A 72,089-nucleotide genomic window follows, 5' to 3' on the forward strand; every position below is an offset into this window, starting at 1 on the left:
CAACCCAAAATTAAGATGCATGAAGCAAACAGAGCAAAAATGCCAAGTATACTTTCTCTTTTTTCTTTTTATTTCACTACTGAAAAGTCCTCCAGCCCCTGACCTGTTAGTCCTGTTGCAACTAGGGAGATTTCCAAGTTTAAAACCAATCCAAAAATGCCATTGCCATTTCCCAAGCTAAAAGCAATAAATTAAGATTATGAAGAAAACCAGGTGGTTGGTTGGATTCTGCATAGTCATCTTCACGCTGGGAGGGGAACACCTTTTGTTTCTAGACAAAAGGAACCCTCAACGGAAAGGAGCCCCATGATGGGGAACCTAATGGCCCGTGTCAGCCAGTGATAGGAAGACGGAGGAGGATGGTGGGTGTTTATGAAGCCTACAGCATTTCAGAGAGAAACCAGTGCAGCTACTCTGCCGATCGGTACACCACGGTCTGGAAAACAAGAAGTTTGTCTGCCTTCAAACAAAACTCCCCTGCCAGTGACGCGAAGAGAAAGGGACCCCTCCTCTTTCTCGCTTCCTCAGGGTGGGCTGGAATTTAATCGCCGCATAACGACTGCTGATATTGAAAGGGCATCCAATAAAGTGTTTGTTAGTTTGGGAAACAGCAACTGATCCAGAGGTTGAAAAGCAGCTTAATAAAATAATAGATTTTTAGCAATTAAAAGAAAAAAAAAACCAACCCAAACATTCTCCAATTGATGACTGGCTAAAAAATTTTACAGCCCTAGATGCCAGAAGTAGGGTTCCTACGCCTGTACTTGGGCAACGAGGGCTGAAAAATTCGTGCCTGCATAAAAAGTTTGGACAAAAATGATTTCTAATCCAGCTTGTTTTAAAAACACCAGGTACAAACACCTCTGGAGGCGAAATCTCAGTTTTCAAGAGGAACCTGGCATCACCGGTGATTGCCTAAATTTAAGTGTCAAATAGCCTTTTTCTTTGAAGTAGTACATCTACTTTTGTAAACACTATCCACAAAATTAGCCATCTGTACTTGTTAGCTGGGTAAAATATTTACAAGTGCATCCCACAACAAGCAACTATGTACAGAGATTAAAAAAAACCAAGTACTAGAAGTTGTATATTTACAAAATAAGCAAACTATTGTGAAGAGAAACAACAACCTTCAGCAAGAGCAGGGGGAAGGGGGGGGCACGTCTAGAGGTCAGCGAGTTTGGCAGCGCCAGCGACGCCTGCTTCCACCCTCCGCAAGGAGCCTGCAAACGCCGCTGCGGTTCAAAGCCTCCCGGCAGAGCAGAGGAGGATCGTCACTTAGTAGTCACTTTGGGGCCTGATCCAGCAGAGCACACGGAGGCGCGCTCAGAGATCCCAGCGCAAACGTTCCCGGGGAGGGTGGAGGGGGGCGAGAGGGGGAACCAGCAGGACTTTTCACGTGCTTATAGCCTCCCAACACATCCGCCAAGCGCGGTGCTGGATCAGAGCCATACTGCAGGTGCTGTAAGAACGCAGCTTCAGTGCCTCTGTTTGCAGCCTCCTGCACCACGTCAGAGCAGCGCAAGGGCTTCTTTAACACCTGACCACCACCGCAAGCTCCACGTCACAGGAACGCGTTGCCTGGCGCATAAGCTGGCAGGAGGGAAGCAGCTTCCTGGGTTTACACACGGATTAACTGCTTCCTGCTCTCCCAGATGTTACCCACTCATACAACCCAGCCATTTCCACAACACCTTGCAACAACACAGTTAACCTTGAGAAGGCTGCAAGCCAATTCACAGTTGAACAGAACTACTCTGATTTCTCTCCCCTCCCCCCCCACACTCCCCTAACTGCAACTCTTCCTAACATAGGTCCTGGACTATTTTCTGGAACCTTCTGATGCTGAGCTTTGCACCGGTACACTGGAATACACAAAGGCTGAGTTACCCCGTGGGGGCTTCTAATCACCTTTGTACCGAACTGTGAGAAATCATGTTCTTTTTGTTTCTACTGTGACAATCTCTTCCAAAGTCCTTACTGGGGCTGTCTCTCTCCGAGCTACTTCGCCTTAGCCTCACTTGCTCCTTGTTTTCATCGCTTTCTGCTTCAGAGTCACTCAGCTCTAGGTCAGGACAGTACCCGTCGTTGTCCTGGTACGGAGCGCCCTCGAGCGCCTGCTTGCTCCACAAGCGATCTTTCGTGGCGAGTCTTCTGGTGGGCTTTTCACAGCACCGCAGATCTTCCGTGGTCCTCACCAGGCTGTTGGTAGCCTCTTTAAAGGACCGGCTAAAATGTTCTATGGTGGATTTTCGGAAACTGCTCTGGCTGGCCAAGTGGGCCGTGAGCATGGGCTCTTGCTCATAGGGTGTCTGGCTGGAGCTGTCTCTCTGGCTCACGTCTCCCGCCCTGCCCATCAGGCCGTTGGACTTGGCTGCCAGCCTCAAGTTCTCCTGCTGCACCCGCCCATTCCCAATGGAAGACTGTCCGTGCAAAGCAGCCTGGAGCGCTAAGGGCTTCCCAGACGATTGGCCCCGGTGAAACTCTGGCATCTGCATGGGGCCAGAATCCTTCAGCTCGCTGCGGGGCTTGCCCATCCCCGCCAGCAGCCCGTTACTTCTGCTGTCGTGCTGATACCTGGAGTAGGATTTCGCTTTAATTTCGTAGGATTCCTTGGACATGGGCACGCTCCGTTTGCTGTACACAGTGCTGTTGTTGTCAGGGGAGAGCGGTCTGTTGCCAGGCTTCAGCGAGTTATTTTTGCAGTCTCCTAGTGCTGATTTGGGCATTTTTAACTTCAGGGTGATCCTGGGAGGTGGGTAGAACAGCGTGTTCTCTAGTGCACTTGTCAGGGTATGGCCTACAGGAGAAAAGAGAGAGGCAAGGGGGCAGAAGAGAAAAAAGGCTTTTTTAAGAGAGGAGTAATCCCTTTGTTTTCTGAACTAGTTTTACAGTCCATTAGAAGGTCATTCAAGAGTAAAAAGCATTTGCTAACAATTAGTGTGAAATTATTTTAGGACATTAAAGAGAAGTTGGGATAAAGAAAACTGTTCCAAATTATCCACCATTTCAGAATTTAGGTAAGCATTTTAGCATTTCCATTAAAAATAACAATGTACCCTTTTCACAGGGCTTTAAGACAGTGAATTGAACCAGTTTTGAGATGTGACTGAAGTAGTTCCAACAAAGTTATAAAAAAAGGTTCATATTCAGTTTAGGATGGAGAAAAAAAATCACCCCATGATTCAAACTGAGTTTCAATTTGGACTCTGCTCAACTCTCTGCTTTGTATTATAAAATTCTCTACACTTTAAAAATCTCTGCACCCCAGCATATTAATCTTTATGATATTGTACACATGCAGCACAAAGGCAAAGTAGCTATCAAGCTATTGTGATAAGCATTAGAAAAACACGTGTATTTGTAAAGCCATAAACCACATTTTAATTGGTATCTCCACTAAAATGCATTTACACAAACCCAAAATGCTTTAAGAGTACTGGTGCTTCCTCAGAGCATTAGTCTGATGTAAAACAGTTTAAAAACCCAACACCTTGTCAGTACTAACTAAATCTATCTGTTCCAAGGGTAGGGGGAAAAAAAACCAACCCAAAACACAAAGATGTGACTCTAAATTGATACTGAAAAACCTTGAAAGAACAAGACACCCTTCATTTCACACTGAAGAAACAGCTGCCTTCCCTACTAACACACACACACACACACACACGTATCTGCACCGTAATATATAACCTCTTTCCAAATGTTGGGTTCCCCCTTTCAGGACAGTCACTACACCAACGAAGGGCAGAGCGGGTTTTGGTACATCAGCACCCCTAAGCAGTTACTATTCACTATTAAAACCCGAGTACTTAAACTCTTTTTGAAGGAAGGGAGAGTAACTGCAGACTAAGAAATGCCTCTTTGCACTGTTCATAAGGCATGTGCGGCATGTGAGGAGAACAGCAGCAGCGATTCCTATCAGTCACTCTACTCTTTTGCCTGAAGGAACCAACTACCTGGCAGCAAGCAAACACCTTCTCAGCTGGAGGACTGGGGAAACAGGACCACAAACCAGCAGCCAAGGAAGCTAAAACGTAAGAGATCGCCACCAGCTCGCTTCTGCTATTGGGGTGCCTTACTAATTGATAAGGAATATACCAGAAACAGTCATAATAAATACTTAAGTGAGTATTAAGAGATTAAAGCATTTTGTGTATGCTGTTCCTTTTGTTGACCATTTACCTGAAGAAAGATTTTAAAGGCTGATTTACAATGTGAAAAACACTAAGCAGGAACATAAAGACAACACATTTTTCCAGTCAAATACAGATAGAATTTGTAAATATTTTACATTTATAGGCTTACCTGCAGCAATTTCCTGATTAATGAGCTGAACTTGCAAATTGAAGACCTGTTCATGTACTTTACTGTGAGACAGCTTCAGCTTCTCTCTCCTGCTTACCATGTAGCAGAGATTTCTTACCTACAGAGGGATACCAGGAGAATTAAGACGCAGCAAGAAAATAAATCCTGATAGTTCTAAAAAGCGCATCAACAACAGAATTAAAACAATGTGTGCAAAATCCCTTGACAAAGTTCTTGAGAATATTGCTGAATACACATAACTATATTAAAAAACAACCTGGACTTTTAAAAAATCGCTAATTTAATGAATTCCTTGACTATTCTGCAAGACAGCAGAACACACTTTCCTCTATAGGAACTGCGAGTGATCATAAAATTCCAGTCAAAAGAAGTGTAAATAATTTCTAAGGCTTGCTTCTCTGTGAGCCTGTTTCTACTGTGTACAATGTCAGGGGCATTACTGCAGGCAGGGCTGGATTGTCCCAGCATTCCCCTGCAAAGTGGTTCAGTGAATTATTTTTTAACAGCTAAACTCTGTTTGTTTCTCCTAAAATGATCACGTTATAAAGCAGTACTCTTCACAAAGCCACCCAAGAGAGAGCCAGCCCGTCTGGACCAAAACTAACATGTAGGTCACCTCTAGAGTAACGCTCTGGCTTCTTGCACAACACACAGGCTTTGGCTGACCCGTTCATCAGTTTATTTTCAACTCTGTTGCACTGACTCATGAGATTCAACAAGGGCAAGTGCAAGGTCCTGTACGTGGGTCAGCACAATCCCAAGCACACCTACAGGCTGGAGGATGAGCTGATTGAGTGCAGCCCTGAGGAGGAGGACGACTTAGGGATACTGATACATGAAGAATTGGATACATCCAACTGTATCCTGGGCTGCATCAAAACCAGCACGGAGGGAGGTGATCTTCCCCCCTGCCCCGCTCTGCTCTCCTGAGACCCCACCTGGAGCACTACGTCCCTGAACAAGACAGACCTGTTAGAGCAAGTCCAGAGGGAGGTCACAAATGATCAGAGGGCTGAAGCACTCCCTGTGAAGACAGGCTGAGAGTTGGGCTTGTTCAGCCTGAAGACGGGAAGGCTCTGGGATGACCTTGTAACCTTCCAGTACCTAAATGGTGCTTTTAAGAAAGATGGAGAAGGACAAGGGCCTGTAGTGACAGGGACACTACAGTCAGTAGGACAATAGTTTGAAAGAGGGTAGGTTTAGACTGGGCATAAAGACGACACTTTTTACAATGAGGGTGCTGAGGCCCTGGCACAGGCTGCCCAGAGGACCTGTGGCTGCCCCCTCTGTGTCAGTGTCCAAGGCCAGGCTGGATGGGGCTTTGGGCAACCCGGTCTGGTGGAGGGTGTCCCTGCCCATGGAGTGACTGTTGGAACTAGATGGTCTTTGAGAACCCTTCAAACCCAAACCAGTCTGAACCTTCTATGGTTCTAGGATTCAGTTCCACATAATTCTATTTTCACTATTTGAGTTCACAGCAGTATTTCCACCTAATCTAATAGAAAACAGGAAGAAGCACTGAAAGTTCTTGATAAACACAGAAACAGCGTAGGGGGTGACTGACAAGTATTTGCCAAACATATTTGCTCCAGTACTGGAACCTCTCTCCCCAAAAAGGAAATTCCAAGATTCCCAAATTCACATTCATCCCAAGGTGTAACTGAATAGAAAACCTTGTGGCACAAAGAAGCTCAGAACCTTTGAGATGGATATTTCAAACTATGAATTACCTCTATGACAAGTAAGCACATCAGTTTCAACAGTATTTGATACAAACCCACCACTTGTCAAACAAAAAGTAAAAGCTCAAAACATTGTTTTGAAAGAAAAAAAACCCCAAACAACCCACAACTCAAAATCCTAACCCTCCACTCAAAGTGTGTTATGGATTTTTAGTTTTTTTCTTTTCATTTAGGATTCATATCCAAATTGGTCGTGGAAAAGGAGATCCAAGATTGACTATAACTAGATTCAAGACAACAGTTATACCAACCACCTCCCAAGCACAAAATCCTGGCTCCCACACTCATCTTTTATTTTCACATTGTTTTCTCCCTGATGCTGTTTTCCCTTTTCTTACAAAACTTTTTCATCTCTTCTGCTTTTCCTTCCCCTCTTCAGTGTCTCTTCCCCACATCATATTTAGCAGATCTACTTTGTTTTGTACCTTTTTTATATTCACTACTTATCTCGGAGGACTTCAAAACCGCAGGTGACCACTACCCAAGAGGCCAACCTAAGGGGCTGCTTCTGAGTGGCAACAAGACCAGCACTTTTTCCCATCAGTGCCAGAAAAAGGCACTCTGATAATAAAATAGGCACGCTCCCTAATATAATTCTGCTCTGAATTTTGCTGGAGGACTCTTTTCAACCTACCAGCTAGCTGGCAATCTGAGAAGAGTGCAGCAAACTACTGATAAATCATTTCCTTTTCCTCCTTCTCAGTAAAACCACAAGTGGTGGTGGATTCAGTGGGTTATTTTCAGACCACTAACCAACCGTACCACCACCCAAGGCAGCTACATGAAGTGAAAGCATCTAGGTCAAGAGAGTGATGAGTGATTCAGCCTGTCCACTACCTGGGGCTAGCTGACACCAGCGTGCTGGTGAGGAAGGGAGGTAAGACTCCAGAGTCAGAGTCGCTCCAGAGCCACGAGAAGTGGCATGAGTACAGGTCAGCATTCTTTTGTGTGGGGAAGCAATAAGTCACCATGGAAGTTAACCATCTACAGCTTTGCCTGCTGCCCACAAGGGATGAAAGCCAGAAGTTCTGCTTTAATCTATTTTTAGGATTCTCCAAAAGCTTAACGCACACTCAAAGAATACTTACCGCTTTGCCTAAGCAAGATGTTTTTTCCAAACCCAGAAATGGCTGATACTTACCATGCTATTGTAACCATTACAAAATGCCTTTTTAAGTATAAATCCAGAGTCCCTCCATCTCAATGCACAAAGTGGGGCACTCAAATCTGTTACGCCTGTCTCACTCCTTCAGTGTTCACATTTTAATGAAAATAACATTTTTTGTGATTGAATCTGTATCACTACAGCTGGTTCAAATAAGTTTACTCAATTGAAGCTATTATCAATCAATTAGCAAATATATCCAGTTTGCACTGAAGCAAACATCTTAAAATGCATAAAGGTGTAACCTCCAAGTTAGTCATGGATCATTCCTTTTATACTGGCTTTCTTGCTGGACTGAGAAGGAACAGTTCCTAAAAGTCTCTGCAGCAGACAACGCATCATCATATCAAAAGGTTGGAGTTACAGCCCCTAATCTTTTTTAAAAATTTACTTAAAAAATAAATTACCCTGTGCTTCCCCCATGCCCACTTTTTTCCATGACCAAAGACCTTGCTCACCTGCAAACAGTTTTTCAAGACTTTACCAGCTAAATCCTTACCCTCTCTAGGTCCTGCCTCAAATGCATGAACATCCTCATGCGAGTATGAATGCTGTCTTCTTTCGGCTGCACCAAGCCATTTTCTTCATCCTCCTTGGGAGGAAACAAGGGTTTGTTAAAGTTACTTTTTCGCTTTAATTTCCAGTAATTGTAGATGAAGTCTACAGCAAGTTTAGGAAGGCCCAGTTCTGCTGCCACATCCTCCACTTTAACTAGTGAGTAAAACTCTTCTTCCAGCTCTCGGAGTTTCTGGGCTCGCAGACTGGTTTTCTCGCTCTCAGTTTGCTTCTGGTCTGACACACTCTTGGGGTGGTCATCAACATCAGGCAATGAATTCTGTTTGTTCTTGCTGTGCTTTAGGCAATACGACTTGAACTTGACCTCGTCCCCATCATCCAGGATAGTCTTCATCTCTAAGCTATGCTCAAAGGCACAGGTGACATGAAAGGCAGTGATGCAGCTTTTCACAGAGCACTAGAAACAAAATAAAACAAAACCTCTCAATCACTAACAGTCCCAACAAACCAGGAAAAAAAGAGGACAGAATCACCTTAACTACTTAACAGTGCATCCCTGCAAAACCATATTCACAGATTCACAGAATCGTAGGGGTTGGAAGGGACCTCCAGAGATCATTGAGTCCAACCCCCCTGCCAAAGGGTTGGACTCAAAGCAGGTTCCCTAGGACAGGTCACACAGGGAAGCGTCCAGATGGGTTTTGAATATCTCCAGAGAAGGAGACTCCACCACCCCCCTGGGCAGCCTGTCCCAGGGCTCTGTCACCCTCACTGTGAAAAAGTTCTTCCGTATATTGATGCCGAACTTCCTCTGCTCTAACTTGCAGCCATTGCCCCTTGTCCTGTCTCCACAGACCATTGAAAAGAGGCTGGCCATTTCCCTCTGTCTCCCACACTTCAGATATTTATAAACATTAATCAGATCCCTTCTCAGCCTTCTTTTCTCAAGGCTATAGAGCCCCAGTTCATTCAGCCTTTCCCTGTATGGGAGATACTCCAGGCCCTTAATCATCTTCATAGCCTTCCACTGGACTCCTTTCAAGAGATACCTGTCTTTCTTGTTCTGGGGAGCCCAGAACTGGACACAATACTCCAGGTGGAGCTTGACCAGGGCAGAGCACAGGGGGAGGATCACCTCCTTCGACCTGCTGGCCACGCTCCTTTTAATGCACCCCAGGATCCCACTGGCCTTCTTGGCCACCGGTGCTCATTTCCTAACCACTGTTAAAAATACCTCTTGATCTCTTTGAAGTTGGCAGACAGTGTCCAATGGAAGGACCTTTCTGTCTCAGACAAACTCCTAATCTCTGTGCTAGTGAACTAATCTGACATTAAACAGCTGTGAAGAAGCAGGCACATATCCAACAGTTACTGGCAGGATAAAGTGACTCTGAACAAGGAAGAAACAAAATGCAAACCCTGAATTTCCCTCCTCACAGACTCAAGAGTTACCACCAGACAAGCACGTACCTGAATGCAAGCACCAGTTTTCAGTTTGCATAAACTACACACTAGAGCCCATCGACTTGGTGGGATGTGAGACACCTTTGTGATTGGCTCCATCCTTTCTGGGCAAGCAATACTAACCTGTAAGCAAAAACAAACCAAACAGCACAGAAAGCAGTTAGAGGCAATAAAAACAAGCTCTCCATTAATAACTGAGAAGAAGTAGGACCACGTATTCATCTCACCACAAGATCTCCATGTGTTCATACTCCTTAGCAAGAGACCCTAAAAGACCCCACATGATAAAAAAAAAACTGTGAAATACTACTGGATAAACCTGGTGGCTAGAAGCTGCAATTCTTCAAAACAACTGATGTATTTACAAGCACACCTTGATATGAACCAGCTGACCTGATAGGCATGATGGTTATGTTTATTTCCTTTCCATTCTGTTGGTTAATTGTTTTGGAGGGGTTTTTTTGGTTGTGGGGTTTTTTTGAGGTTTTTTTTTTGGTTTTTTTCACTTGTGCTGCTTTAACAGATCTACCTTTAAAAATACCAAAATACAAGCTACTCAGAACATAAGAGGAACACTTACTCCTCATGCTTACCTGAAAAGTTTTCATTTAATATCCACAGATCTGCTACAGTAGCTACTTCCACCAGCTCACCATCTGGGACAGAACCAGACCTGTCACCCAGCAGGCAGGGAAAGCCTTGCTTCCTAGCTCTGCCTCTCCACTGAGCACTTCCAAAGCAAGACGTGACTCTTAATACCCTTTCCTAACTACCGACTGTATCACTGTAATTTGAGAAAGAATACAACAAATATCTCTTGCTGCAAAGCACAATATATTCTCTTGTGCCAGTTTTCACATACTTAGTCTGGATGATCCATTTCTTTCTGGTAGAACAGATTATGGATATTAATACTAAAAGAAAAAAAAATTCAGATAAGCACAGGATACCTGCGGAGATCAGTGATGGGCAACAGGCAATTCCATGTGAATTTTTGGTGAAGCCATTTATTGGGTGAAATCACACAGACTATACACATTTGTTACTGCAAACGTGGCAAGCTAAAAAAAACTGCTAATTGGTTACGTACACTGTTTACACCCCACTGCTTGGTTAGTGATAAGGAGTTCGATAAACATGACATATCTTACAGATGAATATCGTTAGTTTACCGTTGGTGCCTAAAAGCATCCGCACACTTGCTGTTTTGACCATCTTATTATGGCTGGTTCCTAATATGTTCTGTTACTCCCAAGTACCTTCCCATAACAACTTCTTGTCATCAAGGTCCTTGTGTTTTGAGAATGTGATTATTGAAATCCTCTCACCATGAGTAACTTTTCCTATCTCGTGGGAACACGGGGATATTGTCAGTGAAGCACGAGCTAGGCTGCCGGCAGGCCTGCTGTCTTCCCCAGGCCTGCTGTCTTCCCCAACAGACACCTTCTCCTATTCTTTGTTACACTAGTGTCCACACATCCAAATGCGATAGAAATTCCTCAGCTGCCTGTTGTCCATAGTGGGAAACAAAGGCTGTCCTCCAGAATTCAGACACCAAAACAGACAAGCTGTCTCCGTAGGCATCCCAGAGCCACTCCTGATTGACAGGATTTATCCAAGGGCAGAAACAAAAAGCTGGCCAGCTCTGAATGACCAATATGCAGAACTGGGCCAGTATGAGAACAGCACATAGCATAAGATTTCAGTGACATAACTGTTCTGTTCCAAGAACACCAGTCTCCAAAAGCTTGGATTTTGATGCTTACACAGCCCTTTTTTAATTTAGCAAGCAGAATCACAGAATCGTTAAAGTTGGAAAAGACTTCCAAGATCATCTAGTCCAACCACCACAGTTGTGCGCTTTGGAGGGCTACCTGCCTGAAGCAGAAATACAATGCTGATTCTAGCTAGGAAGATGTCTGTCTCTCGAGAATTCACCTGAACAGAGCAGAGACATGTATTTCCAGTGGTGGGATAAGGGTGTCTCCTCGAAGGGGTCAGATCTAAGAAATCAAAGAAGGGAAGTTCCTAGGCCATGCTCTGAGTCACTGAGAGGCCAAAATAAAGTAGACTGCTTAAGAAATCAGTTAAGGCTGAGATTTAAATAGCTATTTGTTGGCGTTTGGGTTTTTGTTCTCTTCTAGAAAACTCTACCCACATTATGCTACAGTAGTTATCATAAATTACCTCCATAATAACATTTTCCTAGGGAAATCCAGGTTGTATTAACTAGTTTAACATGTAATAATGAAATGGTTGGCTTTACAAGAGCCAATAACCAAAGCTGAATTTCCTAGCTTCCCTTTTAGGGTACACGAATAATTGCCTGACGCACATATTCATTTTAAAACCTGCCTAATCCCTGAGGAGGAAAGGCTTTGCTTTGGTAGACCTCTGTGAGACAGACTTATCCAAAGCTAGTGGTCAGCTGATCACATCACAGCTGATATGCTCAAACTAAGCATTTTTGCTCCTCTCTCCTTACCATTGCTCTAAGGAGCATTTCAGTAGTTGGAAGAGACAGATTTGCAAGAGATTACTTGGTTCACTATTTCCACATTAAAAAAAAAGATCAGCAATTAATTAATTAATTGCATAAATTTACTCTAGTAAGATTTATATTTGTTAAAGTACTTTGCCCTCTGGTCCCTCAACCACAAGCCACATCTGGAATATACTGAGGTCAAGCTCCTGCATGGCATTTCCAGAAGTCTTCTTTAGGAAGATAATGAGATGTTCCAAAGACCATCCAGGTTTTACCAGACAAGAAGGAGAATAGGCAGGCAATAAGATGCCCTCATCAGGTAGAGATGACAAATTATTTAATAGGTTGTGGTGTTCCTACAAACTGACGAGAAAGTGACAAAGCTGTCCCTGAAGTACCTGAATGGCACCAAAATATCAAGCCCAGCACTTAAACAACATCAAAGGTAGTTTTTTTGTTTCTAAAATGATGGTGCCTTTCATCAACCTCTGATTTGAGCAAGGTTAAGTTGCACAGGTATTTTCTGAAACAATGTTGTACAAAGACTGACCACAAAGCTCACCCTAGTTACCACTATGCTAAGAGGCAAGACTTCCTTTGGGAGTTAAGGGATTATATCAACTTGTCAGGTTGCCTGTATCCCTTTCAAAAAGAAACCAGAACCCTCAGTGATTTTTTTTTGAGGCAAACACCAGCTTTTCACTATGCTCCCCAGCAGGAGGTGGGAATTCACAGGCCTTCTCCCTGTTTCTCACCGCCTCTTTTAATGCTCTCCTGCTCCTTCCCCAGAGGGGACCCATAAGGTCAGGAAACATTTATGTTGGAAATACTGTCAATTCAGCTTGTAACGCTGTCTGTTTATATTACCCTGCTTTGTAAAAGCACAAAGAGGCACTTAGAGAGTCAGGTGTGATTTATTTATACTGGCCTCATGCCGTCTGCATGTTTCTGATATTCAAAGAGAGGGGTCAAGGCAAAGTCTGTCTGAACCTCGCTGCTCACAAGGGATCCAGAGACCGGAGACGCCAACCTTTTCATTCCCCAAAACCTCCCATCCCAGGGCAGAAATGATCCATCCCCTGCAAGATGGAGCTGTTTTCTCTGTTATTTCTTCATTTTGTATCAAGTTACATTTTTACTGCTGTGCTCCAAAGAAGTTCTAAGAGTGGGAAACACTGAAGACAATGGGTTGCTGAAGGCTCTTATGCACACGAGATGCTATCTCCACAGTCACCCTGCTGTCCTCTGCTCCATGGGCAGCTCCATGAGTGCACGACCATCTGCACCAGCAGCTGGGAAGGGTAGCCCAGTGGCTGCAGCACAGCCACCCACAACATCAGCTAGGACACTCAATTTGATACCTTTTAGCAAGGAAAAAAACAGCTTTCTGCTTCAGCTACCAGAACATTGATTAAGGGAGCATGTTAGCTGCAATGGGTTATCTATGGCAGAGAAGGACCTTGTGTTTCAAAACACTCAGCATAGTCTTTCTGGTCTTGTGTGCCCTTTCTTAATTTTATTTATTTCTTTTTTTAAAAGAATGCTTTTTTAAGTAAACATGAAAGACTACACATTCACACTAAAAGACAACAAAGGTAGAAGAACACAGGGACATAAACCAAAAATGAATACACTTTGGAAAGTAAAAACCTTCCTAAGTCCCAATCATTCAAGTGAGGGTCAGGAAAACCTTTTGGCAACGTCAGCTCACAAGGAAGGAAGGGAAGAAAAAACATTTTAAGACAGTGCTGAATGAGTTAGTGAAGGAAAATACCTGGTGCAATTGCCTGCAACAATGCAAGCCTATACTTAGTGACACATGAAGTCCCTCTCTGAACCCTTTACCACAATGTTTATGGCTCATTCCTCTGCATCCCACCTTGCTCCTTTTTATTCAGGCCACTAGAGGAGATGGAAGAGACTTTAATCATCTGTTTCTTTTTGGGGAATTCCAGTGTGCTGCTACTGTCTTGGGGAAAGGAGGAACAGGCATATGAGAACACATATTCTCCCCTAAAGGATCCATCCCCAGGTCTTCAAATTCTGGTTCTTTCTTGTCCCCTGCAGCACATAAGGCTACAATGACTCTCCAGACTGGAACTGACCTGCCATTTTAGCAGAGATTCCCAAAGGTTTCTCTGGCTTCTTTGGTGACTGAATTGTTTTACAAGTGACAATGCAGGAGATGCAGAGAGAACAGATCCATGAGGCATCTCCCATCCCTACTGGCAGGTCTCACCACCTTGCTATGCCTGACACACTTGGCATTGGTGTGGAGGGGAGAAGGTGCCTGAGGATTGTACAGCCTGGAGCACCAAATGGACTGTGGGAGCAGTAGGATTTGAGCTCTCCCATCTGGTTGCTCCCCCAGCAGCTTCTCCCTCAGCTGGAGGGAGGTGGGTAGGTAGGAGGGCAGCTTTTGTGGCCTTCCCTGCTGTCAACCTGCTTCCCAAATCTGCCAGTACATTTTCTGCTGGTGAGAGAGCATTGAGGCAACCACATGAAGAAAGGACGTCTTAGGAAAACCAGTCTGCTCAGAGTCAGCAGAGGCTCCAGCCAAGACACTTCATAAGTACAGAAGTCAAAAGATTGGTAAAATTTAAAATAAGTACTTTTGGGTTTTTCCCTCAACTTCTCTCTCCTTAAAAAGTGAAAGAAATGCCCAGAACCACACGCAGACCTGAAAGGAAATTGCAGCTACAAAGACAGCCTCCTTGAACAGCAGATATATGCTTGAGAGAGTGCTAGGAATTGCATATTGCATCTTGCTGCTGTGTTTAAAGGAAAAAAACAACCCACAAAAACCCACCAAGAAAACCTAACTCAGAACCTTATAATCTTCCTCAAAGCTTTGCAAATGTGAGGCCTGATTGCACTTGGGAGCAGAACATTCACAAAATAGGGCATCCACCCTGATGTCATGGCACCAATTGATCTCCTTACCTCCTCACATTAAAGCACCCACTGTAATGGATCTATGGATCTTACCAGAAGAGAGAAACATTCCAAGCAGAGAATTAAACACAAACCCCACTCATACAGAGGTGAACATTCCAATTTACCAAATTATGTGATGTTAAGCTTGATTCAAAATAGAAGAAGTGGGAAGTTTCATTATTAAACCCTACATATATGTGCGCACAGGTATAAGAAGAAAGTCTTTACTTACAACAAAGATAAGATAAAAAGCCTCATCTCCCCACGATTCAGAAAAAAAATAGTTAAAACCCTTAACTACAAATCTTGGAATCCATCCTACACAAATAATGCAGTGGGAGTGTGTGTGTGTGCTTGCAAAGGAAGAAGTGGATGTTTGCATGTGAATTATACACATTAATCAGAAACTAAGGGAGACAATGAAGCTGCAGTTGTACAGTGAACACTAGTTTACACCAGTAACCCTTTTCTAGCAGGTCACTCAGCTACCACAATGACACCAAGAAGTGACTGCTGAGTAAATGGATAGGGCAAAGTGATTAATCAATGGAACATAAGTTGGACTCTCTCCCAGTCCTCACAGGCTATGCAGACTCATCAGAATCAAGGCCGGTTTTAGGCCAGACAGATACCTTAAATCATAAGAACATAAAAAGGCAGAGGAGGGAACGAGGAGGAGGAGTACAGAGAGGAGTCTACAATACAAAAGAAAGAGGCAGAAATGAAGTTTTACCTCTGGAATCCAGAGAGCACAGCTCACATGTGCCCACTTGGTCCCTGTCCTGGTAGCTTTCATGGCACCTCCTCTTTTGGGACACAGGAGACACTGAGGATGTATTCCCAGGACACAGGTGCGACACAGCCAACTCCCTTCGGGTACTTTTAGGATTCCATAGCATGCCTTGGAGGAAAACAGGGATTGAAGTCACTGTGCTGATACGATCTCACACACAAGCATTAATATCCATACAGACCCAAAGCTTTCAAATACTATAGGCACAATTTGGCCTTTATTCAATCCTTCTCCAATTTCTTTACCTTAAAACGAGTCAAATGATCAAAGAGATAAACAGCCTTTAAAGCAAAATCTTTTTAATGCTGGTTTCTTTTTAAAACGTATGCTGTTATTTGTTTATAGCATAAAACATACCCATTGTGATTGCACACCACCACTAGTATTAAAATCTTTATCTTCCCTTTTGGTGACTTTTAAATATCCAAAGCACAAAACATAGACACTTATTTAAAATTAGCTTCTGCATCTAATCCTTTTTTTATAAAAAATAAAATCACAATTTCCTACCACTAATAACTTTCCACTCTAATGTAATTCTATTTAGATGTTAAAGGATATGAGCTGTTTGACCAAAGACCATTTCCTACAACATGAAATTACCTTTGTGGCTACAGTTCTGTGAATTGTTTGTAACTTTAAATATTTATATGCTATTACAGCAAAAATCACAGCATATACTGAAATAATGAGGTACTGGGGTTTATGCCTATTTCCTGAGTGATTCCATTCAACTGCTCCAAACAAAAACTTTATCAAAAGGGTGGCTGGCTTGCAGAGGTAATCTCAGCATTCCTAACACCATCTTTGAGAAAAGTAACACTGAAAGCCTCAACAGAACAGGATCAGTAGTTGTATCCAGTGTAGATTCAAATCTAGTACAAAAATCCCACACTTGCCTTTCCAGCCTTCCGATTATAAGCTCTTAGTATTTACTATGAAGTGCCATCATAAAACACTGCACAGTTATGTCAGGCCTGTACAGAGAGGGACTTTCCTGAATGAAATCCTGTATTATGGAAAACATCAAGACCGAGTAACCTAAAACTTATGTCAAATCCCAACAGGGGGAGCTGTAATCTAAATTTTACAAGTTACCTTTTCCCCCCCCCTTCTCATGTGGCACATTCCTACCAGCATTCTTTCTACTACTAACACAGAAGAGGCATTGCACCCAAGATCACATTTAAGTGGTTGGAAATGGGACTGCAACGATTTTCTAATTTAAGCCAACTAACGGGTGGAGGAGGCCTAGACTAATAAATCAGGAACTTCACGGTGTCTCTGAGCTGGCACGATTAGGACACCTGAAGGAGGAAATTTCTTGCACTCTCCTCCCCCTCCAAACTGTGTGATGACAAACAGACCTGAGACCACGAAGCGAATTAGAGCCAATCCAGATTAGACATCGAGTGATTTTCTGTTGTCGTTAGGATTAGCTCTAGCTCAGAGGGTCTGGCACGGAGAAGGGTGAGGAGGAAGGAAGCAGCAGGCCATCAGCTCAAGCTCCACTGTCAGCAGGCAACCACGAGCCTCTAACTGCAAATTCATCACGGCTTTAGAACAGGCACAAGGCAGGGGCTGAAGCAGGCAGCCCAGCAGCCGACTGTATGCCTGTCACCGGCCACGTTACCGGCGCTCAGGCTCACGCGGCTGCTTCACGCGGTGAATCAGCCCGGGAAAGCAGCCGGGCTGGACGCCAGCCCACCGCGAGCGGGGAGATGACAGGTCCTTTTTCAGCCAGATACACTTCTCCAGTATTGCTTGCAGTTGGTATAAAAATACATTTAAAAAAAAAAATACCCTCCTCAGTCTCTTTTCAATTTATAGCAAAAAGCCCTTCCAGAACAGGACGTGCAGAAACCACAGGACTCATATCCCTGTTTTGATTTTAAAGGATGCCTCTGCCTTGACTATGCTGAGCTCAGTCAGAATAAAGCCTTGGCTGCATCTGAAACACTATAAACGTGAGCAACATTCAGACTGAGAGCACAGTTAGTGCAGATGCTTCTGCCTTCTAAAAAAGATCAGTCTGTTTAAGTGCCTACATGTGGTTTCAGATGGCTAAATTTGGACAGCCCGTGTCTGGCCAATTGACTATTCAGTCATGGAGGAAAAACCCCAGCTCTAAAACAAATCATCTTTAGATTCTTCACATATAGGGCAAGGCAGCATATCCTGCCCTGTTTATCTTCAAAAGCAGGTTTAATAATAGTGGAAAAAATTGTTTATGGTCACAGAGGAAGTACTGCAAGTCTCAAGAACACACTTTGTGTTCCTATTAGACTGCAGATGTCCACATATTTACCAAGCTAGGCCACTTAACCTACTTAACTATCAGGGTACCAAAATTCAACTTAGTATATGTCTTGGTTTTGGCTGGGATAGAGTTCATTTTCTTCCTAGCAGCTGGCATACTTTTGGATTTAGGATGAGAATAATGTTGATAGCACACTAATATATTAGTAGTTGCCAAGCAGTCAAGGACTTATCTGCTTTTCACACTGTCCTGCCAAGGAGAAGGCGGGGGGTGCCCACGAAGCTGACCCAACTGGCCAAGGGGATATTCCATACCATGTGACATCCTGCTCTGTTTATAAGCAGGGAACTGGTCAGGAGGCAGCACGGTTCAGGAACTAGGTTGGCATTGGTTCCAGATGGTGAGCAACTCTGCTGTGCATCACTTGTTTTGTATATTATCAGCATCATCACTATTACTATTTTCCTTTTCTTTCCTATTAAGACACTTTTACCTCAACCCACACGTTCTCCCTTTTTCTTTTCAATTCTCTCCCCCATCCCCCTGGGGGTGTAGGGGGGAGCGAGCCAACAGCTGTGTGGTTGTTTTAGCTGCCTGCTGGGTTAAATCATGACAGCTTTCCACCACCCTTCACGCACAGAGAAATTATGAAGCCCTCCAATTAATGTGTAACAGTAGCTTAAATACCACACTGGCCAACATAAACTGATACCACAGGGCAACACCAACACTTCTGCAGGAACTTACCTGATGAACACAAATATTACACTTGTCGCAAAACACCATGTCATTCCCATCTTCGCTGTCAGGGGACCGGCACACATCACAGATGACATCCTCATCATACTCGATACCCAGCCCTTCTTCAGTCTCAATAGCATGGTTCATGTTCTCATGGCAGTGCCGTTCCAGCACTTCAATTGTCTTTTCCATTGTGTTTTCATCCAGGGGCCCGCATCCTGCAGCAGAGGGAAGGGGGATTAGAGGACAGTCGCGTGCCTTGACAGAGCCTGAGATGCAAGAAGAGATAAGGACAGCTTCTACCCAACAGCTCTCCCATCACACATCCTAAAAATAAATAAATAAAAAATAAACCCTTTTTCACCCATTGGCTAATTGTAGCATTGCCTTACAAATACAAGTAGAAATACTGCTGGAGTAAAAGTTTAAGTTGTACACAAAATGTAAGACTGCACCTCAAAGAGAACACCACAGCATGGAAGACTGACAGCAGCTTGTGTAACTGCAAGCTGCTCCCATACAGCCCTCTCTCCACCTCCACTACTTTAAAAAAAACTAACAACATCTAAAATCACACACAGTGTTCTTCCAAACACTAGCTTCCTAGGAAGTAAAACTTACCATGAACACTTTAGATCTTATAAGGACACAGAAGTTGCCACCACCCAGCACCATCCAATACACTACTTGAGTTATCAGCGTGATGGATATAAAAAGTGCTTTTATAGTTTTGTTGAGATAGTTTTAAAAAAATAAACTACGCTGCTGGCAATACCTGTTGTCTGTTCACTTGACCTCTACACATACCACATGCTATGTACACTTTACAACTGATCAAACTTGGCACAAGCAGAACCATCTGAAAAGGATTTGCTAAGAGACTGCCCCACAGCTTGCAGCTTCAAGATATACACTGTCTAAGAAACCCTACGATGTCCACAGCTACAAGAAATCTCCAAACCACATCATCTCAAAATCCTCAGTCAAAAATGTTGCTGCTGCTCATAGTTCACTATTTACTCACATCTTCAAGGCTTGGGATGTTCATGTAACATTAATGTCAAAGGCTAACATTAACTGATGGACTACACACAAAAATACCACTGCTAACATGGTTTTTTTTTGTTGCAACAGGGAAATGGAAAAGATAAATGCTGATACAAAGTGTCTTCTACTACTAGACTGTGTTCTCTACTGCCTGGGTATTTTCAGACTCCATGCAGTCAACAATCAATCCAGACAAGCTCGTTGCTCAAGAGATATGTCTAGGCAGATCTTGAAAGTGTTCATGGATGAAGATCTCTCTCACAGAAAAGCTCTGCTTTTGCTAACAGCATCTCTGTAAGCCTGGGAAGCTTGTCCTTGCTTCTACCTCTTACGTGGATCCTTTGGCACTGGAGCTCAGTCATGAATCCCCTCCTTCAGCAAACTGGTCTCCTGACACATCTTGTTTTCCTTCGTGTCTGGATGAATCTTTCTTGTGCTTGGAGGAGACCATCCTCAAAGTCCTGCTAGCTCTCTCTTGCAGTTCCACTCTTAAGAGCTGCCTCCTAGATGCCATCTACCAGTTACCCAAATTAAGTACAAACCTGCTCTCTAGAAGCCCAGAGCCAGGGAGCTACCTTCCTCTCCTCACTCCCCTCAGGATGTCAGTCACCACTATTTTGCAGCTACTACAGCCAACGTCACCAGCGATTATCACATCCTTACAGGTTCTTCCTTTTTTGTGAACAGCAAAACCAAGAGACCCTAATTATCTTTTGCCCACCCATCCTTCACAAAGGCTCTACAATCATTCATGGATGAAGACAGGCCACACAAGCTATTTCACCACCTCATTCCAGCGATAATTCCAAGATTATTTTCCATAGCTCAATGCCCCTCTTTGCCTGCTATGACTACCACAACTCGCATGGAAAAAAGCAAGTTTACTCAGCTAATTTTAAACAAGCTAACATGTGCAAAACTTAATTACTCTGTTAAGAACCCAGCAGGCAAGCTCCTCAGAGCTCTGAATTTGTAGCAATATTATGCTCAAGTTTAAGAAATGGAAACATCTGCTTTTCCATACAAAAATTTCAACTCTGAAGTCCTAAAATTACTTCCACCTGGTGTGGGCTTTTTCTCTCCTGCCTCAGTCTGCAGGAGTCGCACTTGATTTTAGAGGATGTTTTCAGGCAAAACAGGTAAAACATAAAGCATTAACAGATTGAGAAAGTCGTTGCTTTAAGCATATTTACCTCCTGTTTTTCTTCACATTTCCATTCAATTCTCATTCAGAGATCTTCAAGAGATCTCACACAGCCAACTACGACTCAAACAGCAGAAATTAACCACTGCTTTAAAAATTAGAACACGTTGTGAAATTACCCATTTCTGTAAGCTCTTCATTCAGCTCCTGAAGCCAAAAGATGTCCATGTCATCCAAGTCATAGCGACACACAGATTCTGCCAGTTCCAAAATGTTGATGTAACCTGGTTCTGTGGGCTCCTGGCTGGAACAGTGGATGTATTTCCTGGGTCGTGTATACAGTACTTCTTTCACCTTTTCTGCTACAACCCTAGAGCGAAGAAAAGAAATATTTACAGCTTTCCAAGGCTCACATCCTTCGAAGACATGCTACAAGTGTGAAGAAACCTAGTGTTTCACAGACTTTTAAGCTAGCCGCTAAGCATAGCCAGGCTAGGGAAACAGGATCCTGTAAATGTCATTTCTTCAAATAAAATGTGCTAAGGTTTGCTATGTATACAGGATCCTTTTTAAGAGTGTGAGCCTATGCATGTAATTCTCAATGTAACAAACGCTACCAGCGCCATGATGCAAGCGTTTCTGAAACCCACAGAAAGTATTATGCACAACCCCCCCCCAACAATCTTTGTTCTATATTCTACTCCAATGATAGAAGGAAACCTTGCCAACCGATTTCTTGAAAATACCAGCTTTTTCACGAAAGCTTAATTTATTCTACTGCAGTGTGCTCGTGAGGGAGAGAGAGAGAGAGATATATGCTTGCTCTTCAGTTGTGATAAACAGTCTACATTTATTTTGTAAATGACACTTTATCCATGTTAAAAATGTATTACTTGCATTATGTAAAAGCCATTCTGATGCCAAGCAAAAACATAAAGGGAAAAACCCCAACCAACAGCAAAGAATTATCCAGGAAGCAAAGGAGGAAAATACTGTTGTTTTCAATCTTTCAAGTAGTTTTAGAGATAAAACTCAGCATGTGATTAGTGAACTAGTCTATGGGAATGGAAAGACTGACTTTAGCTAGATAACATAAATCTTTCTCCAAATTCAATGAAAGAGGCCCTGCCTGTGAAAGGAAGCCAGGGAGATACAGAGTGGAATGGTGCCATGCGTGAGCAGCTCGGCATGCTTTCTCGAGCTAACCCTCCACATGACAAGGAGAAAAGAAAAGCTGTGGGAAATAAGGCAAGAGGAGCAAAGAAGGAGCAAGCAGCAGTCAAGCAGTACCCCACGTAATTTTTACTGGACAACACAGGTTGTTAACGTTAGCACAAACAATGTTGTTCTGCCATTCTTCCTCCCCTTCACCTTACTCATTTTTTCCCTCTCATTCCCTTGAGAGTTTTATTTTTCCCAGGTCCAGCCAAATCTATAGCAATTTTTTTTCCTCTAATGTAATACCAGTGATATGAGATGCAATATATTTATTTTTAATAACTTGGTACTGACAATAGCCCCAGTGGAAATTAAATTACGCTGGCATCAGCGCTTTCACCGGACAATTCATTTATCTTCGTCTCAAAGACCACGCTGGCAATAACATTTCTATGTTGAAACACCCTCTGCTTCCACCAGGAAGAGTTGCAGGAGTAGAGCATTATGTTTTTGTAGTCTAAGCACAGTGTAAGAGAACAAAAGGTTCTCTCTTGATAGTGAGATCACTGAGCTTCAATCATATTAAGCATTTCTTTGTGGCAAGAGAAGGCAGAAAGGGTTAAAGCCCTGGCAACAAAAACTAAGTTTAGGAACAAGTGAGTAACTATCAAATGTCAGTAAGTACTGTCTACTGCTCTATAACATCACATTTTATACAGAAGCCTTTCAAGTAACATGTAGAAGATTTGGGTTTATTTTTATTTTATTAAATTCACCACACTTGAAGGAGAAAACAGTTTTTAATCCACAGCAAGGTGTGACTCAAGAAAAGAGATCCCCTTTCTAAACTCACAATACAGATACGGTAACAGTGTACAGACAGAACCAGATCTTGACTGAAGCGCCACAGAACTGTGTTCCAAATTGGTACTCACTCAAAGAACATGCCTGAAGGCTGCTGCACTAAAGAAGATTTAAATATAATAGCAGAGAAAAGTTGACTGTGTTTAGACATCCAACTTTTGGGAGACCATCTTCTCTAAGTCAACGTTTTGTGCAGGCGATCTACGCTTGTTTGCCATTACCTGAGAGAAGGCTGTGGAATGGTTTCTGGGCTGGCTGGAACCTGAACCCCTTTCTCCCATTCTTGTTTCCACGTGTCTGCAAAGATGTAATACTCGTCAGGGTTGACATGGTGAGAATCCGGTAGTTTCATGGCACTAATGAGATCCTTGCGGAACACCTGCAAGAAACACCAGGGAGAAGAGCGGCTTGAGGAAGGGCGCTGCACTAAAGGCACCTGTAGCTATTTCTCTTAACCCACGCTGAAACAACACACATACCTGAGGAATTTTTGAGAGTCCCAACACACAGACAAGTCATTTTGAAATCACCTAGACTATTAACTCTCAGTGTATCAGGTGCAGAACAACAAGAGGTTTATGCTAACTCGAAGCCACACAGCTGGCCCGAAGGCTGATCACAATGAAGGCAACTGTTGCAGCCAGCCAGGAAGGGAAAGGAGGCCTGCACCTGGTTTAAGACCCCTTATTGTATCAAAGAGCTTGTTTACTCTCCAGTCTGTAGGCTTTATCCTAACATAGATAAAAGTAGCATATCCTTTTCCTTCATAAAGTTCTGCTACTTTAAACTGTCATATTCATCATGGCTACCAACAGTTACCATGGCAGAACTGGTGTACAGGCACTTGTTCATTTATTAAAACCACTTCAAGTTTTACTGGTCAGGATCTCTGGGATCAAAGAGGAACAGCCGCCTTTGCTGAAACATGAGACCCACGATGCTCCGTGCCTGACCCCCAGCCTCAGCATCCTTTAGCAAACCTATATGATGAAACAAAGCAAACCCACCAGTGACAAACCTCCAGACATAACATTCAACTCTTGTTTCAAGAGAATGAACTTTCTAGGAGCATATAACCACGATTATCAGCCATCTCAAAGCTTGATGTCTGTATCTGTCAAATACAGGTGCATATAATTTAAACAAAGGGCACATGCACCCCCTTGTGGGTTTACTTTTTTCTTAGATTTTGGGGGGTTTTTTCTTCCACAGCTACACTGCACCAGTTTAACATTCGCAAGAGCAAAACAGTGACTGTGGCACGGTGTTAGGGAGACATCACAACTAATTAGCTGTATTATCATAACGAGAAATCAAATCCTCAAAGGGCAATAAAATGAAATGGAAAGTATTCCTGCAATAAGCTGTGGCAGGTTGAACTCTGTTCTTACCAATTCAGTTTTACAGCCAGAAGAGTAATAAAATATCTTCAAGCCAAATATCTTCATGTACCCTTTTCAATTTGACAGCACCAGACCAGTTATGCCTACGACAAGAATTCTCAGCTGTTCTTGGAAATCATCAAGTACACTTTATTAAAAAAGGCTCTGTGCTAAAAACAGGTATTGAAATTGGCTGCCAGTGACCTGGAACATCGGTGTTACTTCATTATGTCTTATAACTGCATCTCAACGTGGGCTGTCGAGAGCAAGCTGACCAAGGGGATTCAAAACTACAGGCTCAAGGCTCTCTTATTTGCTCCTGATGCTTTATCTGCTTTGGTTCAGACCAGGCTGTTCGCTGTAGCCTTCTGCATAACATTCCTCAGGTACCTAACAGGCTTGTGGTAAAATCAGAACGACAAGACTGAAAGCAGTAAGACTGCAAGCATCCATTTTTTTCCCAAGCAGTATGTGCACACACTAGAAATAAAATGCAAAATGCTTTATGCCACTTAAAAGGCATTTTCATTTTCTGTGTTACAGGTACAGAACCAGGATTATGACAAACACTAACATGGCACAATTCCAATGATCTCTAGAAGGCAAAAATAATCCAATAAACGAGGAGTGCAACGACTGGTTTAATTATCAGGAAAGATATTCCTCAAAACTTATCCAAGGTAAGTGCTTTGCAAACCAAAGAGTTTTCTGACACATCAAGTACGTTTTACTTCAGTGATCAGCCTCAAGGCTATGATCAAGGAAAAGACACATCAGGATTTAGATAGCCAGCTTTTCCTTATGGGATTTGTTTGGTTTTCTTTCAAATAAGTGTCCAAAAACAAACAATGCAGTTGCTTAATACTAACTGTATCCATAAAGCAACAGCCAGGCCGCTCCACAGCATATACTGTCCTCTTGGCAAGGGCCACCTTCACTTCCACAGTTAGCCCAGGCAGCGCAGTGGTCACCTTTCAAACAGCCAAACCCAGTTCTATTTCCTACCATACACAAACTACAACCTTTCAGCTTCTATTTTAATATCAGTTCTTAACATCACACATATTAAGGCAACCTGAAAAAGGAGCATACCAGGTCTAAGCTATCAAGGTTTACATCACCATCGTAATCTTAAGCATTTTGTTGAGAAATTAATTATTTCACATTTTAGAGCTGGGACTTAAATCTAGAAGATGAGACCTTGTTCTTTGGTTCAAGATTAGCTTTTTGCTCTGGAGTATAAGTTTGCTTGGATTTGCTGAGGCAGTGAGAACTTAAGTCACCTCTGCAGAGATGCACTGCTGTCTCCAAAGCCTTTAAAAGCTAAATTCTATATAAACTCTCCATAAGTAAGGATGCTTTGCCCTCACACGCCCCCCCAGCACTAACACACCAAGCACTAATGATATCACAGGGCTGCAGAAGATATGGTTCATATGCTTTATTTGTTTTTCAGACTTCTGAGTCCCATTGGAAACGATGCTAGAAGAGTATGTCCAAGGAAAATTAACTTCTTAGTTTTTGGTGAAGCATTTATAAAATGATTCTGTCTATGACTAACCCAAACTCCTCTGGAAGCGCTCTGCGAAAACTCAATACCTGTTTTTCCTCACAGGACCCTCCTGTGCCTACTCTGCAAATAAATTAACCCTGTGAAACAAACCCACTATTCTGTGTGAAGTGCCATTATGCAGTAAAGGTATCAGAGAGGATACAAACAATGCTATAGAGAAATACAGTAAGGTATGAGCAACAAACCCTCAGCAGGTCTTGACAATACAACACAAACCCTGCAAAAATCAGGTCTGCACAGCCAGGCACCTTTTGTCATGAACACTACACACCTAAATCCACATTAAAAAGGAAGGGGGCAAGGGAGAGTGGAAGAGAAAACAACAACCAATAAACCAGAGTCAAATACCTTTTCAAACACCCTTCTGCAAGCTACTAGAGCTGAGTTATTCCAAAGCCCATTGCTCATTCATCTTGTCTTGCCCCAACACACGTGTGAGGGAAAACAAACCGATGGTGTCATCTCTTAGAAGTGGAAAGCAGCACATACTCCTTTTTGTGGCACTGAGCTTTCAGATACTTTGCCTATGTGCTTACAAACCCCCAACAAGGGTAAGCAGCTTGTCACAGGTGCCTAGGCCACCACTGGGAACTGTAACCTATAATTTACTTAAACCTTGGAGGTGACTACTCTGTTTTTACAATCAAAGTGTGATTTCTGCTGGATTGCATGTAATTGCTTCAGTCCCAGGGCAGAGCCTGGAGTGAGTAAGCAACACTTGTTTCTGTTCCTCATGTCCACCACTCAGGGAATCAGAAGGCCCATTGCTCTAGAAACACAGAACTAGGACTTTTAAAAGGCAGAAGGGGAACTACTATGCCCCAGTCCTGTTCCCTCCAAGAGTGTACTGTCACAAATCTCTTCCAGAAAACAGTGTGTGATGAGGGGCAATATCTTCTCTAACCAGATAAAGTTGAAACAGTTAGTATTTTCCTGAATTCTTCATCTACCTCACAATCCATCTCAAAGGCCAGCTTTGAATTCTGAGTGTCAAACAGGCAAACTCAGTGGGCACTTTCTGTAAATATAAAGTAAATTACACAAGAGTTCTTAATCCTATGTGGGGTCAAATAATCTTCTTTTGTTCACCTTTGAAAGGTTCTAGTAACATTCTTAGTCCCATAAGCAACCATAAGGATTAAAGCTTACTCTGCTATTGAAGCTCTTAAAAGTTAAACGCACTTAGAGAGCAGCAGTTTACACCTAAATTCACCTTATAAATAAAAAACCCAAAAGCCAAATTGTAGTATGACCTATTACAAGAGTAATATAGCCACATTGTAACTAAGCATAGATAATTTCACAGCATGTGCAAAAGACTGCCCAGTTCTGGAGGATGAAGCTCTAAGGACAAAATTCAGTGGGCTCATCCTGGAGAGAGAACATTTTTCCTGTTAATACCTTGTAACCTGGGCATGAAGTTTCTGAATTAAGGCACTTTATTACAGTGGAGTCTGGAGGCTCAGGACAGGATGGGGGGGTTGGGGTTTTTTTTTTGCTTGTTTGTGCGTTTTTGATAGCAAAGTAAATAAAGGGCAACAATTTTCAAATGGAAATAAATGAAGCTACAGTTTCAAGCATCTATACTGACTGAACGGAAAGACTGAAGATGTTAAAAAAAAGCTGGGACAGAAAGGAATACACGGAGCATTAAATCTGCAGTTCTCAAATATCCACACAATTTGGACATGCACTGCAGTAAATCTTAATGTACAAGTCCCTAACCCCTAAAACTATTTTTATGGATTATGCAGGACCCAGGTCAATGAAATATTGTACTTTTCTTTTAAGTAGCCATGAATCTTACCTCTTTTACAAGCATGTATAGGAAAAGCCAGTAAATCAGATACTAAATCAACCCAACCTAACATCATGTCTTTGACAGTATCTCACGAGCCAGAATAATGTGCAAGAACATGTCAAGTTTCCTTCTGGTTGCTAATCAGACATCAGATTCAGATTTTGGGATTAGTCCTAACAATCATTTTTTTAAGTGGTATTAATTTATACAGATATTTAGAAAAATCTGTACTCCTTGTCATCTGTCCAATTCCTTTTTTAATCTTGCTTAATTCTCAGTCTCAACAACTTCCTGCAGCCGATGAGCTTCAGAGTCTAATTACATCATGCATGGAAAGGATATTCTTTTAATTGCTACAGATTTCCTAACTTCTGCCCTCATTCACTCCCCCTCCAACTTTCTTCCCCAATTCTTTCATCATAAGGGCAGGCAGGACCGATGCTGTAGCTCTGCTGTTTCTAGACCATTCATACTTTGCCATTACACCTGCTCATTCACCTCCATAGGTAAAATAGCTCAGCCTTTGCACAAGCAAGCTGTTCTGTGCCCTTGTGCATTTGGGTCATGTCTTGCTACAGAGTTCAAATAGCCTGAGACAGCATCTCAAACCAGAAACACATCATGAAAACAACCAATGAGGCTGCACCTCTGACTGACCTAGAAGTATTGCAATTATTATTATTATTTTTTTAAAACCAACTAACACAAGCCGTCTCAAAAGCAGCTCACTGCAATCTGTAAGGTGTGTTTCACATCTTAGGAAGGCTGTAGAGATGCCAGGTAAACTCAGCATTTCCTAAGGCACATGAAGGTACCAGCCTCCTCGTCTATTATGCACGGTCCATGCAAAGCAACATGATCTAGCCACGCTGCCCATTCACTCACAGAACAAAACCTAAAGCTCTCAAACTGTGAGGAGAATCCATTTCCTGCCAGGAGCCTACAGTCTTCCAGGGTGCTCCTCAGGATCAAGGACTACAATTTATGTGGCAGTTAAAACGCCTCTAAGAAGTTTCACATGCCAAGCAATGAAAGCAGACCATTTACTTGTGGAAGACAAGCTACATTTCACATGATAACACAGCTGTCACTATCAGCAATGATGGATTAAAAACTACTGCTGCTGTGAGATTCAAAACTGTATTTGCAAAGAGAGGTAGAATACTGCCAACCTTACATGGGAAGGGTTAAAACAAGCACAGTGCTAACTTACTTCTTTACATTTTCAAGGGGGAGAGGGCTGGGGGAAAAAAGAAAAAAAAAAGCAAAAAAAAAAAGCAGCAGCTTGAGTGTCATAAAGATCTTTTAGGCTCTTTTGTGACCTCCCTAGGAAAAGAAACAGTCAATCACTGAGGACTATGTGGCTAATAGGTCTTCCTTGCAAAAGTTATTCCAACTACTATACCATCATTTTCTACTGCAGCTTTCACAGAGACAGGAAACTGCAAAGTACCGGCTTCATGCTGAGCCAGACATCCAAATGCCTCCTACCCTGCTACTCCCACACAGCCTACTGCTCAGGCCTGCCAGCCCCTCCTGTCTGGGTTTAATCCATAAGGGGCAACACCACAAATGGCACATGGCCAACATCATCATGAAGGTCTGAAAAACCGTTATGACTTACACTACTGGTGCACATGTAACCTTAACATAATTTCTTTATTCAAAATAAGGGCTAAAGCTAATCAGCAGAACTCCTAAGTCACCCTTTTAGTAGTCTGTGACATAGATTGCAATGCTGAAGGGGAGCATTGATGGCCACAGTCTTGCTTTTGAAGTTATGCAGAGAAACACCACGGTCTGAAGAAGCACTGTTGCTGAGCCTGCCTTGTTCTCACCTTCATCTCCAAGGAAGAGGAATGGGGTAAGCAGACCTCAAACCTGACCCAGTAACATCCCTTCTACATCAACCTAACCCCCTGGGGTAAGTCAGGTTCTGGGAGCAGGTTTTGACATTCCCACTGTAACACCACACGCCCTTGCAGACGACCTCACTCCACCAAGGCCACCCCCATACCTGTGCCTCAGTTCTGAAGCACCTGGGAGGCAATTCAAGGCAGAGCAGCCCAACTGCAGCCACTCAGCATATTCTACAGGTGACCACAGAGGACCATGGCACATACAGCCAAGTCCTGTGAAGCAGCTGACAGATACACCAACTTGCTTGCTGGTCACAGAACCAAAGCCAAGCTTTTATCTGGGGAGGGAAACACAGGTACATGGGATGGGCTGGCAATGGCTGAGGAAGTGGAAAAAAGCCTATGTATCTACATGCAATTTAACTGAGAGAGCCAGGATAACTGGCATGAAAGAAAAATTAATCTATGAAGACCACAAGCAAAAATATTCCCAAACAGCTATTTATAGCTTTGACCTTTTAGATTTTCTGCATCGCTAACTCAAGAAACAGCCTGCTGCCTGGCAAGCAGAGGTGAATGAAAGGAGAGCAATGCCAACCTGTTACAGAGAGCCCTTGCTAAAGGGATGCTGTCAGCCTGAAGTTTTAAATTTCTATCTAATAGACAAGTATTGCTACAAAAAACTTGTGGAATTACATGATTTTTGGAAGGGTATGTGGTGGGGTGTCTTTTCAGTCATTGCTTTACACCCTTGTCACCACTTGGTGCATAAATAATCAATTTCAATGCTCTGCTGACAACAGCATTTCATGTAATACACTCTCCAGCATATGCTTTTCAAGAGGTTGGAAGAAGTGCTTGCTTCTAGCAGAAGGAAGGGAAAAAAATGGAAGGATAGCCAAGAGTCTTAGATAAAAGTGGTAGAGATTATTACTGTCACCTTCCCTTCCGTTCCCTTTCTCAAGTATTTTTTTCCCCCCAGTGTTATGTTAAATATTGTACTTGGGACACTCCTCCAGAAGAGGACACATTCTAAGGTTTGAGATTTCTTTCTTGGGGTTTTTTGTGGGTTTGGTTTTGTTTTTTTTTTTTTTTTTTGCAAGAGGGGCTGTCTTAAATTTAAGATGTCAAAGGGATACCAATATTACTGGAAGGGTGAGGTTATGAAACCTGCTTTAATTCCAAGTGTATAATCCAAATTTTGTTCCTCAAAGTTTTTGTAATTTTCAAGCATTAAAGGGATCAAAATTTTGTATTGGAACAGGTAGAAAGCAGCAAAAAAGATGATCTCAAGAGGAGGAACTGAAAACGCTGCTCATTTTAATTCCTAGAAGTTACATAACCAGAACACTTACATGCTATTTGCATGGAACACAACTTGGTAATTATTAATGTACGTACACACATAAAGACAGCGTGAAGAAAAGGCAAAGGAAACAGGCACAGAACAATCCCTCAGAGGAAGAGAGGCAAGAAGAAAGCTGGATGGCTGGGCAGAAAGAAGGGACTAGCACAGAGGTCTAGTTGAAACAGCAACGAGTTGTGTATACATTTCAGTTCCCATTTGCCCAACTTGGCTAATTACAAAGCTACTGCCTAGACAAACATGAGCAAAAATTACAAGACCTCAGTAGCCACGAGCTGCTTTAACCTCAAAATTCTTGCAGTACCATAATCCTCAGACCAGTACTTTAAACATAAAAAGCACAGTAGGCTTTTCTTAACTTCCTTGCTAGCTGTACATAAGACACAACGTAGCTAGTTCTGGCCAATTCTGCTTTCACTGAAGCATTCATACAATATTCTTTTAGAAATCAATTGGTGAGTTTTCTTCAATTACCTAGTGATAAAAATTAAGCTTCCAAAGAAAGGATGTGCTCTGTAACATTTGCTTTGTCCTTCCCAAATCAAACTCATCTAGTTTGCAGCACTTAGAAAAGAAGGGTGAAGTATGCTTGCTGTGTAGCTTTTTCTGTAAAAGCACAATCTATAGTTTATACAACCTCTCAAGTAGTATCTAAGCAGGTAAAGAGCTGCTGGTTTAGCACACAAGATTACTTCTGGGCCATAACTCAGATTTAAACTCTAAAGAAGCGAAGTAGGTTTTTGTCAGTCTTTTTTTCAAGTAACCTCAGGCATCAACAGTCATACTTGCATGCTGAAGGACTCACTCAGAGGGAATAGGATTGCAAGGAAGGGATTAGCTACAAGAAACATTTTTACCACTTGCAGTTATTACCTGGCTTCAGTCCTTAAGAAAATGTTGGGGTTTAGTCCCAGCTGACAGCTGAGCTCCACACTGCTGCTCATTCACTCTTCCCCACCCCCAGTGGGATAGGGAGGAGAATCAGAACAAAAAAGGTAAAACTTCTGTGTTGGGATAAGGACAGTTTGCCAGGACAGCAGCAGAAGAAGAAAATGACAACACCACTACTAATAAAAGAATACACAAAGTGTATGACAGAATGCATTCTGCTCATCACCCAGAACCCAATGCCCAACCTGCCCCAAGCAGCAACTCCTCCTCCCCCCTTATAACCTGAGCATGACATCACACGCTATCAAATACCTCTTCCCCTAGTTTGGGTCAGCTGTCCTGGCTGTGACCCCTCCCAGCGTCCTGTAAAAATTAACTCTATCCCAGACAAAATACAGGACTGAAGGCAAGCATCAGTTCTGGGGAAGGCAGACAACAAATGCTCCCAAAAAGAGCTACCAGTGGAACAGCTGGTAAGATGGAGCTGACTGGATTGTACATGCCAATTTACTGAACTGGTGAACACAGATCTAGTGACAGCAGCAATAGGTGCAGAGATCCTAATAGGTGGGCATGGCAGCGTGAAAAAGCTTCCTGAAGCTAAAAAGCCAAAAGTGAGAAAGTGGAGAAGATGAGCAAGCACTGTTCATATGTATACTGTCCATTTAAATGTCCCACCATTATATACTAAAGCAGAAAGAAACTATCTTTTATATACACACAAACTTCTTTCTGTGGCATGCTGAGGCCATCACATGGCACGGACAGGACAACCAGGCAATCAGGTCCAGCCAGCATGGGTTTATGAAAAGCAGGTCCTGACTAACTTGATCCCTTTCTACAACAAGGCAACCTGCTTAGTGGATGTTGTCTACCTAGACTTTAGAGAAGCCACTGAAGCTGTTTCCCACAGCATTTTCCCAGAGAAACTGGCTACTCACAGCTTGGGTGGGTGATCACTGGGTAAAAAAACTGGCTGGCTGGGCAGTTTTAATGGGTGGTGGTGAATGGAGTTAAATCCAGTCGGTGGTCAGTCACAAGTGGTGTTCCCCAGGGCTCGGTGCTGGCACCAACTCTGTTTAATGTTTTTATCAATGACTTGGATGAGGGGATCAGGTGCACCCTCAGTAAGTTTGCAGATGACACTAAGTTGGGTAGGAGTATTGATCTTGAAGGCAGTAAGGTTCTGCAGAGGAATCTGGACCGGCTGGATCAGTCGGACAAGGTCAATGACAAGGTTCAAGTTCCAGATCCTGCACTTGGGTTGCAACAACCCAACTAGTGCTACAGGTGTGGGGACGAGTGGCTATGGGAGCTGGTTGACAGCCAGCTGAGTATGAGCCAGCAGTGTGCCCAGGTGGCTAAAAAGGCCAACAGAGTCCTGGCTTACATCAGGAATAGTGTGGCCAGGAGGACTAGGGAAGTGATTGTTCCCCTGTACTCTAGGGCGGCCCCAATTTGAGAGTTGTATCAGTTTTGGGCGCCCCACTATAAGAAAGACATTGAGGTGCTGCAGCATGTCCAGAGAAAAACAGTGCAGCTGGTGAAGGGTCTGGAGTACAAGTTTTTATGAGGAGCAGGTTGAGGAAACATGGGTTGTTTAGCCTGGAGAAGAGGAGGCTGTGGGGAGACATTATCTCTCTCTACAAATACCTGAAAGGAGTTAGGGTGGGTGCGGGTCTCTTCTCACAGGTAACAAGTGATAGGACAGAGAGAAAATGGCCTCAAGTTGTGTCAGGGGAGATTTAGATTGGATACTCAGAAAAAGTTTCCTCACTGAAAAGCTTGACAGGCACTGGAACAGGCTGCCCAGGGAAGCAGTCGAGTTGCCATCCCTGGGTGTGTTTAAAAGGACGTGCAGATGCAGCGCTTCGGGACATGGCTGAGTGCTGGACTCGGCAGCGCTCGATTAGCGATCTGAAAGCTCTTTTCCAACCAAACTGCTTCTGTGATTCTATACTCTCAAACCATAAGATCACCCCAGCTTTTATGATTTCAAAATGAGACTAAATTTCAGGGGAAGAACGAACTACATGTTACTGCCTGCAAATGCCATAAGTCATTTTGGGACATCAAACAGCAGAGCTCCTACAATATTCCCGCAGTGGGGAAAACACAGTTTCATGGAGAATTTGACAGGTGACAAAAGGACTCACTGGCACTAGTTCAAAGCTCATGATTTCAAGGCTTAGAAACATGAAAACTACATGACAAAAACCCCAAAACCCCGGAGACCAATCTTTAACCCTGGTTCTTACCTCAGCAGGTTTCTTTTGTTCATTTGCTGGTGTTTTTGACTTGCTCCTGTATTTAGAACAAGAAGAAAAGGAAGTGGAAGGACCTGTTAAAAAAAAAAAAAAAGACAAAAAAGAACCATTATAGCTCATTTCAATTCATTTAATTTTTCAGTAAAACACAAGGCACTCCAATCTCTTGAATTATCATAATTTTTTGACAAGACGTGGGCAAAAAAAAGAACCCTCTCAGGCAGTCTGTAGGCTTGATTACAGCTCCTCCTGTTCCACTCATTCTTTGGAAAACCACAGCACACGGAGTTTATGATTACATTCTGCTCTGCCCAATACAAGCAGGAGTAAACAGAAACAAGCAGGCAGACCACTTGCCTTCATTTCTAACAAAGTGGAAGGAGGAGTAAAAGCGAGGACAGAGTTTGCAAGTGCTAAAAAAACCCACCAAAAAACCCAACCCAACACCAAAAAAAGCAAATGATGCAAAAGCATGCTGATGAGAGATGCAAAAGAAAAAAACCCCATAGTGTGATGCCTAGACATTTCTGGGCAAAATGTTATTTCCATACAGGATATATTGACAACTGACAAGGAATATGACAGTGAATCATTATACATAGAGTTATTAGATAGGCACAGGTTTGTAAGAAACAAACAAGAACCTTCCCTACAAGGCTGGGTTTTTTGTGGATGAAGTGGGAAGATGCAGTCTCAGACAGATGTGTCCCTGGGAAGATTTACAGGGAATACTTCAAAAACCAGCATAACTAGCAATATAGTAGTTACAGCGCTCTCATATATAACTCTAACATACCAATACTCAAATAGCTTGCCACCCCCAGTAGTTTTAGACTGGAGGCTCTGTACCATAAGAGGCAACAGGACTCCTTTAAAAAAAAATATAACAAAATAGGACCTCAGACAGTAAAACTGCTCTTGAATTGCAGATTTCTTTCTCCCAACTCTGAAAGGGAGAGACAATTTTTTTTCCAAATTCTAGGTAGACTCAAAACTCCACCCCACGGGTTTACAGGATCCTTCGACTCATTTTCCTCCTGTAACAGGTTTCAGGATACCAGACCACAGAATACAAAAAGAAATCAAGCAAGAAACATTTTTTTTTTAATTGTAAGAGGTGACCCAGTTCACCCTCAAACCACAGAGGGAAACCACAAGGGGGTGATAGACCAAAGAAAAACTAGTAGGTATTACTTACTCTCATTGTCTGAACTGTCACTGGTGCTTAGATGCCTGTGGCGTTTCATCCTGACGCATCCTAAAGAGAAAAAAAAAGTTGATGGCAACCATTCTACCAGAAAATCACCGGCTGCTGGCTGACGCCAAGCTCTTCACACCACAGGCGAAGCTCAAGCTGAAGAGCTTCCAGGCGCATGAATAATCCCAGTTCAGCCACTATGTTTTATTTCTCCAAGCAACTATTAAGACCACAGTATTACTTGTGAAACTGAGCACCCTCAGAGCCAGCATGCCTCTGCTGGGCAGAGCCTGCTTGAGATTTTGCAGGAAGGAGTGCAGCCCGCCAGCTGATTCCCGGCAGGGCGTGAGCGGCAGCGGTCTTCTCTCCGAGGAGACTCAATGTCCCATCTGTTCAGCCAGAGGAAGGAGTTGCCATGGTGGCAGTCGCTAGCTGAGAGACAGTGGAGGCCAGGAAGTAAGGTGGATGCACAGCAAGGAGAGGATTTAGAAATACAGCTCACCTTAAAAAAAAAAGATGCAAGGCAGAGGGGGAAGCAAGAGGGCAAAAAACCCAGCAAAGGAATCCATTCAAAACAAAAGGCAGATTTTAAATACAGACAAATCACAGAAAATGGTGAGTGGTGCCATTTAATTTACATCACCTGATCACTGATTATTTCACAAGGAAAGCAGTTTTCAGGGGTTTCAGATCAAGGGTATCGGTGAGAAATACTTCTGTGGCGCTGCACTGGTTCCATTAAATAAAGGGATTTGGCTTTATGAAATTGATTTTTGAATGTGAAATGCATAAAGAACATGGGGAAGAAGAAAATTCTGCACTGCTACTTAACAAAAGAAAGATCAAGCTAGTGATCAGGTATATACACTTAGGAGTGCCAGTGGAGATCCATACAAACTCCTGTAAGCCCGGCCATTCTGTAATATTCAATGTTGCACTTGTTAAGTAAGAACCAATAACGGTTTACAAGTAATACCAGTAAATAAAAACCACCCCAACTTGATAATGAACTGAATGAGTAAATCAACAGAGAAAAAAAAAACCTCACACTTTTTTTTTTAAATCAGAAGACAGGAACAAATAGGTTACATACCAAAATACCCTACCCAAGAGAGAGACCTGAAATGCCCACAGTATTAGCAGTGCCAGACTGGCCACACCCAGGATTTACCCAGCTTCATTTCTCTACCAAAACAAACCCACATGCCATTAAAAAAATCAACAAAGCTTAAAATCACATTTGGTCATAGAATCATTAAGGTTGGAAAAGACATCCAAGACCATCCAGCCAAACCATCCCCTTACCACCTTACATCACTTACTAAACCATGTCCTGAAGTACCTCATCCAACCTTCCCTTTAACTCCTTAAGAAACAGTGGGTGACACCACCTCCTCCCTGGACAACCTGTTCCAATGCCCAACCACTCTCTCTGAGATGAAATTTCTCCTAATTTCTATAAACTCTCCATGTTAGTTGCTGTAAAATGGGTCTTGAGATTATCCAAAGACCACAGGATAAACAAGATTTCCAGATAAAAGAAGCCTGTTCAAAAGCTCTGAAGAGACTGCAATTGAATTGTTTGCAGCACAACTGCTTAAGTGGAAATCTTCAGCAGGCTTTATATTTACAAGTGTGAGTGTACTGACTCCAAATGAAATGATCACTCAAGGTTTAAAGCAATCCTTTTAACTGACCTGTTATGAAAAGGTATTGCCCATGCTCCTGCCAGCTGAAAAAGGGAGCAACACATGCAGTTTTCAACCAGGTAGATACAGAACTTCTGAGTCAGGTATTTAACCCAGGGGGAGGACAGATGGACGTAGTGGTCAACAGGAAGGAACATCAAAAGGTGTCATCTTTATCACTTCAAGCAAGCTATACACTCTCACTACATGACAATTAATCTCACAGTAATTCACCTTCTCACAGCTCAATCAAACTGGGAGAGGCAAGGCAGCCACGCTGTGTACTATGTGTCCAACAGAAGACCTGCATCAAAACCAGAATAGCAAAACCACTGCAGGGCTTCACGTTCAGCTAGCAATGCACATGGCTTGTGCAGGCATCAGTCAGATCAAGAAACCTTAATGATTCTCTTAGGCAAAAGCTGTTTGATGAGTAGAAGGTTCTTGGGATAGAAGGCCTTGTCTTTGTGCATGTTTGGGGGCACCAGACTTGAAGTTCACTGCCAGGTACTGAAAGGAGGACTAGATGACTACTTTCACCTCACCAATTTGTGCAGTTTAAAGGCATGGATTTTAATCAAGAACAATGAAATGGCATGACCTGTTTGAAAGCTTGAACTCCAGCAGCCAAACCCGGCCCCCCCGAGTACACTACTCTAAGGAGGAGTGTGTTTTGCCTGTAGCAACACCTTCTCTGCTGGTGGCCTTCAGCTCCAAGCAGCTCTGGCTTACAGACCAACAGGCAGGTTACAAGACCTTGGGAGACACTGAACAGCTGCATCTAGGTGTGCCAAGCTGCATATTCCTCCTTTCCATTTCTTAGCAAGAAACACAACTGCTTCCTGCCGCTGCCTGCTTTGCTTTTTATGTTCAGATGAATTTTTGAGCAGTTGTTAAAAGGTGCTGAAAGCTTATGGCAGGCAATTCTCATCTCTTACAGTCTATATAAACACCCAGCAATAAAACCTTTTCACTCAGTACTACAGGCAGATATCTGCAGAGCACATGAACACTCAATTAAAGTAGTGTCAAACGCGAGGTTGAGAGAGACAACTGCAGGAGGGAACACCCAGGAAGCCTGGACTTCTGCCTGGGCAAGTGGGAAAGCAGAGAGGAGATGGTTACTTCAGAGACAGCTCACACACAAACTGCAAGTTTAACGAAGACTTCAGAATAGCAAGCACACCTCTGCCTACAACTCCGCAGGGGGAAAAATCCCAGCAAACCAAAACCACCCCAAAACACAAAAAGCCCAAAACACAAACAAAACCCAACCAAAACCAACAAAACAGCCACCATTCAAAACACACAAACCAAAAAAAAAAGAAGTTAAAAATTAAAGAGTTATATTTGAGAAGTGGATTTGTAGCAGCTCAGGCAAGAGATTTAGACCTCCATCACAGCGCAGACAAACAGGGTAAAAGCCCCAGATAACAACACTAGATTGCTGCCTGTTTTTTTGCAGCAATATTAACCAGAAAACAGTGAACAAGAGCCCACAGGGTTACAACAAGGCTTACTGCATCCAGGAAGATAGCGTATTGATGTGTCCAACGTGCTACAAGCTCACTGCCTGTCCCTGCATGACGCAGGATCAACAGCCTCAGCATCACTCAACAAGACCACCTCTGCAAGGCGCTCCATTGCTGGTTTAATAGGAGATTCCTCTGCTGTACCCTCGAGTGCACTGGGACTGCCACAGAGCTTCCAGCTCGCTCCCACCCCAAAGCCTGACAGCTCATCACACAGAAAGGCTCACTGACAAAGTTTCGGCTCCCTGTTTTTAATTTGGGATCCCAAATTAACACCCATTTTGTGGTAAAGCTCCCACTTCCCTCCTTCGCCTGTCTTTGCAGAATATGGAAGAATTAAGCAGCCACTCAGCTAGGAAGGCAGATTCAAAGTCAATCCCTACAACATGGAAACTGATGTCAGCCTTTTCCAGCTTCAGTACCGTTCCCTCCTAGGCAGTCCAGGCCTTCTAGTTGTTCCCTCTGCTTCAGACAACGATACCATAACTGGGTGATAATGGTTCAGAGCAAGGCTGCAAGAACCCTGAGCTTCAATTCCTTGAGATGCACCACCAAAAGAACTTCAACAAACAAAACCCAGACTACACACATATCCCTAAAAAGGCTGAACAGAAAGGGCCATCCACACCTAACAACCCAAACCAAACAAGCAGAACCAAAAAGTCCCACAGAAATTGCTACCATCTCTCATATATCCTAGCTTTGCCAGTTTCCTAACTTCACCCCTGAAAACTATGGGGACAATAAAGCCAACACTAAAGGAGCACAATTCATTTTTTCAACACGTGCATCAAGATTTAATGAAAAGGTGAGAAGTAAATTCATGAGATAGCCAGTACCCCGTTCCTACCTTAGAGTATCAGTTATAACAAACGGCATGTGGCAACACCAGAGAATCAAGTAAATAGTATTATTTTTACACAAAAAAGAAGGGAAAAAATAGTGGGTTTACATCGGGTAATACTTTTCCCCCCACAGAACAGTTAAAAGGAAATTTAGAAAACAGCCTCAAATAGATGATGCCTATAAAGAAAAAAAAAAATTCTAAGAAAATATGAGCCATCATTAGGAGTGTGATAGAAATGCCATACAGCGAGCAACTAAAACCATCAGGCTCCTTCCACCTCCTTCATCCTCATCCATGTGTTCTGCAAACATGCAACTTCTTGTTTGAATTTTGAGAACTTAGTTTTTAGCCGTTTAGAGTTTACACTTTCTAGCACTATCAATGTATAAAGAAAGAAAAACAAGGGCAGCAAAGCAAGTCAATGCTGAAATGCTGAGGAGTGACAGAGCTAAGTGGCTCCACCCCCCTCAAAAGTCCCAAGAAAAACCCTATCTGCTGGTTTGGCTGGGATGAAGTTAATGTTCTTCATATTGGCTAGTACAGGGCTGTGTTTTGGATTTTTGCTGGGAACAGGGCTGATAATGAAGGATGTTTTTATTACTCATGAGCAGCGCTTACACAGAGCCAAGGCCTTCTCTGCTTCTCACCCCACCCCACCAGTGAGTAGGCTGGGAGTGCACAAGGATTAGGGGTCAGTAGTCCTGGCTTTGTGCCCTCCCTACTGACCAAAGGGATATCCCATATCAAATGACATCATGCTCATCATATAAAGCTGGGTGAAGGAAAAGGAGGGAGGGGACACACATTTGTCTTTCTGAGTACCTGCTACACATGATGCAGCCCTGGTCTCCTGGAGCTGGCTGAACACCTGCCTGCCCATGGGAAGCAGTGGATTAATTACTTGTTTTGATCTGCTGGTATGCACAACTCTTGCTTTACCCATCAAACTGTCTTTATCTCAACCCATGAGTTTTCTCATTTTTACTCTTCTAATTCCCTCCCCCATGCCACCAGGGGTGGGGGAGGGGTCATAGAATCATAGAATGGTATGGGCCCCTTCCAACCCATACCATTCTATGATTCTATGACTCCAAGGATCATAAAGTTCCAACCCCCCTGCCACAGGCAGGGCCACCAACCTCAGGCCTGAAGCTACACAAGGTTGCCCAGGGCCCCATCCAACCTGACCTTGAACACCTCCAGGGATGGGGCATCCACCACCTCTCTGGGCAGCCTGTTCCAGCACCTCACCACACGCTCTGTAAAAATCTTCCCCCCAATATCCAATTTAAACTTTCCTTTCTTTAGCTTTAATCCATTCCCCCCTTGTCCTGCCAGTGTCTACCCTTTTAAAAAGTTGATTCCCCTCCTGTTTCTATGTTCCCTTCAGGTACTGGAAGGCTGCAATGAGGTCCCCCCACAGCCTTCTCTTCTCAAGGCTGAACAAGGCTGCCTGATGCTTCCCTGATGGCTGGAGTTAAGCCACAGCACCTTATATCCCATCACTGTGTACTGACTTTCAGGCAAGTAGGGCTTCTTTGGCTGTGGATTCAAAATGTGCTCAAGCCTTAAGGTCAAGCACATAGTGCCTTAAAAATTACCATTAAAATTAAAAACACAACATGCCTTAAGATCAAGGGTTTTTTTTTTTGCCTTTTTAAAAATCCACAGAAGGTCTAACAGCTCATCAATTATTTGTACGACCATAAACACAAATTCCAAAAGATGCTGACCTTCAGGGAACTTTATAAATGAAAATTAAAGTGTAGGAGTGACATTAAGAAATCACCATGTCGCAAGCAAAGACATACTTGACTTTCCAGGCAATTATTGCAATGGAACATTTTCTGGCCAAGTTTTTCATATCAATTACCAGTGCAGTTCCTGAACTTGAACTGTATTCCACCCCTGCCACTCGTCAAGCCATGGCTGCATGCCTACCCCAGATCTGCTCACAACAGCTCAAGAGAAGGATCTCAATTCTAAGATAAATAGGCCACATTCCCTGCTGTCACCTGGAGACCTGAAACACAGGTCAAGATGCCCTTCAGGCTGTCAACCAAAAATAAACCCAGGAAACACACCCTCCTCAGCCACTTCGCAGTGCCAGCATTTCCCTGGCTTCCCCCAGGCTGCTGCCTATACTGGGAATTCTGCCCTGGAGCCAAATCTGATGCTGGAGCCAGCACACCACTGCTGAAAAGCCAGGAAAAAGCCACGCTGCGCTCACCTGGCAGAAATTAAAGCTGGATCCCGAGCAAAGAGTAATGAACATATCAGCCAAGAAGTGCAAGAATCTGACTAAAAGGGTAACAACGATATTTCAATAAATATAAGGGAGATTTTTTTTAATAATTGAAGATGTCTAAATTATATTTGCTTTTTTTTTTTTGCTTTTTTACAAATATTTGCACAACGGAATCAAACAAGAAACAGATACTTGCCGCAAGCACCATTCTCTCCTCTCCCCAAGGAAAATCAATGTTGCACTGACTTCAGGCACTTCCCATTTATGACAAGCTCGTCACTATGCATTTACTCAAAAAAACCCCAAAACCCCAAGCAAAGAAAGTCAAGTGATGCATTCAAAAAGCAGACCATTAACATTTTGGAGCCTTATTCGAAGCAAAACCCCATTTCAAATACCTGCAGAAACAGCAGCAACAAAGGTTGTTCCCTTTTCAGTTTGCATCAGCGTAAACAACTATATTTACCAAATAAATTAAAGTTTAGCCTTTTGTTCTGACACATTCCTCAGCATAGTTCATCATTAACAGAGCAGAAAGAAGGATAAGGTATCTCAGAGTCTGAATTCACACAGTATATTAAGTAAGAATCAGTGACAAGTGTACAAAATGAACCCTTAAATCCAGTCAAGCTTTCTGAACAAAACAGTATCTCCAAGGAGTAGCTGTCCTTCCTTCCTGCCTTCAATTTGTTGCAGAGAAAGGTTAAACTTAGCCATACACTACTCAGTACCTATTAAAAACTATACAGAAGGAAAAGGCAACCAAGAAATTCAAGGAAACATAACACAAATATATCCTAGACCTGTGAGATTTTATTTCTTCACATTTTAAAATAGACTGACAAAAATGGAATCAGCCACAGCATTAAGGCAACTTTCAAGTGGGACAAAAAAAAACCCCTACTTTATTTATTAAAAGAAAAATAGCATCTACGTATAAATCCAAGTGACAAGCTACATGCAACTCTCAGATTAAAATTATGTACTTAACACTTCTACAATACCACTTGTCTACAAAAAAAAAAAAAAAAAAAGAGGCAGAGGCAGTAGGTAGAAATTTCCAAGTCTCCAAAATGTGGTTTATGTAACTGTTAAATTTAGATTAGGAAGCAAATTATCTTGAAAGGTCTCCAGGAAATGTAGTACAGTAAAACCATTTAAATAGGTCAAATTTCATAGTCAACTGCCAGGGAAATTACGAAATATGAGTAGAGTTAACACAACCTTTCAAATAACTAGAGGAAGAGAGATCGCTCGTGTTTGGGTTTTTTATTATTATTTTTTAATATCCTATATAATCTCACAAAAAGGCTATATAAACTGGAAAAAACATCCACTCAAAACTTGAGTTAGCAATATTTGATGCACTGAAAGGGTTTGAAAGGTTAAACAATTCACAGAAAAGGAAGTTCAACCAAAAAGAAAAAAAAAGGTAGCGTTTTTCTTTAACTCTAACAAAAAAAGTTTTAATATATACCCCTAACTCTATCCAAGAACCCTGTAGCAGAGCAACTGCATCTACCCCATTCTCCTCTCACACCCAAAATAAAATCTTGGATCATTCTCTGAAGACTGTACCAGACCTGCCATAAAATAAAACTTTTCTTACTACTATTTCATACTAAGTCTTGGTTATTTTAACAACCTGGAACTCAACAGATTCAACAGAGGCAGCACTACCAGCAACAGCAGATTCCTTTGTCATTAGGTAATTAAGTAATTTTAAAGGAATTTCTTAATAAGGAACTGCATGTTACAGAAATCTTGCTAATAACAGAGGTCTGTATGAAGTGCAATAGTGTCTTGAGCTCCATTTTACTTATATGTGACCTTTTCATGCAGGGCAATTTGGCAGATGCCACAAGGATACTGTGGGTTTAAAAATAAGTAGGAAAAAAAATCCAAAATATCATCATCCAGCATGTCTGACCCCCTGAAACAGTTAAATTCTGGACTGAATTTGGCTGATAGATAATAAAACTAGGATGAAAAAATCCCAATATAATCCCCCCCTGCATTCATTTGTGGATTATGGGCCAAAAGGGAACCCTGACATCATTTCATGTGCCCTTCTACAACAATGATTCATCTAGTGCAAAGCACTTAACGCCCATCATTTTGCTTTGTGAATATAAAAAGAGGCTAAGTGATGCTACTTCACATTTACAACATACTTCCACAATACAAGGAAATACAGCGCACCCCAAGTACGACTGCCTTTCCTACCTTGACAACAGAAGTGCAGCTTTTCATTTCCAGTGCCATGTCTGTGTGTCAACCCACCACAGAGGCAGGGGTGCACACACACACACGACAGGACGGGGGCAGATTTCCATCAGAGGCCTGCAGGTAAATCGCCTCATGCCAAGCAGCGTGCTAAAAACAAGAAATCCTCCTCAGAAGAGCAAGTCACCAGCAAGTGCCACCCACAGTGCCACCATTACCTCAACAGAAACTCCCCTAGAGGCTAGAAAGAAATTAAATTGTGCACTCTTCCCTGAGCTGCCCAAAAAGCCTTATTTTGGTCTTTGAAGCCAGCTGTACGTGTCGGCCTGTACACAGAGCAGCCAGGTGAGCCAGGCTGACATGGAAATATTTCTGCCCGTGAAACACTGCAGCTTCAGCATTAGCATCTTGAAGACGATACCAATCTGGACAGAGTAATTTAAAAAAACCCACAAAAACCACAACATCAGACTGTCATGAATTCAGGAAAATACACCAATGTGTATGTGGTCCCACTCCTATCTCAGTCCTCGTAATTTGCTTTCTGCTCCTGAACACAACACTGTCTTTACACCAGCTGTTTATTAACAGAACTACTGTTTTCCTAAAACAGCAGTAGAGATTTGGACACAGAAAAAAATTTATTTCCTTCAAAATACCATATTGAGTTTGAGTGAAAGTCTGCTTTTAAAATAAAAAAGAAAATAAAACCACTTCTTCCCCATAAGCCACAACCAGCCTGTCACTGCCACAGCAGAGGTGCATTTGCCCAGCCCCATACAGTCCAGTGAACACTCCTCACCCACCTCTCGCATTGCTCCCAGTCATGGAGAGGCCGTGGCCCTCAGGAAAGGGAGCTGTCACCCTCAGCAGAGAGCCATACTCAACATCACTGCCATCACACAGCTGAGGGGGTGCAACACCCCGCCAGCACTGCCCACCTCAGCCAGGCTCACTGCACAGCCAGGGTGTCCTCCACAAGGATGAAATGAGGAATAAGTCCCCAGCAGGAAAGTCACAACGGCGCTGCACACAGGCAGCTGACAGATTGCCACCATTTTGTCTGCCAGGCAGCAGGTCAGTGCCTGAGGCAGAGGTGCCAGGCAGGGAAGGCAGGCCCATAGGGCAGGGAGGAGCAACACTTCACCAGAGGGAAGCTATCGAAGCTCTCACTTCCTCAGGCCAGCATCACACAAAACAACTGCCTCCTCAGGCTGCTGGAAACTCCACGGTGGCTATTTGATCCCTGAAGAAAAAGGCTCAGGAGGCAGGAGCTAGCTGGCGTATGTCCCCCTCTCACTACCTGGGTGCACCAAGCCTTGCTGAAAAGCACCTAGCCCAGCTACTCACACTCAGGGAGCTCAGTCTGCTCCGAAGAGCCCTCAGCAGGGGAGACGCAGTCACTGATCGTGTATCGTCTGTTTCACAGGCCTCAGATGAAAACTCACACCTGACATTAAAACTGAGGCATTTCATAAGGGGCAAAATAAAAAAGAACCCCCCACAAGCCCACATGTACTTACTCAACACAGACGACGCTAAGGGCAATATCCACTTTGATCAAAGACTGGCACAGATGTGCTGCTACTAAAGATGGACCAGGACCAGGTCAACCATCGTACCCAGTACTAAGCTGGGTAAACAAGGACCTGGGTGCCCAGGAGTTCCCCCAGGGGGTTTGACACCCGAAGACAGCCACGTGAACTGTCTCTGCAAGGAGACTGCAGTCACGGGCGCGCCAAGTGCCAGCGAGAAACAGAGGCAGCGCACGCCGATATGACTGAGCAGAAAAACCTCAGAGAGCGTTTCGCAGGGTTCTTTCTATTTTAAGAACTGGTATGATTCATGTTACCTTGGCTCTAAGTGTTTTGCAGTCTTTACCATATCTACCCTCACAATAAGCTCATGTTAAGTAAGCACTGAAAGCCCTGACATTTCAGAGCTGTGGTGCAGAGCAGCCGTACATCACGCGGGGAGCCTCCGGCAAAGCAGGCAGCTGCATCCAGGTCTCCCAAGCGCATCTCCTGCGACCTCGCCACTGGCTGCCCTCCCTGCTGATGCACACGCCGAGTCAAACAGAAGAAAAATCCCTGCGATGCACTAAGTCACTAAATACTGTTGTGCTGCTGTACAGTGACAAAACTGCACCACAGGGGGTTGGGGAGGGGAACAAACATACAGAAGTGTCACTACTTAATTGAAAATTTGGCAATAACCAGGATTACACTAGTGAAAGTAAAGCTGCTGCTTTGCCCTATCTGCCTGATGCTGCCAGAGTCTGTTTCTCTGCTCTCCAGCTGTACTAACGCATGCTTTCATGACAAAACAGAGGTAAGGAATTAGCATCACAGGTAGGAACACAGCCAGGAAATATATCAAAGAAGGAAGGGTCTTAATGTCACACGCTGTTTGGGATTAAGAAAACCAGCTTTTCTATTAGTAGCATCAGTAACCATTCTCATATCCTGCAAGATACTTACCTTATCAGTTAATTTTTGGGTACTTGCTCATAAAAGTAGGTATATCACTGTTTTTTCTAAATCTCAAATAAAAATAATCAACAGGATCAAATATTTCTGACTCGTTTATTTCTTTCTGATAAGGCTTTGAAGAGGCTAACCACTTGACTGAAAAGTTTTACATCACTAACAACAGCTAACACATTACAGAAGACAGAAAACACCAAGTCGCCTCTTCATGTTCTACTCGAAGGATAAGAGAAAGCAAGACAACAAATATCTTCCCATTAGGAAATACCAAGTCAATGATTTCTTTCCTCAGCTGGGAAAAAACGGTTTTCATTTAGAAGTCAAAAAAAGGGCACCAACGGGATCACTAGGGATGGAAACAGATAAAGGGAATGTACTGTCACAACGAGTACCTAAAGTAATATCTGAACCAGTTCAAACCATTGGTTGAATACTGACATCCTGGTATCCTCTCTAGCATCTCACGCAACACATCTATACCCAGTTGTACTATTAGGTTAGTTCTCTACATTAAATCTTTACAAGCACTATTTATTGAAGTTAAAAAAATTTTTAGAAGACAAAGTCTGTCTTAACGACTAATGAATTTAAATTAATTTAATGGCCAGTCAATTAATTTTATGTTATGTTCTGCAATATGTAATATACGACACACCAAAGATGTTAAGGGTTCTTTTGTCACACAGGTTTTAAAATAGATTTATAAAATCATAAAAGGCAATCAAGGCTTCTCTAAATCACTCGATAGAGGTGGGAGAAGATACTGTGACCAAGCAATGTTGGTCCATTCTTATATACAGAGCAAACACAAAAAGAAAAATTACTATTTTTTCTGTCATAACACAAGGTCCAGCAATCACAAATTAAACAGCAAACTTGCCCACTGGGCCTGATGCTGCCCTAGAAAAAGGAACCAGTGGACAACTGTACCTGCTCAAGGTTTTTAAAATGCAACATCTGGTTTGAGAAAGCTGTCAGGAGGTCCATCCGAAAGATCACACCAGGTTCAATTTGTCAAGTGACAAATTAAAGGCCAAAGTCCTTTTACACTTTTTGAATGAGGGGACACACTGATCATGACTGACCATTAACACGCATCTAAACTTCTCTTTGTTCCTCCTCCATGTTGACTAAATAAACAAGATTAAAGAGTAAGACTAGACCACCATCCTCCTCTTAGTGCTCCTAGCAGAAAGCATGTCCTACTCAACCGGTTTTAAAGCTGAGTGGATGAAGGTGGCTTTTTTGGCACAGGAAGAAAGGCACCGCCCTAACAGGGTGGATCACCAAAGCACCAGTACTTGAATAGACAAAGTCAGAAAGTACAGGAGAATACCATCCTTTCCATCCCATGAGGATAAGGAACTATTACAGCTGACCTCCCAAAGCTGCAGGGGCATGGGATAATGAATCTGACTCCAAAGCAGGTCCCTTCACTCACTCTCCGCTCCTCTACTGGGGAGAATGGAAATGCCTACAAGCTATGGAGGTGTTTCAGCACATGGCTTTTATCGGGAGTAGTGTAGCCAGCATGACCAGGGAGGCGACTATCCCCCTATACTCAGCACTGGTGAGGCCACACCTCAAACACTGCGTTCAGTTTTGGGCCCCTCACTACAATAAAGACATCAAGACTCTGGACCATGTCCAGAGAAGGGCAACAAAGCTGATGAAGGGTGTGGAACACCAGTCTTTATGAGGGGTGACTGAGAGAACTGCAACTGTTCAGTCTGGAAAAGAGGAGGCTCAGGGGAGACCTTACTGCTCTCTACAACTACCTGAAAGGAGGTTGTGGTGAGCTGAGAGGGTCAACCTCTTCTTGTAGATAAGTAACAATAGGACAAGAGTTGCACCAGGGGATGTTCACTCACCACCTGATTTCATTTGCTACGCCTACCAAGCCACACAGGCAAAGATTTATGGATGAGCAACACTAGTAGATGAGTCATTAAGGCGAAGAGCAATGTGGTATCTTCTCCCTCCCTCCCTCCCTCCCCGCAGCACCAATGGAGAAAAAGCATTTGCAGAACGTGAACCTCCAACAACTGTCGTAAGGGGAGTGTGCCATGGCTTTAGGGTAACAGATTAAACTGACTGAGACCACCTGGCTGAGAAAGGAGGATGCAGAATAGGAGACCTGCCATAAGAGATAACAGAGAAGTGAACAACACGAAGAGACTACTCACTGTTCCTCATGGCCCAGAAGACAAGAGACACACTAATATATTGACCAAACTTCAGAAGGAAGCAATTAAGAGAAAAACTAGTAATTTTGTACAAAATTCTTCAGAGAAACTGTATGCTACATGATGATGCAGGGGTTGAAAAGTAAAGAGATTGAAAAGAATTAGGCAAATGGTGGACAAGAGCTATTAAACACAGTATGTCATGTCAATCTTTTGGAAATCCCAAAGTCAAAATAACACAAGAAACTGAATCTATGAGAGCTTTATAATGCTTTCTTCCCCTAGGTGCCCACTGTTGACCATTATCAGAGACAGTAATTGGCCTGATTCTGTAAGGGAGCTCATTTGAAACCAGACTTACTCGTAACAATTCCCCTCTGTGCAAGGGAGTTTATTTTTTTAATAGCAGTTCCCAGCCTGACCTCTGTGGACTAGAGATCAGATAGGTGGTCTATAGGGCCATGGTAAATACTGATGTGAATACATTTACCAGACAAGCTTCTGAGGAGCACTACCACCAGAGATTCTGACAGCTGACATACTGTTGCCCTGAAGAGTTTATTAATTGCTGTGCACTGCAGAGAGCTATTTTGGTCGCAATTATTAAGTAAGAGATTATCTCGTTCCCCAGTGCATTAGCTGTTGGGGTTTTTTGCTTGTTTGTTGTGTTTTTCGTTCATTTGGGGGTTTTTTAAACAAACATGATACGCAGATCTAACCTACATGCACCTTAGGGCACTACCCATTCAGGATTTTCTTTTGGAGAACTCAAAGGAATGAAAGGAGCAACAGAAAGTGTTCTGGAACAGTCTGGAGCGTATGCAAGCATGTGCAAGTGTGCATGCACACACACAAATACACATATAATTAATAACTTCTGCACCTCACAAATCTATGAAGGCAAGAGCAGTCTCTGCCTTAGCTTACTGCCTCTGGAGGCACAGCTGTGCCTTCTATACATAAAACAAACTTTAGTCTTAAAATCACCATTAAGCACCATTAAATTGACTGGTGAAACCTTCTTAAGGTTCCTATAGCTATCAATGTGCTGTTTTGCAAAAACAACTGCTTTGAAATCTGTTGCTTTTTTCTTTTTTGCTCATTTTTAGTATCTGCGCAAATTAGCAGACACACACCTATTTATATCTGCGCCCCACTCCTGTAGTCAAGCCTAAATCTAACATGAATATCTATGAACATACAGAGCTGCAAACATGCTTTATTCCATTTTCTGGATATTGCAGGCAAGCTTGAAGCACAGTTAAGAGAACACTAAAAAGAATGGGGTGCAAGGACTTAAAAATGGGTAGATCAACTTTAAGCCAAGGAAATTAAAACCTAAACAAAAACAAAGACACCAAAGCCCCAGCACCAAACCAAACAGGCTGTGAGAATTTCTCAAGACCTAAAACCTTTAAAGTACCCAAAATCAGGCTATATAATACTTGATGGTTAGCACTGTTACAGAACAGGAATAGCTTGAATTATGGCTTTCCTGAACCTGACCAGTATGATATTTCTGTAAGTGACTTGTTAATAAGCAGACATTTAATACAGAATAAACACACAGAAGTTTATGTCTATTTAATTATTCCTTCCCCCCACCCCCCAGGCTTCTATACTGCAGAGATTCAATCCCTTTAATAACTAGGCTTTCTATTACATGCCTGAAGTTTAAGAATCCACTACACTTTCAATGCCTTCCATTTTTCCAAATCTGGAAAAGTAGTACTGTTCCATGTCAATCCTTACAGGTTTACTATCTCAAACCTTTTCCAAAATACACACCTGAAGTTAATCCTGCTGTCTCCTCTCTGACAAGGAAATAACCCAAAACCTGCAGCCAGCATTGTGTTGCTGCATGCTTCAACTCTGTAAACTAAACTCTTAAAAACCTACTTAAACTGCTTAGAAAAAAAACCCCAGCCCACCTCAATTGTGCTTAACCTTTTGTCTGTAGAGCCCAAACATGATAACGATCCATCTCATCTGAGCCGTTAATTTTATTAGTCAGATCTGTCTGGGGTCATATTTTCCAACTGCAACAGCGAAACGTGTTCCACCAGAGCCCTGGCAGCAGCGCAGAATCAGGTGGGAGGAGAGACCGGTGCGGGTTTTGTGTCAAGAAGAATTGCTAAGCCTTGACCCCTCGAAGACAAAGGGATGGTGCAAGAGTATTCAAGGCCAAAGCTCTATTTGCAGAAAATCAATGGGTTATGCACAATAGCAACTGCACTCGGATGTTCTGAGCCCAGCTGGAGTCTGTAGATCTGGTCTCTAAATCCAGAGTATCTGACACCAAAAACTAGAAGAAAAAAACCCTAAACCCAAAACACCACACGCTCAATCCCCTTTTTAAATTTTATTTAAACAGTCAAAGCAGAAGTAAGCTTTTAAGTAGAAGTCTTGAAAGTGAGATGACTGCATCCCTTTCCTTCGCCACTCCTTATGATCTTTGGTAGCCAGCCAAACGGCTCAGCTTTGCTCCGCTTTCCACATCAGTCCAAAAGTTGAATAAGGAATACAACTTGCATCAGGAGAGGGCTTTAGAATCACATTAGAGACACACAACAGAGATCAGCTACCTCGGTTCACTGGACAGCTTCAACGAGGCTTGGTAATGAGGTACAGGTGTTGGCACTAATTAGGAATACCCAGCTCACTGCTGACATCAGCCCCTCAAAGCAATGACTGCACTTTAATCCTTTAAGCCACATAAAAGAAAAGCAGAAAGCAGGAGGACAAAAAAAAAGATAAAGAAAATATATCTGAAAATGCCTCTGCAGAGGACTGAAGTATTTTTGCTTACTTAAGGGGGGGGGGGGATATGAAGTGTTATAGAAGTGCAGAAAGTTTACTGTCAAGTATCTGTAAAAGCTGCTAGACCTTGTGCACAACCAGAGTTTTTAATTTTAGGAAGGGTATCACTACTGTATGGATCCATCACAACTATTGACATTTCTACCTAGAAAAGAACCACAGAATAAAGAGGTGTCAGGACACGTAAATTCTAGCAAGATAAAACTACTTTGGCTGTGCCTACCAGCCTTGCAAGCATTACAGGGTACGTGAAATAGATTTTCACGGAAATTATTACAAGGGGTTCCGCAGGCTGGAACCTCGTTGTTAACAACTTTTTATGACTTCCTCTCTTTTAAAAGGCTTTATATTCCTTTAAAATCCACAAAGCTTTCATTTAAAAGGTGGTATCTGAACGCTGAAGGTATATAGGTTCAATTTACACATTGTAAACACCAACACACTTTTTTTTTTTTAAAAACATCAGTTCCTCCTTCACTTACATGCCAGGTCATGAGGTAGATGTTTTCGCTTCAGCTGATGACATCACAAGCTCCTAAAAAAATGAAAGGAGTGCTATTTAGGTAGTAGGAGTGACATCAGGCATTTCATGTCTGAGCTACAATTTAATTTTTGGCAAGTAAGTGAAGGGTACATTATAATTTTATTGTGACTTTCCCAAGAAAGTGATACCTTCGTAATGTAAATCCTTAAATTCCATACTTCTCACTTAACATACAGAAAAGAGAAATGCATCAGTTCAGCTGTATGTATACATACAATATCAACACACAAAGTACTTCAATTAAAAGTAAATTTGTAAGAAAAATCTCAAAGTCAGCTTTGGCATCCTCTTAACATGAATGGGAACAAACTTTACCAAACACCAACAGAACAAACCTTTAATTGGTACATTCTCCACTCTGTCCTGGTCATACAAAACAAAAAGTTCAGGCCCCAGCACGATTATTCTGCTGACTTTAGGGGCTGATTTCTCTAAATACACTGACACCTTCTTCCTTCTAAAGGGTCTTCTACAAACTGAGCACGCTTGTAAATTCATAGGAGGGCAAATAAGTAAGTATAGGCGGAAAAACTGTGTGGCTGCTGCCTTGATTCCTCCAGACATTCCTTTGGACCTCTCCTTGACAGTCCCGGATAGCTCAGCTTCCCTGGCAGGGATTCTGCTTACTCACCCTTTTTAAATTAGTCCTGAGCCTTGAGGATTATTAAGCATGGGAACTGCAGGAATTTCTGCCTCTCCACCAACTGCCCAGATTCCCCTCCCACAGGATCACGCACACGTGTGGCTTGTGTCCTGTTGTAACAGTCGTGGCAAAAGCATGGAAGTCGTTCTGCCCAATCCATGAGCTACAGCACTCCGTGGGGACATCAGCAGTTTGACTAAGGGCTGCCCCAGCAGGCAGTCCACCCCATGCCTTAAAAGTAAAAAGCTTACAAAACCAGGACCACTACAAGCTGGGGAATGAAGCATCAGAGGGTAGAAATTCAAGTGAAAAAACAAGGAACTGATAACTGCATACCCTGCCAGAGGAAAAAGAATTAAAAGGGGGTAGCAACGTCTTTAACTGAAATAAGGCAGTTTCTGGCCAAAATGTCAGCACCATGCTGTAACACTTCTGGTTCTCCACCCATTTGCAGTACAAGAAAAGGATACCACCACCCATCCAGTGAGGAGTGGCACAGATTCTATTACTTAAGAACTATTGTTACTCAACTTAGGCTGTGGCATCAAAGGAAAATGTTTACTTGCAGTTGAGGGGGGTGTGGGGACACACAACATATTATAGCTCTGTATGCTGACCTTACAAAATGTTAGGGTTTTTGCAAGGTTAAATCTTTTTTATTTAAGGTTTTGCCTTTGGTTTTTTATGTTTGTGTGTTTTGGGCTTTTCATTTTTTTTTTTTTTTTTTGGTTTGTGGTTGGATTTGGTTTTGTTTCTTCTTTTTTTTTTCTTTTTTTTTTTTTTTTAAACAAAACGTCCCAGTTTCCTCTTCCCACCTCCTTGACAGCCCCTGGCTATACCCCACATTAAGCAATTAATTTTGAGCGAGGCGAGAACATCCGTAGATCAAAGCGGCACCAGAGCCAAGGTTGCCAAAACACGAATCACACTCCACGGGTCAGGTTTCTAACTTGAGATAAGCAGCTCCTGAGGCAATCCACAGGCCCCCACCACGGAGACAAGCAGCTGGCAGGACCATCAGTGGGAGCCTCCCGGCTCTCTCCGGGCTGCGGGAGCCAGCCCATGCACAGCAGAAACGGGGCACACAGCGAGTTGGGGAGGGGGGGGGTGATCCGAGACACCCGCTTTAAAAGCTCGCTGCTGCTCCACGGCAAAGCCCCGGTATTAGCGCTGCCCCAACCCTCGGGCTAAGAGATGCCAACAGCATCCTCACCTCCCTGGGGGAGGGAGAGCGATGGAACAAAGTGAAGAATAAACAAACGCCTGCATCTGCTTTTCAAACATGGCAACGAACAGATTTGTCTTAGGAGATGTTTCATGAGGGGATAGTTCTTTAGTGCCCCAATCGAACATCTTTAATGTAAGTTTTCCACAGAAACAAGAGCAACGAGCCCTGGTCATGGCAGCTCAGGCAGCATCACTGAAACGCAGCGCAGCCAACAGCTTCTAAGCAGGAACAAAACCACAGCTTTTGCCTCTCAGCTGAACCACCAAACTAATATATTTTTGAACTCTTCATTAGAAACACATTTGTTTGCTCAGTTAAATGCTAGATGAACTCTGAAATACCAAAAGGTTCAATTTTCTTTCTCTAACCCTTGCACTGCACAGTCGTAATCTTCAGTCCCAGCCTTACTTTTTTCACAACCGTGTACAAATCAGCATGAAAGGTACAGTAGCTGACCCCACAAAAATACTACTCTCCTGGGGTTTTTTCTTTTTTTTTCCTTTTTTTTGGAAAGCCAGTCCTAATATACCAATTCAGAACTATTAAACAAATTCACATGAAATTAACGAGCAGGGGTCACCTTACTAGTAGGTGAAAAAACCCTGGAGAGTGGTCCCCAGCTTGGAAGGGTGGCATGCCCTTGACCTCTCTCAGCATCAAGTTCAGGACCCGAGTAAGGAATGCCCAGGAGATACTCGCCTTCCTCTCTGCACATGCTGCTGCCAACAGACTCTGCATTTCTACTCCCTCTGTACACTTGAAAAAGCAATGGGGCAGCAACAGAAACCAAGGCATGGAGAAACAGAAAAGCAAAAGGAAAAAAAAAAACCAACACAAAGAACTAAAGGAAAACGTAGACACAGAAAACAAAACTTAGAAATGCACAGTAGCTTTTCATAAACTAAGTATCACCGGCGGGGGGGGGGGGAAAGCATCAGGAAGATTTATTTCTTAAAACACAACTTTTAACAACAGAAAGCCACTTGGAACAAAGACCTGCCTTTGCAGTTATCATAACTGTTATACTAACATTCCCCCTGTAATTTACCATAGTACTTACCAACAGCCAAGCCTCCAAAACAAGAATTGCACTGGTTGAAAACAGAACAGTGCTTCTCTCCCTGCCCGCCCAACACGCTGCACTGCCATTTTCAAAACAAAAGCACAAAAAAGAAAAACAAAACAACCACCAAAAAAGTCACAGAAAAGATGATCTGCCAAGGTCCCAAAAAAGGGCACCAAGATAGGGCCAGGAGCTCAATCTGTGTCTAACAGAGGCTCCGGAGCCACACCAGTCAGGCAAGCCCCTCACTGCCAGAAAGCCCATCCCAGCACTCAAAGCACTCCTCTCCCTCACCAGAACTCAAGCCCTTAACCCAGTCTTTCTCCCAGCTGGACCCTGAAGGGACCATCCCTTCCTTCTTTATACAGTTAACTTCATGTTTGAACACTACACTTAACACTTCTGAGAGTATGTCCTAGTCCTTTCTCCAGACAAAACAAAACCCAGTCCTTTCACATTTTCTGCATCTCCGATCCTTCTCATTGCTGCTCTCCACACCCCTTCCAAAGGCTGGCACACAAAACCACTATGAGGTTGTGATGCCCAAATCTTCCGGCTGAACCCTTTCCTACACGGAAAGCTCTTGTTCCTTGTTCCAGAAAAACATCCTTTTCTGTCATGTGAGCTGCAGACAATAATTCTACGTTCCAACTCCAGTGTGTCTGCTTTTGCAAGAGCATGACCCAGCTGCCTCACGTCCTGGACATGAGCATTTACTGCTGCTGGGGCCACCGTTCCCATCGCAGAGCTGCCTCCCAGCCTCCTGCTCAGCCCATCCTTCCAGACTTCTCCAATCTGTTAAAACAACTACAAGTTCAAAGCATCTTCTCAAACAGATACACAGCTCCACCCAGTTTCATCGGGGTATTTAACGAGCAGAGTCCTTGTTCCCTCACCCATTTCGTTAATGGCTGTTACTAATTAATATTGGCCCTAGGAGAGACCACTTAAAATCTCACAAAATTCACCTATCTTGTTTGGAACTAAGAAGCAACTACCCTCTCACTTTTCTAAGCAGCTGCAAACATTCCTGTGAACATTCCACCCAACTCACATTTCCTTAGCTTGCTTCTGATAATGTGGTGTTCGATAACTTGCATCATCTACTGCGAAATTCCCACCTCTCAAGTTACTTTCAGGGCTGAATTAGAAAGCTGGTCTTGTGATGGTCCCCGTCTCCTTCATAATAAATAATCTAACAGATATAACAACTGTTTACATGGGAAAGGTACTAGGAAATAATTTTGTTATTTCCAATTTTTTACAGACTGTTTCAGGTATCGAACGCGTGTAGCTGGTTCCCCACAGGCTGCCAGCAACATTACACAGGCCTCTTACAAAAGGTAGATCAAGATTTTAATGCTACCAAGACAGCATAGGAAATAAAGCCAGTAGTTTTCAAGATTATAAATATAGTATGAAGCAGGAAGGTACGATACTCTTCCCCTTATGGATCTGGAAAAATCATAATAGGAACAAGCATCCAAATAACAAAACAGTATCTGCTGTATTTAACTGAAGAGACACTTCCAGGCAATACAGACACTTGAGGTAGAAAAGAAAAAGTCACTACCCTTTGAGAAAAGGTCCTAAAATCCTTACTAAGTATTCATAACAAACAGGGTTGGGTTTTTGCTTGTAATAAACTGTGACTTGATGCTGCTTCTTCAAGAGGTGCCAGCAGTGCTAACTACAGCAAGCATTTACCAGTTTCTCCATTTTTAACTCTCTTCCACATTGGCTTAGCCAAAGTAACTTGGTACAAATTCACAATCCCACTCTAAACACCTAAAGACTGTCCACCTCACGTTACAGTAGGTCAGTGACACAGAAGGCATCTAGCAAGCCCTGCAACTCCCTAGTACCTTCACTTCCTTCCACCACCACATAAGTATTTCATTACACCTTCACGCAGAAACAAGCCCATTCTTAATAATAACCAGTGACTTCGTAGTTCCCAGCAACCAATTAAAACTTGCTGGGAAAACAATTTCCCACCGCGGCTTGCCCCGTATTCAGACAAACAATGCAGCAGGATGTCTGGAAGGATAGGTTTCATAAGGCGACTAACAAGTACCCATCAAGCAGTTTTATGAAACACTCTCAAGTCCTGGGCCCCCAGGCACTCGGATGGAGACCCAACACAGCAGTTATTTAGCACGTATGTAGTGCCAGCCATTCTGCAAGATACTCAAAACTTCTTATTCATTGCTTGAAATTACTTGTTACACAATGTAATTGACATATACATGCAAAGAAATCAAGTCAGGGGCTTAAATAACTGTCCTGAAGGGAAGAGCTACCGAGACCGACTGCACACAGGATTTAAGTTAAACACCCAACCTAAGGGGCAAAGTTGGTTATACTCTTCATATACCAGCATAGGTCATAACAGCTCAGATGTAATGGGATTAACTCAAGGGGGCAGAAAAAAAAGTTTAGGCTTAACATTTTTCTGCACCAACATGGGGAAGAACTTTTTCCAGTGAGGGTGACAGAGCCCTGGCACAGGCTGCCCAGGGGGGTTGTGGAGTCTCCTTCTCTGGAGATATTCAACACCTGTCAGGATGCCTCCCTGTGTGACCTGTCCCAGGGAATCTGCTTTGGCAGGGGGATTGAACCTGATCTCTGGAGGTCCCTTCCAACCCCTAGAATTCTGTGAATTAAGGAAGTATCCTGACAGTCAGAACTGCTGGTCCCTGTCCCCTGGGGAAAGATTAGAGGCTGCAGCTCTTGACGTTTAAACAAAGATTGGACAAGAGTCCCAGTGGCTTCACTGCCAAGACAACATGCTCCAGCTCAGTATTTCTCAAACCAGCCTGAGGGCAAGGCAACAACAAATGGGACCTGAGTATAAAGAGGAGGACTGCACAAAGCAGTTTGTTTGCCTCTCTGCACTGAGAACCACGCACTGCCACACAGCCAGGCTGCTGTGAGCGGCAAACACCACACATCAGTTGCTCTATAGTACACGTGGATCTTGCTGCATGCTGGTAAGAACAAAGCAAGTAGCTATTCCACCCTTACCTCTCTCTTCCCTACTTCAGAGGCTGAGGGATACAGAGACATGGAGGGACGCTACCGCATAGAGCTGCGTGGGAGGACAGTTACCACACATCAGCTCAGGTACGTGCTTCTGCTCTTCAGGATGAATTGTTAAGGAGATCTATTACTTCAACCTGGTGCAGGATGCTCTCTCCCAGAAGTGGGTATTCCTCACAGCAGGTTGCATTGCAATGCAAGCGCTACAGCAGAAAAAACACAAATGTATGTGACAGAAGCCTGTGGTAGAAGAGTTAAGTTGGGATAAAAACACTGGGAACTGGCAGCATGCTTCCCAAATCCACAAAGCCTGGAATGGGGTACAAGTAACAAATGTACTTGATGCTGCCCACCACTAGGAGCTGGAGAACAAGGCTGTGAGCCACAGACCAGCAAAACCAGGTTATTTGTGAGGCTATGGAGCCAAAAATACAAATCCAGCTCTTGATGAAAGGGAAGACTATATGCCTTGCCGTTAGCCACAGCCACACGTTGGCCAGTCAGACTTATAACTGTCAACCCACCTCATTCAACGTGTACATCCTGTCCTCAACGGATGCGCCTGCGCTCTGTGATAGCAGCACTGTTTCAGGTTGTCCTCTGAAGGGGAGGTTCAAGCAAGCATTTCAGAATCTATAATCTAGATGGCCTAGAAGCATCATTTCCCATAGCTAACCTTAATTATTTAATGCAATTATATTTGTGCACAGTTATGGGTATCTTCAGCGGAGATCTTAAAATAAAAACAATATTCACCAAGTGTGAGAACTTCTGAAGTATGGCAACATCTGTTATGTTTCTGATGGCGCAGCCATGCCATTCTCATACACTCTGCAGCAAGTCCCATGACCCCACCACACACACAAGAGAGCCACAAATGCTAAAAGCAGCATCACTTCTTTCTGCTGAATCCTCCACACACTGACAATGTAAAAGATGGAGGGACAGATTTAGACTTTGGACTGGAGTAACACCAAACTGCACACTTCACATTAGATCCCTGACCCTGAAACAACACGAAAAAGAAACAAAGCCCAGAAGGCTTTAACTCTCCACACAGAAAGAGGAAAGGTCTTCACAGTGAGACTTAAAAGTGCTCAACACGTTCAGGATGGCCAGCTCACACACTTAAGAGGGCACGATGCCAAAAGTCTCTCCTCTCTTGCAAATTCAATTGCTGATTTGAAGCCTTGTAAACAGATACCTCCGGCAATCAGATCCGCGCTTGGCCCTGTCTTCCTCCTCTCCTCAAATGCACTCTTCAGGTATCCAATGCTACATCACGTAAAGCCCTCATTCCGTACCTCACCTTCCCAGCCCTACTACTCCCTAACCACTGAGACTGCCCCAGACACCTCAGCCCTCCCAACCCCAGTTACTCAACCCCAGCAGCCCCTTTCCCTCGCAGGACTCTGCTGCTGTCTGCCTGGAGCACACAAGCACCCGTGGCCATCCCCACTGCTCTGCTGGAAGAGCGGTCTGCACAAGCCTCTCCTAATCTACACTGTGCCCTTTACCTTCAACTACTAAGTCAAAGGAGGGCCACCAACTGCTGGGTACTGTCTGGAGGAGCTCATGTCTCAAACCACAACCAGCTTTTACAAAACAAACAAGCCTGCTGACCCTCTGTTCCTATGGTGGTTGATGCAAGTAGAAAAAAACAACAACAGAAAACCAAACCACAACTGATTGACATCAGTTAGTTTTAAAAAAAGACTAAGAATAATTTATGTCTGCATTATAGGAGGAAATCTCTCTCACAGCTGGATGTCAGTAGCCAAGAAAAGATCATATTTCCTTTTCTGGATACACTGAGCTGTGGTTCTCACCAGTGGAGAACACAGGTTCACACAGGCTACACAACACCCGCTTCTGAGTTTCCCCAACTGCTTTGGGTATGAGGAATTTTAAAGCACTGAATGCAGACATCACTTTAACCCAGAACAGCTAAGTCTATGCCAAGAGAAAAGTCCAAGGAAGATGTCAACCTCTGACACCGATTGTTGCATGTTATTTTTTGGTTTCTCCACCAAGTTACCCATCCTGAACAACAAATAGTATGTGGGACTCCTCAGTAAAATACTCTCTTCCTGGCCTTGAAGGTGATCTCAGTGCCCACAGGAAAAAACAAAAGCCAGCCTGCTGAAGAGCTCATCTCATAGCAAAATGTTTAGTCAGTATTTAACTGAAGGACAGTCAGTCCCCTCCTCCCCCCCCCCGAAAAAAAATAGAAAAGCAAAAGAAAAGTAACAGTGTATTAGTTTCATGTGCTTGTCACAGTCATTTCATGTACTTTCAACATTCTTCATCGAACTCAGGACATTGGTATTTGTGAGAATTCCTAAGGAAACGCCCCCTGTTCTGATCAGCACATCAGCACTCAAACTGTCACCTCGCTCTGCAAAGAAACCCCATTCCCACTCAACCAGACAAAACACATGACAAGCTCTGAGAAACAAGCAGGGAAATTTTGGCCTCGGTAGAGTCAATAGGAATTAAAATCAGTGCCAAAACAAAGCCAGAAATTAGCCAGGCATTTATCTGATGAATTTGTGAGTAGAATTCCTTTGTGACAAAGCTGAGTTCATTTCTTGTCAAAACTTCCTGATGCAGATGTTGGGGAAGGGTGGCGGGGGAAGAGTTGCAAGAGAACTATTCCTTTAAAGCACCCACTGCCAGAAGAGCTTACTTCAAAAGGAAAAAAACTGACCTCTAATAAAATGGTCTATAAATATAAATGATTTCTATGAATTATGATTTATTATTTCTTAGGTTATTAATGTAAGACATCCCCCATGTACAGCTGCCAAAAGCTTTGCCTTTGTAAAGACAACGCTGTTTTGCAAGCGGTTAAACTAGAGATACAGGGACCGGCACATCCATATGGACAGGCTCCCACCACTTCTGAGAAGGGCAGCAGGTAGCTCCACTCCTCCCAACAGACTGGTATTTCTGCACTTCGGGCACAGGAATGGCACCAGGGTCTCCCATGCTATGCTGTGCCAACCCCCATTAATGATTCAAAGGGAGAAAGGAAAGAGGAAAAAAAGAGAACTTGCTTTAATAGGCTTCCTGCCCACGAGGTTAACATCACCTCTGCTTACCTGAAGCACAAAAACTTCTACAATACTGTCAGTCCTGGAAAGCTCAACAGAGAAAGTAAATGCAGGAGCTAAGCTGCCACCATGCAGTTAAACTCACAATTCTGACCGATTAAAGCTCAGAGGAAGAGGTGCTACAGAGTACCCTAACGTGGCATTAAAACCTCAGCCAGGCAGATCTAAAAATGCTCTATCATGGCCAAAGTCACCTGGCAGAGGGGTGCAGCAGGCCCCACTTCCACAGTCCTCCTGCAAGGGTTGACACTGATGTCGTTTCTTCAGAATTGAACCTACACAACCAGTCAGACCACTCTAACCTGGTTACACCTGGAGTGTGCTTTCTAACCTTCAAACTGTTAGAAAAGCAAGTTTCTTCAATAAAACAAGTTTAATATAGATTTCCTAAAAATTATTCCAAGGGGGGAAAGAAAAAGGTACTTTGACAATAAAAATTTCATAGGGCAGAAAAATGGTTAGAAACGGATTTGAGAACAACGGCATCTTAGTTACTTTTAAGTGTTTTGAAAGTCACTCCACTAAATCAATGCCTTGCCACTGCCTTGTTTTTTCCCCTCGGTACCTAAGTTTGCTTTTGACACAGACTTCTTATCTGTACAGGAACTGTACATCAGCAACTGTATTTACTTCAAGTCAAACACAGAGATTCAACTTGCTTAACCAAGCACAACTTAACAGACAGAGGCATAAGAGCACAGAAATTTCGTTAAATACACAAGCAAAATACTCATCAATACAAGCATTCACTGAAAAGTGTTGTATCATGAATGCTTTATTTTCCATGAACACTAAAAAAACCCAACCCACAACTTGGATTTTTCCATAGATCATGCTTTTACATACATACATACGTAAACCCCCCACAAATGTACTAGCCACAAAAAACCCCAACCAAACCGCTCACATAAAAACACTGATGAGGGAAAAGCCCCAACTTTATCCCACCTAGCAAACCTACACAAATCTTATTAAAAAAAAAATAAATCCCAAAAGGCCTGCCAAAATACTTTCAGGCTGATTGCAAATAATCTGTAAATCCATAGTGTCTGGAGTCTGGCACAGGAGACAAATTTAATTTGACCTCTCTGATTTATAGGGTCCTGAGAAGACTGCGAGATACTCACTAGAAACACTGTTTTCTCCAATAACAAGGAAAAAGTTGGGAAGTCAAGGCAAATACAAGAGGGGAGAGCCAACGGAAAACTACAAAGGCATCAAAGACATGGCTGGGGGAGATAAGTAGGAACTATAAATCATGTTCAAACTGTCCTGTACACTCAAGGCTTTTTTCCCCTCCTTGTTAATTTACTCAAAACATTTTTTTTCCAATTCTTAACCCATTCATACCTCAAGAGGGCTGCTTGAAATGCAAAGTGAAGCCTGCAGAAGCAAAAGTGCAGAAAACGTTTATTTCAGTAACCTCAAAAAAGAGAATGAAGTAACACCTGCAAAAGCTATTAGACTTCAGCAACCTAAATTCACACAGAGCCCTGTGTTGCAGAGAGGCTTCTGAAAATCTAGAACACCTACACAGAAGACGCCAAACAAAGGATCTAAGCCAGCACTTAAACCAGATTAATCCATGCAACGGGAGCCCCAGGGCTCCAACTAACAGCAAGCTGACCGTCAGGAGTGCAAGCTTTCCTAGTACCTTACACCCCACTTTGAAGCCTCATGGCATGCACATAGGAAGCCAAATGAAAACACCACACATCAGATCTAGCAAAGAGCCGCAAGTATTAAGTTTTAAGCAGTAAGGGAAAGACAGAAAACACTAGTTATTGATATATGAAGTAGTTTTTAAACACCTCCTCTTTCACTGAGCTCAGGCCAGTCTTCAGAGTTCACAACAGTTGTTCCTTGGTTATTTCACCTTGGTAAAGGTGTACACATCAGATAGGAATGAATCAGATCTCCATCAAAACTGCAGAAGCATACATGGAGGTAACCTGCTGGTCACTAGCAAAATCTTGTTCAATTTGCACTGCCAGTAAGCACTCTGGACACTAGCTATATTTAAAAAAAAAAAACAAAAAAAAGTAGGATTTTGATCTATGTTATTATGCTTATTATGCTTTCTACTGACTTCAACACACTTAAACACCTGACAAATATCTGTATATATAAAAACTTAAAACTTTTGCTAAATGTCTTTGGAAAATAATAGTATGAGATCTTTTTAAAAATACAAAATGCCAAACATAAACCACACCTAACTGGATGGGTATCAGTTGTAAAGAGCACTCAAAACCATTTAGCATTATCCTTATTTATATTAAAAATTTGGAAATATTTAATCCCACCAATTTTTTATGTTCTCCCCCCCAAAAAAAGCAAAGAAGCACTAACCAAAGTGCAGAAAATTAAATTCTGTAATGTAGAGAAAGTATTTTGTAAAAATAATTTCCTTAGAAGAACCAGTGACATTAAACAGGACCTAACTTTACTTCCTACATATGCCAACAGCCACGACAATACTGTTGCTTATAAACAAGCACCTTGTACTAAGATCAACCTTTTAGTTCCTCCCTCACTCTTAGCACATTCTGTCGCAGCGCTGCAAGTTCAAATTTGTCAGGCAAAATGCCTCACTTACTTCTTAAGATTGCTCGTTTCATGCTAGGCTGGAAATGATTATGTTGTTAACATAAGGAAGACTGCAACTTCATTATCAGATTTAAGTATCTGCCTTTCAGCTGCTTAAATGACAGTCAATTTGGGTTTTGTAGAAAGACGCAACCCGCTCTCGAATCAGGCTGAAGTTGAAGAGTTTCTAGAACTCCCTCCAGACAAAGTTAAGGCTATCAACGTGAGGATGGGTAACCCTTCCCTTGCCAGGCCAGCAGTCAGTTCTGCATTCTTGAAAAACAAAACAAAACAAAACAAAAACCCAGAAAACTATTTTCTGAGATAGAAAGGAACATTTCTCTCCCTCCTTATCAAACAACGGTTAACAAGGTTTACACTGCACCGCAGAGTAATCACCTGTTATCACTATTTCAGTCAATTACCTGCTGGGAAAAGAGGCAATTTGCATGAAAGCAGGAACGGGGTAGGAGTCTGTTACTCCTCTTCCTTTGGAAGTGCCAATAAAAGCGGGAGAAGTATTGCTCTTACCTCTCCTTCTGCTGAGACTCCTCCTCACCAGATATTGCTGAGCCTACCATTTTCTTGTGCGTCCCTGTAACTTGCTCAGTAACTGTGTACCTTCACTCCACCAGGCTTTTGGAATGGTTTTAGTTTGTTTGTGTGGTTTTTGTAGAGTTTTTTTGTTTTGTTTTTCCTGAAAGCCAAAGCCTGGGAGCGACAGAGGATGAATTCTCTACAGTCACTTTGGTATCAAAGCCTGCAAATCAACACCGGAAAGCATATTAAAGAAATACAAGCAGTTAAAAGCAGAAGAATAAAGAGGATTAAAACCCACAAGTAATCCCACTAGGGACAATTTTTCCTCCCTTGTCAGGATATACATTTCTCCTATACGTTTTTTGTATCCAGTGGTTCAAGATGTAAGATTTTCTAATGAGGCAGCAGAAAGAAAACACTGTCATTTTATTCTGCTATACCTGATACGCAGGGAAGATTTAAATATTTGTACATTAAAAATAATAATTTTCTCTACATCTTCATGCTCTTTCAAGTAAGCAGTAGTTAAAACTTGTCTGGTCTGTTGGTTAAATTAATACTCACATTTTTACAGTGGCATGGATGAAAGCTCAGAGTTTAGTTATGATTTTCAAGTGTTCCTGAACACCCATGTTACAGCATCAACCCAGCGGCGTATCAACCTCACCACAATGTCTTTAGCAAAAAACTCTGGTCTCAGATTTGTAGCAAGCAAATCATTTATTTGCATACCTAAAGCATTTCTCTCACCCAGTATCACAGGATACAACTATTTATCATAATTAAAAGCTACTTAGCACAAAGACACTTTCTATACAGAAGTTTTCCTTCCGCTACTGGATCATCTACCCAACAGCACATCTGAAAACAACTACCCCTAAGTTCAAAACCCAGCTCGGAAAGCACCACTTTGCAGAATTAACTATTTGCAATAAACACCCCAGGTCAGTTGCTTTGCTTCCTGCAGCCTGGTGAGCAGTGTACCACCCTCCCTTTGGAGGATCCCAGGCATCCCAGCATCTACCCACCCTACCACACAGTGCTAAACCCTCAGAAGCTGTTGGACTTGCTGTGCGTTAAACCACCTGCACAAGCGTGAAAGCGCTCTCTAGGACACAAACATGAGCCTGAGTCTTTCGCCAGCAAAGGTTACCACACAGTCAGGAGCTTTGAGGAGATGCAACAGACCCTCAGAAAACCCTCAATACAGATTTTTTTTTTTTTTGAGAGAGGGTCAGAAAGGAGATAAGAGAAAAAAAGAAAAGAAGGGAGGGGGAAGGAAACCCTGGATTGTAGATTATCAAAATAATACATGAATCCCTTCAGGACTAAGTGACAAGCATATTCATTTTAGCAACCAGTCAGGCATGTGTATAAACCTGTTTTTTTAACATATCCCTACAGCTCTAATTAAAACATGAGGCATTAACAACATGATATGTTAGATTCTGCATTCAATTCAACCAGCAAGAAACACAACTCTAATCAAGAGCTGTAACAGGTGTTCTTAAAGAGAAGGAAAGCACTCCTCTGAAGTTTTCAAAGCTGAACAAGGCAATGCAAGCACCCTGGTATTTAATCCAGGAGAAAGTTAAAACAAACAGCATCAGCAGTCGTGAGCTTATCCTCCCACTTTCTCCTGCTCCTCTGAACAAGGCGACTTAACAACTACTGGTGAAGCCTCTGCAGCCGTGATCGCAGCTCTGGGTCTCCTCCACCTCTTTAAATCCAAGCAAAGCTTGCATTATAGCTCTGCAAACACAGGAGCCTTCATTAGGCCCCAGATCACACGTCCCAGGCTGCTCTAATCCCCAAATTCTTGGTCTCCTTCACACTGAAATAACATCTTAAACGCTGGAAAAGTTCACATGCCGTCTAGAGAAGGGTGACTTGGAAGGCAATAAATGTGAAAGAGCGAACAGCCCAGGGAAAAAGGGAGGTGGTTAGTAATTACACCAACGTGGAAAGGCAGAGCCAGCAACGCGTGGGTCTGATACCTCTCCACAGAAGTCAACACCCAGGCTGTCATGTTACACTTCTAAACTCCTTTGCCAGATACCATCTTACAGTTGAAACAAGCTAAGTAGCAATAAAAATAGTCTCTATAAACACACCATTTAGGTACTCTGAATATCAGACGTGCAGTTATAATGAGAAGATAGTATAAAGAGAAGTCACTTTAAAATGACAGTGTAATTGATCATTTAACATGGATAAATATAAAACAAATCACCTCTCCCCGTCTTTTTTTTTATTATTTTAAATAGAAGCATTAAGTTAAAATCAGCTGTGTGCTAGAATGCAAAATCTCATACAGTTATCTCACTTTTCAGAGGTGTCATCAAGCCCTACAGATTTCAGGCATCTCCCACTCCCACCTGACCCAGCCTCCGCCAGCTCAAAACCTGCCAGGGCCCTGACATAACATTTTATACATCAGCTCTTCGAGATGCAAATAGCATCTGTTGGCTTCCATTACATAAATAACCCTGATAAGAGCTATTATTAACTTGTTAGTTTCCATTTTAAGTAAAGTATGTCAAAATTGCATTTAAGTCTCCAATTACATGAAGCCTCAAGTGTTATAAACACTTCAAATCTTCAGAAAAGAGAAACACCACAGAATTCCAGAGAAAGAAATTCAAGAGCCCCCAAGTACCTTTAGCTGTAGCCCCCACAAAAATTGTGGGAGTGAGGACAGATTAAGCTGGCACGATCAAATGGCAAGTTTTGGCTAAATGCATCTCTCTCCGTAACGCAAGAAGCGACCGGCCAAAACGCCACACCACACTGATCTAAAAATGGCAAGTTTATTGGCTATAAAACAGGTCAAGAGCATGATAATCACACCCAAGAAATAGTGACTTTTTAATCGAGAGTTGAATGCAACATTCTTTGTTATTAAACTGCCCTGGATTTTTGGAAGGGTGGCCGTAAATGCTTACGCTATCAAACCTACTCAGGTAAGAGCCCCCAAAACCATAAGCCAACTTCTAAAGGAGACTTGTAGGGACTCAAGGAGTAAAAAACAACATAGAAAAAACAGGGGTTTATGGAAGATTTATATCTACAGATCATAAAAGGTGTACTACAAAACCAGATATGCATTCCTCCTCTGGATATATCCCAGGTCTCATGGAGATCACCAAAAACGTACAGACACTGTGCCACACTCCCTACCCTCTGTGGCATGTTGGCCAGAAATTAATTTCAATGATGGAAATAACCTACCCAAGTAGACCACAGGGAACATTACAGGGGTATCAATTTCAAGCTCAAACCTCAAGGCAGCTTGTACAACGTTTAAGTTCACTTCTTACCGGCAGGTCTTGGAAATCCAGCCGTTTTCACCACGGCCTTGGACAGCTGCCATCACAGATGCCAAGAGTTCAAGTCACCAGTCACGACAGCCCACAGGCCAGCCACAGCAAGTTCTCTGGGATAAATGCTCTACAGCATGGGGCAGCTGCTTCAGTGACTATACCCACGTGTGCATACCTATGTGTACATACATAAAGCCATCCAGGTAAAAATGATACTCAACCATAGCCAAGCAGCCTTCATAAATTCTTCTCCTTAAGCAAACCATCCAGCTCCAGGAAAACTACCTGTATTTTAAAAAATAAAACCCCACAACAATCTCAGGTATCCAAATAAATCCCAGATGCACACTTTCTGATTTCCTGCCATGGAGAGGAAGCCCACAGAACCACAGAGAAGGAAAAAGCTGGGTTTATTCTAACACTACACTGAGATGCTCTAGCCCAGATTTTTACATTCGTGATTTTAACGAGATCCCAAATGAACACACATCCTTGCCAATAAATGCCACTGCATATGTTCCCGCATCAGCTCTCTAGCAAATCTTCCCAGGTACCTGCTACAAACACATAAGGAAAATAAACAAAAACTTAAACACAAAACAAGACACAGTTGCACTGGCTGACTCAACTCAGGGGAAATTTTCCTGCTGGGGGTGGGAGACAAGTCTGTTCTGTAAAAGGAAGCTAGAAAGAGGAAACACCAAGTGAAGGACAGGTAACAGAAACAGTTCTCATTATTTTGATGACTTTTACTGCCCAACTTTGACAAGAGAGCTTTCTTCTGGCTCCTCTTTGGCATTGCAAGCAGGACATGTCACGTCTAGTCTGGAAAGGGGTCAGAAGTTCAGTTAAAAAAAAGCAGCAAAACCTTGGATCCAGAAACCACCAACTTGCTTTAATCTGAAAAGGCACTTTAACTGGAGCAACTTCAAATTGCATTTCTCCACCAAGTACAGGTGAAGGTTTTTCTGACATCCTGCCAAGGACCTCTATGGCAAACTTGTTAGTTAAGCGAACCTGCCTTCACCCAGGTCACCTTTCCTCTCTTAATCCATCCAGCTCCCGCATTTTCAGGTTAGTCTCATCCTCAGTAAGATGTGGTCTCGCTCTGTAGAGACTAGCAGGTGCGCTTGAGATGCTCTACGGAACAGCCCACAAGCAGCACCAACATGACGTAAAAAGTTGGCTGCAGATCAGTTTTAGTGCAAATGCTCCTTTACGTTAACAGAGAGGGAACACAGCTTGCAAGTTTCCTGTGTATTTTAACCACAGGATTGCTAATCACAACTGGACACAGCATCACCTTCTCCTGAACGGGGAAAAAAAAAAATCCCCACGGCTTTAAAGCACAGCACAAATGTAGTGATGCTTTAATTAAGTGCATAGCCCCTCATTAAAGCCATTTGTGAACAATAGCTGAATTCTTCAAATAACTATAGATGCTTTCCGTAAGAGAACCGTAGTTAAAAATCGGGGAGGGGGTGAAAAAGCACCATTTATCCCCCCCACTATGACGCATTTTAAGACACCCTGTACCAAACTCTCCCATTAATAATCCCAGAATTAATTTACAAGTGCGACTTTTGCTACATCCCCCTAATTATACCGGCGTCCGCGCAACGAAGCCATGCCTTTGCAGGAACATCAGCAGCATTAAAGCAAACACCGTGCGAGGGAGGAAGGTTTGATTTGGGGAAGCGGAGCCAGGACTTTCCCGTTCCCCTCCCAGCAAGCGAAGGGGGCACTGGGGCTTTATCCCCGCCCGCTGCCCAGGATGAAACTTACCTTGGCGGCGCGGCGGGCCGGGCCAGGCAGGCAAGGAAGGCGGGAGGGCTGCGCTAGCGCTTCATTGTCAAACTCAGTTCTAGCAAGTTCCTCGACATGCCGACGGAGCGGTGCTCAGCAGCGGACAAGCGCCCGGCTGTCTGTCTACCCGCCCGCCTGCCCGCCCGCCCGCAGCCCGGCCGCCCCGCCGCCACGCCCAGCCGCGCTCCGCAGGGCCCCGCCGGCTCGGGGACCGGCGGGTCGCCGCCTCTCCGGGCTGCGGCGAACAAAAGGGCGCTTCACCGGGGGCCGCCGCCGCCGCCCAGCCCCTGCCCCGCCGCCCCCCGCGGGCACAGCCCGGCGAGCGCGGGGGCGGAGCGGCGGCCCGACTCCGGCGGAGCGGGCGGGGGAACCGCCGCAACTTTTCCCTCCGGACGCGGCCGGGGCCGCAGTGCCCACGCCGGACGGGCGGCCCGCCGCGGCGCCCGGAGGACGCAGGACGCTGCCCGCCCGGTACGGCCGCCCCGGCCCGGCTCCGCGCCACCCTCTGCGCCGCACATACCCGCAGGACCCGCCGCCTCTACCCGCTCGCCGCTGCTTCCTCCTCCTCCTACCCGGCCTTGGCGCCAAACGCCGCCACCGCCTCCCGCCCGCCGCAGGCCCGGCGCCTCCCCCGCGCACAGGCCCGGCGCGGCGGCCCTGGCGGCCCGGCGCCCGCCCCCCGCCCCGCCTCCATGCGGGCAGCCCGGGCCGCGCTCACCTCCCGCCGCCGGCGCGGCACGGCCCGGCGCGCCGCCGCGTTCTTCCCCCTGCTCGGCGGCGTGGGCGGCCGCGGCCGTCAGGGCTGGCGCTCCGGCGGCGGTGGCGGCTGCTGCTGCTGCTCCTGCTGCGGCTGGTGCCGTCCCGCGCCGGCGCGCATCGCCTCCGCCCGCCCGCCCGGGCCCGTGGCCGGCGGCGGCTCCCACCCTGCGTGCCGGCTGCTCGGCGCGCCCGCTGCCAGGCCCCGGCCCCAGCCCCGCGCCCGCCCCACTCCTACTCCTCCTCCGGCAGCAGCGGCGGCAGCAGCCGCACAAGAGCCCTATTGTATTATTGACACTGCTGGGCTCCAGGCCCCGCCTCTTCCCCTTCCCTTCTTTCCCTGTCCGCACCGGGCCTTCCTGCCAGCTGCGCCGGCGGAGCTGGCCCGCCGCCGCCGTGAGGGGGCGGGAAGGGCCGTGAAAGGCCTTAGCCTTGAGCTCCTCGGCGGGTGTCAGGGCTGAGGGGAGTGAGCTGTACCCCGGGGAGAAGCGGGAGGTGGCTTCTCCCTTCGAGAGCAGATGAAAAGCGAGCGGCACCACCGGTCGCGTCCCCGAAGCTGCCAGCTACTGAGACCCAGCTTGGGGCTGGGTGACTGAGGGCAGAGGTGGCCCAGGTGCCTCACATCTCGGCTTCCGAGGGCACCATGCGCCCGTCCCCACCTGATCCAGCGCTAAACCCAGAGCGCTTTACACAAGCCTTTGGTGTTAACTGCTTGGCCTGTGACGGAGTTTCCCCATGGAAAGCATGGTAGGCAACAGCAGTTGGAATAAAGGGGACTGGAAAAAACGTGGCAAACCTCCTCCATGATTAGGCCTCACACCCACAAGCATTTCCCCTGCTGCTGCTACCAAGTATCACTTGCACCAAATGCACCGCAAACCTCTTTTGCCTTCCTTAAGGAGAAAGACTGCTGCAAAGAGACTTACCTGGAGAACACCCCTTGGCTGCTGCAGCCCTGTTCTCTGCACATACAGGGACTGAGGCATGGAAAGGCTACGGAAACTTGGCAGAGAAGGAGATAGATAGAACCTGGGGTCTCAAAGCTGGGATACAGCCTTTCTCTCTAGGCCAGGCGCTGAGCAGAAACATCAGGAGTATTACAAGGTGTACAAAGGAAAAGGAATGAAGAGAGATGAGCATCAAACATGGCTGGGATAGCTTGGCATGCCTGTGCTGTACTTCTACAGTGTTTCCAGACAGCTGTTGGAAGGTGAAGTGGAATGGATGGTAAGAGCAGAGGCACTATTTCAGGCCAAATGGTCCATCTAGTTCAACAGCCTCATGACTGCTCTACCAAGTCATGGGCCTTCCACATTAACTTGCTCCTGCTCCAGGCCAGCATCCACAGTCAGATACTTCCCCCAAGTACTCTGCAAGCCTCCAACTACTTTTTAGTCAATTGCCCAAGCAGGATGTGGTGCATCTGTTAAGTAATCCTCAACAGATCGTTTATCCGAGTACTGGCCCAAATCAGCTTTCACTGAATCCACATAGGTTTCTGACTGTGAATCACTGCTGGCAAGGACCTCCATGTGTCTACTACCAGCTGCAAGAAAATCAACCAACTACCTTTTTTTTTTTCTTTTGAATAGCTGATTAATATTCCTGTGTGTAATACAAAGTGTAGCTTTCTACAAATGCAGTTAGACCGCAGCTGAACAGCGATGCTTGACACGTATGACTACCTTCATGCACCAGTGATCATCTCATTTGCCTTCTGTTCATTAATATATACTTGCCAGGAAAACACTCTGGGCAGCTTCAGAAAACCACAACATCAAGTAAATTAAGAAGAATGCTCTCCCCTAACACCACCACCACCACTTGTGCAATCCTCTAGATCAAAGCAGGTGGTCCAGGTAGCAGGGCAGGCAATACTGATCTTTAGCAAGAGATCTGAAGTCCAAAATGAAGACAAGTCAGAGTGATAAAACCAAGTTCATGCAATACAGAAAAAGACCTGCTTTCTAGGCATAAAAGGAATTTAAACTGCAGAGTTAAACTAAACAGAAAATATTTTCAAGTACCAATATCTGAATTTGGATTTGAAGACAATTTCTTTTTTGTTGCTGTTTGCCCACGAACCCTGCTTAGTAGAGTGAATATATATATATGTAATGTTTAAACTATTCATCATTCCAAAGGACACTGAAGAACCTATACTACTATCAGTGAAGGAACCGTTGCTATGAAGAAGTTTCCAGCCTGATTACTTTATATGTGAATGATTTCACCAGGAGCAGATGCAGCCCAGGCCAGGGAAGGTGTTGCACAGCTATCTTCATTTTGCCTGCCTGGGATCATGCACCCCTCCCCACCCCACACTGGCTGTCACACATCAGGAGAAGATGACATCCAACCCTCTAGTTCTACAGTGAAGCCATAGCTGTACGTGGAGGGCTCAGGGCCAAAAGACAGGTG

At 43.6% G+C, this 72,089-nt stretch overlaps 1 protein-coding gene across 1 annotated transcript; it reads right to left on the reverse strand.

Moving 5' to 3' along the window:
• Positions 1–1,850: 1,850 nt before the first annotated feature.
• JADE3 (jade family PHD finger 3) lies at positions 1,851–35,042 on the reverse strand. The gene is made up of 10 exons (XM_084276755.1): positions 34,983–35,042; positions 33,776–33,858; positions 22,867–23,024; positions 20,803–20,993; positions 18,439–18,650; positions 15,372–15,539; positions 9,223–9,339; positions 7,736–8,209; positions 4,309–4,426; positions 1,851–2,800 (listed from the first exon to the last, which is right to left on the reverse strand). Exons 1-10 carry the CDS (start codon positions 35,029–35,031, stop codon positions 1,908–1,910), a joined length of 2,463 nt encoding a protein of 820 aa, XP_084132881.1. The 5' UTR covers positions 35,032–35,042; the 3' UTR covers positions 1,851–1,907.
• Between the last annotated feature and the right edge of the window lie 37,047 nt (positions 35,043–72,089).

The sequence above is a fragment of the Gallinula chloropus genome (genome assembly GCF_964237585.1).
Source record: "Gallinula chloropus genome assembly, chromosome: 1".
NCBI lineage: Eukaryota > Metazoa > Chordata > Aves > Gruiformes > Rallidae > Gallinula > Gallinula chloropus.

What these genes read in the sequence shown, in the direction of transcription:
- JADE3 (XM_084276755.1), bottom strand. Translation starts at nt 35,031, where the DNA reads ATGAAACGCCACAGGCATCTAAGCACCAGTGACAGTTCAGACAATGAG. An exon ending in ATTCCACAGCCTTCTCTCAG is followed by an intron (nt 20,994 to 22,866) that starts GTAATGGCAAAC and finishes TCTTCGCTCTAG; the next exon opens with GGTTGTAGCAGAAAAGGTGA. An exon ending in TAATCAGGAAATTGCTGCAG is followed by an intron (nt 2,801 to 4,308) that starts GTAAGCCTATAA and finishes TTTCTCCTGTAG; the next exon opens with GCCATACCCTGACAAGTGCA.